The sequence below is a fragment of the Bos taurus genome, chromosome 15 (genome assembly GCF_002263795.3).
Source record: "Bos taurus isolate L1 Dominette 01449 registration number 42190680 breed Hereford chromosome 15, ARS-UCD2.0, whole genome shotgun sequence".
In the NCBI taxonomy this organism is placed as follows: Eukaryota; Metazoa; Chordata; class Mammalia; order Artiodactyla; family Bovidae; genus Bos; species Bos taurus.
The window spans coordinates 79,798,359-79,870,447 of NC_037342.1; the positions used below are offsets into that span (position 1 = coordinate 79,798,359).

Below are 72,089 nucleotides of genomic sequence, written 5' to 3' on the forward strand. Positions count from 1 at the left end.
TGGAAGGTCAGGATGGCCTGGAAGAGTCCATCTGAGAAGCCATAGACATAAGGAAATGTGGCCAAGCTTATGCAGATGCACCTGGACATCTTCACACTGTAGTGCAGAGGGTTGCATATGGCCACGTAGCGGTCATAGGCCATTGCTGCCAGCATGTAAAACTCAGTGAGGAGAAGTGCTATGAAAAGGTAACATTGTACAAAGCAGCCAGCGAAGCTGATGGTCTTCTTCTGTGATACCAGATTAGTCAGCATCTGTGGGGCTGCAGTAGAGGTATAGCACAAGTCTACAAAGGATAAATGAGTGAGGAAGAAGTACATGGGTGTGTGAAGGTGAGAGTCCAGTCTGATTAACATCATCATGCCCAGGTTGCCTAGGAGGGCGACCAGGTAAATGACCAGAAACAGCACAAAGAGGAGAGGCTGGAGCTCTGGACGATCTGTGAGCCCCAGGAGGATGAATTCTCTTAGTATGGTGTCATTGGTGAAGGGCATTTTCTGCACTTGAAACAGATGGAATCAGAGACATGAAGGTGCACTTTTTATTACTATTGAAATGATTTTTATCTATACCTCCAGATCATTCAAAATGAATACTATTGTAAGATGAGGTTTTGCTTCTACTGAGCCATTGTTTCAGCTTCTTTAATACAGAACTATTATTTTATTTCCTTCCTTTATTTCCTTCCTACCTTGTACCTACATCTGTACCTAAAGATAACTATGCTTATAGTACTATGTCCACATGTATAAGTGAACTGCATATTCCGTATCTCCCTGCACTTTTTAAGCTTCTGCATTTTACATACCTTATAGCCCCAGCTTCAAGGCTGTCCTTTATGAAGTATTTTCACTCCTCTCCCATCATACATAAAACTGAATTCTCCCTTTCTGCTTTTTACTTCCACCACACACCCTATATCCCCTCATTTATTGTTTAGCACATTACATCACTAAAATGGATCCACTTGCTCCTTATATGTTAGTTCTTCAAGGACAGAGTAAATTATTCTTCATTACTGTTCTGTGATTTCTAAGGGCATATTTATATGCTACTTTAATGGCACCCCACTCTACTACTCTTGCCTGGAAAATCCCATGGATAGAGGAGCCTGGTAGGCTGCAGTCCATGGGGTCACTGAGGGTCGGGCATGACTGAGTGATTTCACTTTCACTTTTCACTTTCATTCATTGGAGAAGGCAATGGCAACCCACCCCAGTGTTCTTGCCTGGAGAATCCCAGGGACAGGGGAGCCTGGTGGGCTGCCATCTATGGTGTCACACAGAGTTGGACACAACCGAAGTGACTTAGCAGTAGCAGGTAAAATAGAAAAGAAAAAAAAATAGCATGAGCATGAAATACCAAACTACTTGCAATCTTTTATTCTGAATTCCCACAGAATGATTCACAGTGTTATATCTTTCACAGGAAAAACAGGGGCTTACAAACTGTTTGACAAAACAATTGCTCCAAGAAGCTTGTTAATCAAGATAATCTACAGAACATCTGTGTCAGAAAGTCTCATGGGACAGTGGAGTCTCACACTTAACATTTATCCCGATGATCCTAACACAGATGTTCCCAGAATCACACTTTAAAAATATAATTACAAACCAAAACACAAAGGCACAGTCACCAGAGTCCTATAAACACATGACAAATCAATGAACAAAGAATTTTTAGATGAAATAAATTCTCACATAGTATTTTGAGGATGGTCTACAACAATGACAGAGTGTTTTCATAAAGAAAAGAAACAAGCTTGGCATAAAAGGTATTTAAGTTATTAAATATGACCTCCATCTGTCTAGACATATGACAATTTGTGGCTTACTAGTCCATCGTCACTTCTAAATAAGTACTGAGTCCCCTCTTTTGTACTCCACACATGCTTTTATGTTTTTATTTCTCTCACACTTCATTTTTTTTAAACTTGGCCAATTCTTGTCTCATTTCCAAATAAGTCACTAAAATTTACTGTAGTTATAATTTAGAAATACAGTTTAAAAAACGTGCTTTTATACCTATACCTCCCTTCCATTTTATATTAAGTACTTAATATACATCTATGGAATATGCTAATAGTAGTTACCGATAGTAGATAATGATTCTTACCCGGAAGGCACTTCATTTCCTTATTTTAAATGGAAATAGTAATATCTCTTTTGTTTTACTCTAAAATCTTTACAGAGATCACAGAGTAGTCCAAAAGTATTTATTGATAATTAATACATTATGTATTTATGCACTGTAGATGGGAAAATGAACCAAAGCTTCAAAATCCCTGCCTTTCTGGCATTCACATTCTAGTGGACACAGAAGGATAATGCCACAATAAATCATTAGTGTTTCAGATGACTCTGGCATGGAGGAAAAGAAAGAAAATGAAGGAAAGGTTGTTTAAATTTTAAACAGCAACATTAACAAGGAACTCATGTAAAAGGGACTTTTTAAATAACAAGCTGAAAGAGAAAGAAAAATCAATCAGGAATTCAAAGGAGAATATTCTAGGAAGGATAAGGACCAGAGGCAAAGATACCATGTGTGATACATTTGGAAACCTGTAGGTCTGTGTGAACTGGACATGGAACAACACCCTGGATCCAAATCGGGAAAGGAGTATATCAAGGCTGTATATTGTCACCCTGCTTATTTAACTTATATGCAGAGTACATCATGAGAAATGCCAGGCTGGATGAAGCACAAGGTGGAATCAAGATTACTGGGAGATATATTAATAATGTCAGATATTCAGATGACACCATCCTTATGGCAGAAAGTGAAGCAAAACAAAAGAGCCTCTTGATGAAAGTGAAAGAGGAGAGTGAAAAAGTTGCCTTTAAACTCAATATTCAGAAAACTAAGATCATGGCATCTGGTCTCATCACTTCATGGCTAATAGATGGGGAAAGAATGGAAACAGCAACAGACTTTATTTTGAGGGGCTCTAAAATCACTGCAGATGGTGACTGCAGCCATGAAATTAAAAGATCCTTGCTCCTTGGAAGAAAAGTTATGACCAACCTAGACAGCATATTAAAAAGCAGAGACATTACTTTGCCAACAAAGGTCCATCTAGTCAAGGCTGTGGTTTTTCCATTGGTCATGTATGGATGTGAGAGTTGGATTCTAAAGAAAGCTGAGTCATGAAGAATTGATGCTTTTGAATTGTGGTGTTGGAGAAGACTCTTGAGAGTCCTTTGGTAAACAAGGAGATCCAACCAGTCCATCCTAAAAGAAATCAGTCCTGAATATTCATTGGAAGGACTGATGCTGAAGCTGAAACTCCAATACTTTGGCCGCCTGATGTGAAGAACTGGTCTATTAGAAAAGACCCTGATTCTAGGAAACATTGGAAGTGGGAGAAGAGGACTACAAAGGCTGAGATGGTTGTATGGCATCACTGACTCAATGGACATGAGTTTGAGTAAACCCTGGGAGTTCGTGATGGACAGGGAAGCCTGTCTGCTGTGGTTCATGGCATCACAAAGAGTCAGACACGACTGAACAACTGAACTGAACTGCACTGAGGTCTATATGTGCATGTACAGAATTCATACAGAAGAATGCAGAAAGTCAGAGCTGATACCTCCACTACAGCACAAATGTTTCACTTCACTGAGAGACTGATTTATCTCTGCCTATGAGATTTTATCAAGATACCACAACATTCACTGGAGAAAAAGAAGTTAATTGGTGGTTTATTTCAGCTTTCCTATAAGAAGTGTCTAAAAATGAATAAGCTGAAATCAGGTTATCTGCTTGTATGCCAGCAACAAGGTGGCTTAGGAGATTTTTCATGTTCTTCGACACCCAAGAATCCCAGAGAGAGAAGAGGTAGTAGTTATTGGAAGAGAAAATGCTAGAAAGAAAAAGATCAGGATGTAGAAATTTCAGGTTTATTAAGACATGGCAGGAAATTAGACTGAAGGACCACTCCACTATTGCAGAAGGACTTGTTTATTACATGTCACATAATGATTGCTTCTGGGATCTGAAAAGGTCTTGATTCACTGTCTCAGTGACCTGTGTGAATCCAGCCATACCCCGACTGGAGGGCAGCAGGAGTACTGATAGGTGGCGAGATACCAAAACATCTATGGAGAGTAAGAAAGAAAATCACAGCTGACCTGGCTACCTTTGTTAGCCTAGAATGACAGGTGAGCATCTTCTTAATAGGGCATTTGTGGGTTTACTCCCTCACAGCCAAGGAGAGCCTCTCTCTGATGGAGGAAGAGACAGCAAAGGAGCAATTCAAGGACAGTTGCTGCTGCTAAGTAGCTTCAGTCATGTCCGACTCTGTGAGACCCCATAGATGGCAGCCTACCAGGCTCCCCCATCCCTGGGATTCTCCAGGCAAGAACACTGAAGTGGGTTTCCATTTCCTTCTCCAGTGCATGAAAGTGAACGTGAAGTCGTTCAGTCATGTCTGACTCTTAGCAACCCCATGGACTGCAGCCTACCAGGCTCCTCCGTCCGTGGGATTTTCCAGGCAAGAGTACTGGAGTGGGGTGTCATTGCCTTCTCTGTCAAGGACAGGAGAAAGCTACAAATTGTTAAACCTGGGTAACTAGGACAATCTACACAATAGACACAATCCAGTAACAGAGAAAATATACAACATCCTTGTTCAAAAATAATTAAGGATTTCAAGACAGTGAGGAAGAACATCATATTTAATCTGTAAAGTTTCTGAAAACAGAGCCCTGTCAACGGCATTAGTTACATGCACATGAAATCAGCCATTCCTACAGCACTCAGGCCAGCAGAACTGACAATAGGGTATATGGAGCAGGAGGGTATCCTGTTCTGCAAAAAAGAAATGGAAGGAAGAAAGAAAGCAAGGTACCAGAGTCCAGGAAGAAGAGTTCAGCTCTGATGAGATCACCCTAGAGAGGAACCCAGCTCAGTGGGCTAGAGCTCGAGATTGAGAACTGGAGGAGAAGGGGGCAACAGAAGAGATGGTTGGATAGCATCACAGACTCAATGAACATGAGTGTGAGCAAACTCCAGGAGATAGTGAATGACAGTGAAGCCTAGTACACTGCAATCCATGGAGTGGCAAAAAGTCGGACATGATTAGGTGCCTGAACAACAGCTGCTGCTAAGTCACTTCAGTCGTGTCCGACTCTGTGCGACCCCATAGACGGCAGCCCACCAGGCTCCACTGTCCCTGGGATTCTCCAGGCAAGAACACTGGAGTGGGTTGCCATTGCCTTCTCCAATGCATGAAAGTGAAGGTGAGTCACTCAGTCGTGTCTGACTCTTCGAGATCCCGTGGACTGCAGCCTACCAAGCTCCCCTGTCCATGGGATTTTCCAGACAAGTGAAACATAGAGATTTGCATTTGTATATTTTGGTCAAACAGTGTAAAAGTTGGTGGACCTGCTTGAGATTTTACAACAATCTCCTCTTGACTTAAAAATAAGACAAACAAAGACTTACTTCTGGTTTAGGTATGAACCCATTTTCTCAACGTCTGTTTAGGAAAGTTCATTGATGCCTCTCTAAGCTGAATACCATTGATGTATTTCTAGCAGGATTTGGGAGGTAGGAGCCTGTTCTTAAAGCAAATCTCAGAGGTACTTAGCAGCAGCAGAAACAAGTGTGTCATTAGGAATCAGCCCTTCAGGGATTCACTGTAACACTGTGGGATCAAAGAGCTAATCATGTGTTTCAGACATATTTTTTCATATTTTCTAAATTATTACTTGCCCTGAGAGTGACATGGAAGGCAAGCAATGATTTCATTTTCACATTTTGAAGATGGTCTTATTTTATGTTTTATTTTTCTTTTATACTGAAACTTCCTCTTCTCCTAAAACCCAGAGCTCTTAGCAATGTCCTTTCTAATGGACATCCATGTCTTGGGCAAGATTAGGCATGAGCAGGACTATGAAATAGACTATGAAATTGGCAGTCACCTTATTGAGCACTTCTTGTGTGGAGCACTTTCCCTTGGCAATTTAATTGATTCCTCAAAATGACACTTGGAGGTAGGGACTCCTTCCTGTCATTTCAGCTAAAGAATCAGACCTCCACTAAAGGAAGAGTAAAGCCTATGCCACATGTCTAGACAGTGGCAGGGTAGGTTTTTTTTTTAATTAATTTATTTATTTTACTTTACAACATTGTGTTGGTTTTGCCATACATTGACTTGAATCAGACACGAGTATAGATGTGTTCCCCATCCTGAACGCTCCTCCAACCTCCCTCCCCATCCCATCCCTCTGGGTCATCCCAGTGCACCAGCCCTGAGCACCCTGTATCATGCATCAAACCTGGACTGGTTTAGGTTTTGAATTTCTGCCTTCCTGTACCCAACTGACTAGTTTTTCTTTTTCTTTCTTTTTTATTTTTTAAGTTATGAAAGTGTGATAACACATATGCAGGAGACTTGGGAAATACAGAATGAAGTGACATATAGTTCCACTATATTTTACAATTATTTTTAAGTATGAAAATAAATTTTTAGTTGAATTTTTAATATCAAACTCTCAAAAATTGATTTAAAAAATACATAGGAACATAGAAGGGTATAGTAGTCCTGAAAACACCACGAATCAATTCAACATAATTAAGATTTATACAATTTTCACACAATAGTAAGATAAAAATTCTATTCAAGTTCCCACAGAGTATAAACTAAGAGACACTGGAACATATCCAGGGACATAAAAGAGGGTGCAAAATGTTCAGGGTCTGAACGTATTGAAACCATACAGAGTCTGTTCTCTTATTATCACTGGAGAATTATGTTAGAAATTGATATCAAAATATATTTGAAAATAACCCATATATTTTCAAGTGCAATGTGACATTTGCCAAGAGAGGTCTTTGACTTAGCCACTGAAAGCTTCAATAAAGTTAGAAAACTGAAAAAAAAAAAAAAAGAAAATGGGTGATTGCAGAGAGGAACGCATATAAATGAGAAATTAATAGCAAACATACTTTCAAAACCACTTTTTCAACTATGGGAAGGGAAGCTGCCTTTCCTTAACGTGAAGTCAGTTTGTCCTTTTTCTCTCACCTTTCTTTAAAATTCTTGTTTCAGTTTATTTTCAGTCAGTGCTTTCCTTGTTCTCCTCTGGTTCATGTTAATCTTGAAACTAGGAAATGCTTACATGGAAGGATTCTCAGAGGATGCTTTCTTGCCTCCACAGAACTGGGTTTCACCTCCATCCTCCACTCTGTCTTACCACTTTGCCCCATCCTGGGCTGACACACTCAGTTTTCATCTCCTACTAATATTTCTGTTGCCACCACTACACTGCAATCTCTTATCTGTAAGAACTGTAATCTCCACAGTTTAGCTTGTGCCCTGGAGATTAATACTTGATCAACAAGCACTGATGGGGAGAATCAAGATCCCACATGCCATGTGTCTCATGATGTGGCCAAAAAAAAAAAAAAGTTAACAAATATTGATGAATAATTTAAGGAGTGTGTGCAGTGTATAATTCAGCAAATATACTGCACTCCTTGTCTTCTTGTATATTGCTTCCCAGGTACATTTGCATTTATTGAATACACAACCTCATCCCTCATACTTGAAATTCTGTAGGGAGATCATATGGGGTGAGTGACTCTCTTGTTTAACAACTGCAGGGGAAAAAAATGAATGGAAATAATTGATTATGGGTAATAGACATCAAATCCTTAATATGTGTGAGGCATTGACCTCACCACTTTACATGGATTAGTTCAGTCAATCCTCACAAACTCTTTGGGCCATCAGTATTATTATATTCACTTTACAAAAGGGAAACTGAGGACAGTGGAGGATAATTAACTTTCTCTGTCATATTGCTATTAATAAATTTTGAGAAAGGGTTTAAACAGATTAATAGATGGTCTTTAATATCATGTTGTTTAGGAAAGAAGTGTGGCAAGCTCACACAGTGCTACATTCTGGGTAGAGGCAATCATTCATTCATTCATTTCTTCATTAATCTATATTGTTAATAAATTTTCAAGGAAAAACTTTTGCTTGCACTTTGCTATGAATATAGAGAGTATAATAGAAACGTAAATGATGATTTGTGTCCTTAAACCATTTCCTTTTCACAGTGGGAAAGGTGAAACACGCATATTTAAAGTCACACAATAGGATTTTAGATTGTTAAGAATTCTTCATGAAGACCATTCTGGAAAGTGGTAGTATGTAGAGATTGCACTTAGTTCTCCATAATGAGAAAGGGCTATAATAATAGTTCAAGAAATATTTATCGAGAATCATCTTATTCACAGGTTTTGTGAAAAATGTTCACTTCATTTCAAACAGTGGGCAAAACTACACATGCACCTTGCCTCCATGGAGCTGAGACCTCCAAAGTTATGCTGTTTCTCCTGGTTCATGGACAACATTGAAGGGCAACAGCCTAGACTAATAAGTGTAGTTCATTGTTCCAGACCTGAGTATTTTTTGGTGAAATATTCTTCCATAAAGACATATGTCGGGAGCCGCGTTAGGCATTACTGATAAAATGGAGGTACGGCCCCAACCCCCTCTCCTCATTCCGCAGGCACGGTCCCGGCATGAAGGAGTTAGCTCTTGTGATTCTGACTTGTTTCTTCCTTTCTTTGGTTGAGTTGGCTGGAAAGAATGTTAAGGTGCTTATTGTTCTTGACAGGAGCATGAGAAAGCACAAAGCCTTCTGCAGTTGTGCCCAGAAAATAATCCATAAAATTAACCACTGACATTTATTCAAGAATCTTTACAAAGAATGTTCCAGGATCAGCACATAGGCCGCAGCTTGAGGCCAGGGGAAGGATTGTTATCTGAGACCTGCTTGTGAGGGGAATGTTTATGGCAAAAGAAGTTTGCTGAGCTTAGGGTTAATTAAGAATAGATAGAAGCCTTTTTAGGAGACAGTGATCTTAAGAAGCCTTTTTAGGAGACAGTAATCTTTAGATACTAGGGGCAAACAGGATCTAGAAAGATAAAAATAAACTGAGGAATGTAGCATGAGTCACAATGTAATCACAAGTTAAGTATAGGACACATAAGAGGAAGTAGATAGTAAAGCTGATTCTGAGAGAATCGCTGAAGCAGGAACTCTGTTTGTAGGACAACAATGATTTCTGGAGACAATAAATTTGGGTGGGGGAAACTAAAAATGTCAAACCTATGACCTAATGCTTTTGTCAAAGTATAGAAGAAAACCTGAAACTTGAAATAAACATGTAGTCCTGTACTTTGAGTCAGAGGCTACATCATTGCCCGCCGACACCACTCACCCCTTCAGGCTGATTCCCTGGCTGCTGGAGCTGGACTTCGGCAGATATAGTCATAAAGAACCTGAAAACCCATCACGATAATGCAAAGGCCTTTGAGTCAAAGGTTAAGAGTTACCGTTTATTGGAAATTGGAGGCGTTGCCGTCTGAGTGACCATATTTCTTCGGGATCCTCTTCAATGCTTGTTTTACATTGTTGTTCCACAGGCTGTCAATCAATGGATTAAGTACTGGACGTACAAAGGTGTAGAAAACAGCTATTATCTTGGATCCTTCAGCATTCTTATCTGTTGGTGATCTTAAATATGTGCAGAAGATTGCCCCATAATATAGGGTTACAATCGTCACGTGGGAACCACAGGTGGAGAATGCCTTGTGCCTTCCTTCTGCTGATTTGATCCTGAGGATGACAGCAAGAATGAAAGCATAAGACACAGGATGGTGATGAGGCAGTTGCAGAGGTTGAAGCCTGTTGATATGAGCAAATAAAGCTCTTTGACATGAGTTTAAGACCAAGCAAACTTAATGAGTGGTGGGTCAGCAGAGTAGAAATGGTTGACGACATTTGACCTACAAAAGTTCAAACAAAAAGTCAGGATGGCCTGGAAGAGTCAAGTTTGTGCAGATGCACCTGGACATCTTCACACTGTAGTGCAGAGGGTTGTATATGACCACATAGTGGTCATAGGCCATTGCTGTCAGCATGTAAAACTCAGTGAGGAGAAGTGCTATGAAAAAATAACTGTGCAAAACAACCAGCAAAGCTGATGGTCTTCTTCTGAGATACCAGGTTAGTCAGCATCTGTGGGGCTGCAGTAGAGGTATAGCACAAGTCTACAAGGGATAAATGAGTGAGGAAGAAGTACATGGGCATGTGAAGGTGAGAGTCAGTCTGATTAAAACCATCATGCTCAGGTTGCCTAGGAGGGTGACCAGGTAAATGACCAGAAACACTCTCTTCTAAACTCTCTTCTAAAAAGAAGAGAGACTGGAGCTTTGGGTGATCCATGAGCCCCAGGAAAATGAATTCTCTTAGTGCAGTGTCATTGGTGAGGGGCATTTTCTACACTTGAAACAAATGCAACCAAAGGAGATAAGAAGGTACACATTTTATTACAATTGAAATGATTTTTCTAATACTCTAGATGTTACTCAAAATGAATATTGTCATACACGGCTGCTTTACTTCTATTAATCCATTGTTTCAGTTTCTTTCTTTTTTTTAATACTGAATTATTATTTTATTTCCATCTTTTACCTATTCTTGTATCTATGGCTGTATCTATAGATAACTATGCTTCTAACCATAGCTACATTCATGGTCACAAGTGAGGTGCATAATCGTTATCTCCCTGCACTATTTTTCCTTCTGCAACTCTACTTATCTTATAAGGCCAAGTTCAAGGCTAGTCCCTTGTGATGCATTTCTCACTCTTCTGTCATTATACCTGAGATTGAATTAATCCCCTTCTGTCTTATACTTCCCAAATACCCTATAAACTCTAATTTATTCTTCAGCACATTACATCACCAAAGGAGATCCACTTTCTACTCATGTGTTAGTTCTTCAGTTCAGTTCAGTTCAGTCACTCAATCGTGTCTGAATTGTTGCAACCCCGTGAACTGCAACAGGCCAGGCTTCCCTGTCCATCATCAACTCCCGGAGTTTACCCAAACTCGTGTCCATTGAGTTGGAGAAGACATCCAACCATCTCATCCTCTACCGTCCTCTTCTCCTCCTGCCCTCAATCCCTCCCAGCATCAGGGTCTTTTCCAATGAGTCAACTCTGCATGAGGTGGCCAAATTACTGGAGTTTCAGCTTCGGCATCAGTCCTTCCAATGAACACTCAGGACTGATCTCCTTTAGGATGGACTGGTTGGATCTCCTTGCAGTCCAAAGGACTCTCAAAAGGCTTATCCAACACCACAGTTCAAAAGTATAAATTCTTCGGCACTCAGCCTTCTTTATAGTCCAACACTCACATCCATATGTGACTACTGGAAAAACCATAGCCTTGACTAGATGGACCTTTATTGACAAAGTAATGTCTCTGCTTTTGAATATGCTATCTAGATTGGTCATAACTTTCCTTCCAAGGAGAAAGCATATTTTAATTTCATGGCTGCAGTCACCATCTGCAGTGATTTTGGACCCCAAAAATAGTCAGTCACTGTTTCCACAGATTCCCCATTGATTTGCCATGAAAAGATGGGACTGGATGCCATAATCTTACTTTTCGGAATGTTGAGCTTTAAGCCAACTTTTTCACTCTCCTCTATCACTTTCATCAAGAAGCTCTTTAGTTTCTCTTCACTTTCTGCCATAAGGGTGGTGTCATCTGCATATCTGAGGTTATTGATATTTCTCCCCACAATCCTGGTTCCAGCTTGTGCTTCATCCAGCCCAAGGTTTCTCATGATATAGTCTGCACATAAGTTAAATAAGCAGGGTGACAATATACAGGCTTGGCTTACTCCTTTTCCTATTTGGAACCACTCCATTGTTCCATGTCCAGTCCTAACTGTTGCTTCCAGACCTGCATTCAGGTTTGTCAAGAGGCAGGTCAGGTGGTCTGGTATTCCCATCTCTTGAAGAATTTTCCACAGTTTATTGTGATCCACACAGTCACAGGCTCTGGCATAGTCAATAAAGCAGAAATAGATGTTTGGTTTTGTTGTTGTTGTTGTTGTTTTTGAAACTCTCTTGCTTTTACAATGATCCAGCGGATGGTGGCAATTTGATCTCTGGTTCCTCTGCCTTTTCTAAAACCAGTTTGAAAATCTGAAAGTTCACGGTTCATGTATTGCTGAAGCCTGGCTTGGAGAATTTTGAGCATTACTTTGCTAGTGTGTGAAATATGTGCAATTGTGTGACAGTTTGAACACTCTTTGATATTGTGTCTTTGGGACCGGAATGAAAATTGACCTTTTTCAGGCCTATAGCCACTGCTGTGTTTTCCATACTTGCTGACATATTGAGTGCATCTTTTTCATAGCATCATCCTTTAGGATTTGAAATAGTTCAGCTGGGAATCTATCACCTCGACTAGCTTTGTTCATAGTGATGATAGTGATACCTCCTGAGGCCCGCTTGACTTCACACTACAGGTTGCTTGAATCCAGGTGAGTGATGATACCATAGTGGTTATCTGGGACATTAAGGTCTTTTTTGTATAGTTCTTCTGTGTATTCTTGCCACCTCTTCTTAATATCTTCTGCTTTGTTAGGTCCATGCCATTTCTATCCTTTACATAGCCCATCTTTGCATGAACGGCTTCCTTGGTATATCCAATTTGCTTGAGGAATTCTCTAGTCTTTCCTAGTCTATTGTTTTCCATTTCTTTTCACTGATCACTTGGGTTTGCTTTCTTATCTTTCCTTGCTATTCTTCCGAAATCTGTATTCAGATGGATATATCTTTCCTTTTCTCCTTTGCCTTTCACATCTCTTCTTTTCTCAGCTATTTGTAAGGTCTCCTCAGACAACCATTTTGCCTTTTTGTGTTTCTTCTTGGGGATGGTTTTGATCACTGTTCCAGTACAATGTTATGAATCCTCGTCCGTTGTTCCCCAGGCACTCTACCTACCGATTTATTCCCTTGAATCTATTAACCTCAATCAGATCAGATCAGATTAGTCACTCAGTCATGTCCGACTCTTTGTGACACCATGAATCACAGCACGCCAGGCCTCCCTGGTAATCACCAACTCCCGGAGTTCACTCAGACTCATGTCCATCGAGTCAGTGATGCCATCCAGCCATCTCATCCTCTGTTGTCCCATTCTCCTCTTGCCCTCCAGTCCCTCCCAGCATCAGAGTCTTTTCCAATGAGTCAAATCATCGCATGAGGTGGCCAAAGTCCTGGAGTTTCAGCTTTAGCATCATTCCTTCCAAAGAAATCCCAGGGCTGCTCTCCTTCAGAATGGACTAGTTGAAACTCCTTGCAGTCCAAGGGACTCTCAAGAGTCTTCTCCAACACCACAGTTCAAAAGCATCAATTCTTCAGCACTCAGCCTTCTTCACAGTCCAACTCTCACATCCATACATGACCACTGGAAAAACCATAGCCTTGAATAGATGGACCTTTGATGGCAAAGTAATGTCTCTGCTTTTCAATATGCTATCTAGGTTGGTCATAACTTTCCTTCCAAGGAGTAGGCGTGTTTTAATTTCATGGCTGCAGTCACCATCTGCGGTGATTTTGGAGCCAAAAAAATTAAAGTCTGACACTGTTTCCCATCTATTTCCCATGAAGTCATGGGACTGGATACCACGATCTTCGTTTTCTGAATGTTGAGCTTTAAGCCAACTTTTTCACTCTCCACTTTCACTTTCATCAAGAGGCTTTTGAGTTCCTCTTCACTTTCTGCCATAAGGGTGGTGTCATCTGCATATCTGAGGTTATTGATATTTCTCCCGGCAATCTTGATTCCAGCTTGTGTTTCTTCCAGTCCAGCGTTTCTCATGATGTACTCTGCATATAAGTTAAATAAACAGGGTGACAGTATATAGCCTTGACGAAGTCCTTTTCCTATTTGGAACCAGTCTGTTGTTCCATGTCCAGTTCTAACTGTTGCTTCCTGACCTGCATATAGGTTTCTCAAGAGGCAGATCAGGTAGTCTGGTATTCCCATCTCTTGAAGAATTTTCCACAGTTTATTATGATCCATACAGCCAAAGGCTTTGGCATAGTCAATAAAGCAGAAATAGATGTTTTTCTGGAACTCTCTTGCTTTTTCCATGATCCAGCGAATGTTGGCAATTTGATCTCTGGTTCTCTGCCTTTTCTAAAACCAGCTTGAACATCAGGAAGTTCATGGTTCACATATTGCTGAAGCCTGGCTTGGAGAATTTTGAGCATTACTTTACTAGTGTGAGATGAGTGCAATTGTGTGGTAGTTTGAGCATTCCTTGGCATTGCCTTTCTTTGGGACTGGAATGAAAACTGACCTTTTCCAGTCCTGTGGCCACTGCTGAGTTTCCCAAATTTGCTGGTATATTGAGTGCAGCACTTTCACAGCATCATCTTTCAGGATTTGAAAGAGCTCAACTGGAATTCCATCACCTCCACTAGCTTTGTTCGTAGTGATGCTTTCTAAGGCCCACTTGACTTCACATTCCAGGATATCTGGCTCTAGGTTAGTGATCACACCATCGTGATTATCTGGGTCGTGAAGATCTGTTTTGTACAGTTCTTCTGTGTATTCTTGCCATCTCTTCTTAATATCTTCTGCTTCTGTTAGGTCCATGCCATTTCTGTCCTTTATTGTGCCCATCTTTGCATGAAATGTTCCCTTGGTATCTCTAATTTTCTTGAAGAGATCTCTAGTCTTTCCCATTCTGTTGTTTTCCTCTATTTCTTTGCATTGATCACTGAGGAAGGCTTTCTGATCTCTTCTTGCTATTCTTTGGAACTCTGCATTCAGATGTTTATATCTTTCCTTTTTTCCCTTGCTTTTCGCTTCTCTTCTTTTCATAGCTATTTGTAAGGCCTCCTCATACAGCCATTTTGGGTTTTTGCATTTATTTTCCATGGGGATGGTCTTGATCCCTGTCTCCTGTACAATGTCACAAACCTTATTCCATAGTTCATCAGGCACTCTAATCTATCAGATCTAGGCCCTTAAATCTATTTCTCACTTCCACTGTATAGTCATAAGGGATTTGATTTAGGTCATACCTCGATGGTCTAGTGGTTTTCCCTACTTTCTTCAATTTAAGTCTGAATTTGGCAATAAGGAGTTCATGATCTGAGCCACAATTGGCTCCTTGTCTTGTTTTTGCTGACTGTATAGAGCTTCTCCATCTTTGGCTGCAAAGAATACAATCAATCTGATTTCGGTGTTGACCATCTGGTGATGTCCATGTATAGAGTCTTCTCTTGTGTTTTTGGAAGAGGGTGTTTGTTATGATCAGTGCATTTTCTTGGCAAAACTCTGTACATCTTTGCCCTGCTTCATTCCATATTCCAAGGCCAAATTTGCCTGTTACTCCAGGTGTTTCTCGACTTCCTACTTTTGCATTCCTGTCCTCTATAATGAAAAGGACATCTTTTTTGGGTGTTAGTTCTAAAAGATCTTGTAGGTCTTCATAGAACCATTCAACTTCAGCTTCTTCAGCATTACTGGTTGGAGCATAAACTTGGATTACTGTGATATTGAATGGTTTGCCTTGGAAATGAACAGAGATCATTCTATCGTTTTTGAGATTGCATCCAAGTACTGCATTTCTGACTCTTTTGTTGACCATGATGGCTACTCCATTTCTTCTAAGAGATTCCTGCCTGCAGTAGTAGATATAATGGTCATCTGAGTTAAATTCACCCATTCCAGTCCATTTCAGTTCGCTAATTCCTAGAATGTTGACATTCACTCTTGCCATCTCTTGTTTGTCCACTTCCAATTTGCCTTGATTCATGGACCTGACATTCCAGGTTCCAAAGCAATATTGCTCTTTACAGCATCGGACCTTGCTTCTATCACCAGTCACATCCAGAGCTGGGTATTCTTTTTGCTTTGGCTCCATCCCTTCATTCTTTCTGGAGTTATTTCTCCACTGATCTCCAGTAGCATATTGGGCACCTACTGACCTAGGGAGTTCCTCTTTCAGTATCCTATCATTTTGCTTTTTCATACTGTTCATGGGGTTCTCAAGGCAAGAATAATGGTTTGCCATTGCCTTCTCCAGTGGACCACATTCTGTCAGATCTCTCCACCATGACCCACCCATCTTGGGTTGCCCCACGGGCATGGCTTAGTTTCATTGAGTTAGACAAGGCTGTGGTCCTAGTGTGATTAGATCGACTAGTTTTCTGTGAGTATGGTTTCAGTGTGTCTGCCCTCTGATGCCCTTTTGCAACACCTACCGTCTTACTTGGGTTTCTCTTACCTTGGGCTAAGTATCTCTTCACGGCTACTCCAGCAAAGCGCAGTGGCTGCTCCTAACCTTGGACGAGGGGTATCTCCTCACCGCCACCCTTCCTGACCTTCAACGTGGGATAGCTCTTCTAGGCCCTCCTGCGCCTGTGCAGCCACGGCTCCTTGGACATGGGGTTGGTCCTCCCAGCTGCCACCTCTGGCCTTGGGCCTGTCGGTGTGGGGTAGCTCCTCCCAGCCGCTTCCCCTGACCTCAGACGTGGGGTAGCTCCTCCTGGCCACTGCCCCTGACCTCGGACGTGGGGTAACTCCTCTTGGCCACCACCCTTCGGGCGTTGTGTCCTCCTGGCTTCTGCCCCTGACCTCAAACGTGGGGTAGCTCCTCTCGGCCACTGTTAGTGCGCCGGTCGTCGCAGCCACCTGCATAGCTGAACAAAAATAAGCCAGAATATAAGACATTTTAAATACTGAAAGCAAGTATCTGTCTTTCTACATTCATACCCAAATAAATTCTCCTCTGAGAATGGACAAGTGATATTCTCAGATAAGTGGATAGAGAGGGACTCTCATTGAAAGAACTGATTAAGGATATATATCACACAGAAGAAAACTAAACCATAAATGAACAATGGGTGCCATATAATGTGAAAGTGAAGTCGCTCAGTCGTGTCCAACTCTTTGCAACCCCGTGGACTGTAGCCCACCAGGCTTCTCCGTCCATGGGATTCTCCGGGCAAGAATACTGGAGTGGGTTACTATAATAGTGAGAGAAAAATTGATAAATGTCATGAAAGTTAAAGGAACATGAACATTGAATCACCATTTAATATAACTGTAATCATATACAATAAAGATAATATTTAAAGTTCATTAATAAATGATTTACTATTGATGATTTATTCTATACCTGCAAATGACAGTTTATAAGTTAGAAGCAGGATGAATTCATAATTAAAATATTGTATATTCATTTTGGGAGAAGGCAATGGCACCCCACTCCAGTACTGTTGCCTGGAAAATCCCATGGACGGAGGAGCCTGGTAGGCTGCAGTCCACGGGGTCGCTAAGAGTCAGACACGACTGAGCGACTTCACTTTCACTTTCCACTTTCATGCATTGCAGAAGGAAATGGCAACCCACTCCAGTGTTCTTGCCTGGAGAATCCCAAGGACGGAGAAGCCTGGTAGGCTGCAGTCCATGGGGTCTCACAGAGTCGGACACGACTGAAGCAACTTAGCAGCAGCAGCATATTCCTTTCATTATTTAATAGCAATGTAGATATACTGATTAATGAAGACTAAGTTAAGACAAGTATGCATACACAATTTAAGGGAACTTACTAATAATAGAAAATAGACTGTGTCATAGTCAAACAAAGATTAAAAAGGAAAGAAAGTTGCAAAATATGATTTAATTCACAGTAGGTAAAGAGGAGAAAAAGCACAAAAAATTTGTGGAAAGCACAAACTAAGTTGTCAGAATTATTCAAAAGTGGCAATATCCACAATAAAATAAGAAATAGTGATCCAAAGGACTCTGGGCCTGAAAATAAAAAGGTAAAAATAAACATACTGGACATAACCAACCAAAAACAAAAAATAAAGTCAAATATATGTGAATATCAGACAAATCAGGCTTTTAGACTTTATACATCATAGAAGGGAAAGAAAGTATAAGTGATAAAAGGAATAATACCAGTTTAGCAGTTGATAAGACCTAATAATATAGTCTAAATAGTTTCAAAAACTACAAAAGAAAATAGGCAAGTCCACATCATCGTTCTCCATTTTCATATCTGAAAATTCAAACACTGAAGATCTGATTAAAAAAATTTACTGGATAGACTTAATAGGACGCTGCTCTGCTCAGTTCCCATCTCTTCTAAGCATGTTTCAGTGTCATAGTCTTTCCCCCAGATATGCTTCAGGAGGATATGCCAAAGATGAGCCCTAGTGTCCATGACATGGAGAGGTGATGGATCTGAGTTTCTGAAACAATGAAATAAAAGGACCTGCTGTTATAGCACAGGGAGGACTGCTCAATATTCTACAATAATCTAAATGGGTAAACAATTTGAAAAATATAGATTCATGTATAGTTATAACTGAGTCGCTTTGCTGTACACCTGAAACTCACACAACATTGTTAATCAACTATGCTCCAAGATGATAAGAAAGCTGTGGTACATATACACAATGGAGTATTATTCAGCCATTAAAAAGAATACATTTGAATCAGTTCTAATGAGGTGGATGAAACTGGAGCCTATTATACAGAGTGAAGTAAGCCAGAAAGAAAAACACCAGTACAGTATACTAATGCATATGTATGGAATTTAGAAAGATGGTAACAATAATCCTGTATCAGTTCAGTTCAGTCGCTCAGTCATGTCCGACTCTTTTCCACCCCATGAATCGCAGCACGCCAGGCCTCCCTGTCCATCACCAACTCCCGGAGTTCACCCAGACTCACGTCCATCGAGTCCGTGATGCCATCCAGCCATCTCATCCTCTGTTGTCCCCTTCTCCTCCTGCCCCAATCCCTCCCAGCATCAGAGTCTTTTCCAATGAGTCAATTCGTCGCATGAGGTGGCCAAAGTACTGGAGTTTCAGCTTCAGTATCATTCCTTCCAAAGAAATCCCAGGGCTGATCTCCTTCAGAATGGACTGGTTGGATCTCCTTGCAGTCCACGGGACTCTCAAGAGTCTTCTCCAACACCACAGTTCAAAAGCATCAGTTCTTCGGCACTCAGCCTTCTTCACAGTCCAACTCTCACATCCATACATGACCACAGGAAACACCATAGCCTTGACTAGACAGACCTTTGTTGGCAAAGTAATGTCTCTGCTTTTCAATATGCCATCTAGGTTGGTCATAACTTTCCTTCCAAGGAGTAAGTGTCTTTTAATTTCATGGCTGCAGTCACCATCTGCTGTGATTTTGGAGCCAAAAAAATAAAGTCTGACACTGTTTCCACTTTTCCCCATCTATTTCTCATGAAGTGATGGGACCGGATGCCATAATCTTCATTTTCTGAATGTTGAGCTTTAAGCCAACTTTTTCACTCTCCACTTTCACCTTCATCAAGAGGCTTTCTAGCTCCTCTTCACTTTCTGCCATAAAGATGGTGTCATCTGCATATCTGAGGTGATTACGAGACAGCAAAAGAGACACTGATGTATAGAACAGTCTTTTGAACTCTGTGGGAGAGGGAGAGGGTGGGATTATTTGGGAGAATAGCATTGAAACATGTATAATATCATATATGAAACGAGTCACCAGTCCAGGTTCAATGCACGATACTGGATGCTGGGGCTGGTGCATTGGGATGACCCAGAGGGATGGTATGGGGAGGGAGGAGGGTTCAGGATGGGGAACACGTGTATACCTGTGGTGGATTCATGTTGATATATGGCAAAACCAATACAATATTGTAAAGTTAAAAATTTTAAAAAAAATAGAAAAAAATGAAAATGTGGCATTGCGTGATATCCTAACACTGCTAGTTATCCTGACACTGGTAGTCTATACTGCTTTATATTTTGGATGTATGCTGGAAATTGTTCATAACAAAACAAAACAAAAAAATGGAACCTCAAAACTAGTTTTGTGATGGGGATATAGATAGATTAAAACACTTAAAATATATAATAAAAATATTCTGTAGGATATTTAGGATTTACTTCAACAATCTTATGAATGAAGATTCTATTGGACCAGTACAAATAGCTAAAGATATATCTTGGAGTAATAACCTGAGATTCCTAAAGGTTTTCACTTCATATAATTTTAATAAAAAATACAAAAAAAAAATCCAACAAGCAAGTTCACATATTTGGTGACTATGGGTAATGTAGATAGAATAATCTGTTTTTTTGCTAATTTTATAGAGCAATGACAATGCTGTTTGGTCTTGTGTCTTAACATATGTGTGGTATTATTTTAATATACTGAGTCAAAACTAACAATTTGATAACATTCTTCCAAGTCTCATAGGTGAATTATAAAAGGAAAAGAATAGTCAATAGGCAAAATGATTTGTTAAATTAAAGTGCTCACTGATTGATCAGAGAATACAGGTATGTTACATGCCAGTGACCAAAATGTCTACACTATTTGGCAAATAGCTTCTCTTGAATCGCTCTTCTTACTGCTTTTTAAACATTTTCTCCACCAGTGGATCTTCCCAACCCAGTTCTGAAACCTGCATTTTCTGAGTCCCCTGAACTGCAAGCAGATCCTTTACCACTGAGCCACTGGAAAAGCCTCTATAACCGTTCTAAAAATTGTAAATCACTATGCTGAACACCAGGCTTTCCTGGTGGCTCGGACTCTAAAGAATCTGCCCGCAATGTGGGAGACCTGGGTTCAATCTCTGAGTTGGGAAGATACCCTAGAGAGGGGCATGTCAACCTACTTGAGTATTCTTGCCTGGAGAATCCCCATGGACAGAGGAGCCTGGCAGGCTACAGTCCATGGGATCACAAAGAGTCGGACATGACTGGGGGACTTTCAAATGTTGTATACCTGAAACTTAAAATTACAAATCAGTTATAAATCAGTTTTTTTTTTTTTTTTGTCTTTTACTTTATTTTATTTTTTTTCAACTGCACTCACTCTTTTTTTTTAACCATAATTCATTTTTTTTATTTTTCTTTTTTTTTCTTTAATAGAAAATTATTTAATTAGTATACATGTGTTCCCCATCCTGAACCCTCCTCCCTCCTCCCTCTCCACACCATCCCTCTGGGTCGTCCCAGTGCACCAGCCCCAAGAATCCAGTATCATACATCGAACCTGGACTGGCTACTAGTTTCATATATGATATTACACGTTTCAATGCCATTCTCCCAAATCATCCCACCCTCTCCTTCTCCCACAGAGTCCAAAAGACTGTTCTATACATCAGTGTCTCTTTTGCTGTCTCATATACAGGGTTAGGGTTAGGGTATTACTCAGCCATTAAAATGAATACATTTGAATCAGTTCTAATGAGGTGGATGAAACTGGAGCCTATTATACGGACTGAAGTAAGCCAGAAAGAAAAACACCAATACAGTATACTAACGCATATACATGGAATTTAGAAAAATCAGTTTTTTAAAAAATCAACTCGATTTACTTAACAGAACCAAGTTCTGCTCAACTCTCATCTCTTCTGAGTTTTCCAGCATCGTGAGCTTCCCCAACTTGTATGTCCCGGGGGAGACGCCAAAGGTGAGCAGTCAGGTCCATGAAATGGAGATTTGAGCAAATTTGAAATAAGCGTCATTGTGTGAAAACTTAATGATGATTAGTTATGCTTCGAAAAGTGTTCTTTATATCATTCACTATTTTTGTCTGTGAGCTGTTAACAGAGCATAATTTAAAAAAAAAAAGTGAAAGCCTAATATAAGTTAGTGCTGGAGGCATATTGGTTAAAAAAAATTTTAAGAAATAATTTTTAAAAATCTAAAGGAAATTTGGCATTTCTGTCAAACATTTAATCAATGAGGATTCCGTTAGTATAGTTCTTAAGTAATAATTTAAGATACTCAAAGATCTTGGATATATAATGTGAACAAAGGAAAAAACCAACCAACCAAAGAAAAAACTTTCCTCCTTATACGATTGACAAGTTTCAGAAAATAATTTGGAAAATATTAAACCCCTCAAATCAAACAAATTGGCATTGTCTTAGGATCATTGGTAATTCTGCCTTTTATAACTTTCTACCTTTATGAGTACTGTGCACAGAATTATCTGTCCTTTACTAATATTACAAAAATAGCAATGCTGTCTGGTCTTGTCATTGAATTTCCACGTGGTATTCCTTTTAAATACACTGAAATGACACAAGCTAATGATCTGACAGATTCTTTCACATTTCATAAGTGAATTGCAAAAGGAAAAACTAAGTCAATGACAAAAAGTGACTTATCAATTTAAAATTCTCTCTAATCGGTCAGAAAATACAAATCTATTACATATGTCTGGCCAAATGTGTACCTAATTAAACAAAAATTTTCTCTTGCATTACTCTCCTTATTGCTCTTTTAACATCTTTGTTCCGAAGGCTGTAGATCAAAGGGTTAAGCATAGGACTCAGAAAGATATAAAAAACAGCTGCAATTTTGGTCTGTTCTACAGATGCCTCAGAAGGCGGCCTCAGATACATCCAGAACAGTGTGCCATAAAACATAGTGACAACTGTCAGATGAGACCCACAGGTGGAGAAGGCCTTGTGCCTCCCTTCTGGAGAACACATTTGCAGAATGGCTGTAAAGATGAAAATGTAGGAAATGAGGATGATGGTGAGAGAAAACACGAGATTGGAACCAGCCACCACGAACATGGCAGTTTCATTGACATGAGTGTCTGAGCAGGCCAGGACTAGGAGAGGAGGGTCCGCACAATAAAAGTGGTTGATTTCATTGGGTCCACAGAAGGAGAGGCGGAGCATCAGGATGGTCTGTGCAAGACCGTTTGCAAAGCCGTAAGTATAAGATGTAGCAACGAGAGAGAGGCAGACACCTCGGGACATTTTGCTGCCATATAACAAGGGTTTGCAGATGGCCGTGTAGCGGTCATAAGCCATTGCTGTGAGCATATAGCTATCTGTGAGCCCCAAAGAAATGAAAAAGTCAAACTGTATAAAGCAACCAAGGAAGGAAATAGTTTTTCTCTTGGATAAAAGATTGACCAGCATCTGAGGAGTGACATTGGTGGCATAACAGAGATCTACAAAGGAGAGGTGGCTGAGGAAGAAGTACATTGGAGTCTGAAGCTTTGAGTCAGCTCTGATTAACAAAATCATGCTCACATTGCCAAAGACTGTGATCAGGTAGATGACTAGGAAGACCACAAAAAGGACAGGCTGCAACTCAACTCGATCTGTCAGTCCCAGGAGGATAAACTCAGTCACTTCTGTGTAATTTTCTCTTAACATTGTGTTTGCTCAGCTTCCAATGATGTCTAAAGTAAATGAAATAAAAATGCATTTGTTTTTTTTATCATTTTCCATTACTCACATCATCAATGCCTACTTCTTTCAAACTTCTAAACACATATGGCATAAAGAAGTTCCATAGAGGACTTTCTAGGTGATCCAGCAGTTAAAACTTCATTTTGCAATGCAGGGAACAAGGATTTGAACCCCTTTTAGGAAACCATGATCCCACATGCCTCATGGCCAAAAAAAACAAAACATAAAACAGAAACAATATTATAAGAAATTCGGTAGTCTTTTAAAATGTTCCATATCAAATTTTTCTTTAAATATCCAGAAATAACCTAGTAATCATACACTAGATGCTTCAATATTTAACTTAATATAGAACACAATTACATAGTTTCAAATGCTTTTCTGCAAGTCTTTTCATAGTTGAGAAGCTTAGATCTTTCCTACAAATCATTATCATGAATAGGTCACTTCCAATCCCTTTAAATATTGCTTTTCTTTAAAACTATGATTCTTTGTTTTCAGAATGATTTTGATGTGGTGTCTAAAGAGTCAGTAATTGAAATTCATTTTGTTCCCCCCACAGGTGAATGATTTAGGGAAACAGAACAGATAGATCTTTATAGAACCAGTGTCTGCCTACCTGCCACTCTAACCTCAAGGTTATTTTCAAGCTAGTCCCTCACCCTGTAATGCATGTTCATTTTATCCACACTTGCCTATCTCAGGTTGCCCTTACATTACCAAATCTTACTTCAGTAAGATATCCCAAGCTATCCTTAGCTTTGTATATTTCAGACAATTATTTAGGGCAATAATTGACTTAGCAGCAGCAGCAATTGGCTCATGGGACACAAAATTAAATTGGTGTTTTTGTATAAATACAGGTAAAAATACAGTACATAAACAACATGTGATTATTTTTATATATCCAGATTTATCAGTGATGTTAAATATTAAAGGAGGGAATAATTGGGATAAAATAATGTATTAAAAATGTCCCCTTGAGGAGAAGACAATTTTTTAAAAAGTGATTGACACACCCATCCCCAAACTGTAATAATTTTGTTGTAACTTTACCTCATTTTAACTCTTTCATAATGTAAGAATAAGTTGTATGATAGGGATTCAATTTGAGTTCTGTAAAGGTCACACTGAGAGTAATGATAGTACTTTTTATAAAACTGAGACAGTATGTAATAAATCATAAAGTGCATTTTGCAACTTTTGTACATGATAAAGGAGACCATCTCCTTGGAAGAAAATCTATGATGATCCTAGACAGCATATTAAAAAGCAGAGACATTACTTTGTTGACAAAGGTCTGTCTAGCATAAGGTATGGATTTTTCAGTAGTCAGGTATGGATGTAAGAGTTGGACCATAAAGAAAGCTGAACACCTAAGAATTGATGTTTTTGAGCTATGGTGTTGGAGAAGACTCTTGAGAGTCCCTTGGACTGCAAGGAGATCCAACCAGTTCATCCTAAAAGAAATCAGTCCTGAACATTCATTGGAAGGACTGATACTGAAGCTGAAGCTCCAATACTTTGGCCACCTGATGCGAAGAACTGACTTGGCAAGGTAGTCTTAGAGAGTAGTGGACAGAAATGGCTTGCGACACTATAAACCTTCCTATTCTTGACAGACGCTCTCGACCTTAGGCTCTGTCTTGTGCCCTTTGATCTCTTTCTTTTTCCATTGTGATACCACTCCATGGTATATTTATAGATATTTGTACTATGAGAAAAATAGAATTTTGCTTAGCTGGTAAAGAATATGCCTGCAATGCAGGAGACTCCGTTTTGATTGCAGGGTCCAGAAGATCCCCTGGAGAAGGGATAGGCTTCCCACTCCAGTATTCTTGGGCTTCCCTGGTGGCTCAGATGGTAAAGCATCAGCCCTCAATGCAGAAGACCTGGGTTTGATCCCTGGGTTGGGAAAATCCCCTGGAGGAGGCCGTGGCAACCCACTCCAGTATTCCTGCCTGGAGAATCCTCATGGACAGAGAAGTCTGGTGGGCTACAGTCCATGGGGTCACAAAGAGTCAAACAAGATTGAGTGACTAAGCACACACCACAGCAAACTGTTCAATACCTAGTCCTACCTGAGAAAGAAGGGTGATTTCCCAGTGACAGCACAAATATGAAGTAGCTGAGAAATTTATACCAGAATTGTCACAGAGGGATCAACACCTTAGGGTTCAATTATTTTTCACAGAAAATCATTTAGACTATAAACCACCATGAGTAATTTACTCTTTTTAAAATCTTAAGCCCACTGAGGACATGATTCTTGCCTCTCCCCAGTATCTTCAGGGAATCAAATCTTCTGAAATGGTATACTAATGGGAATCATTTTTTTTTAACTTATGCCTAAATGTCTTGATATTTTGAGACTTGACTTGAGTAAGTTATTAAGTTATCATGCAGATAGAAGACTGAATGATATAGGAAAACCATCAGACAGTCAGATAACTTTGGCTGCATTTGAACTACTTATTTACTGATTCTGAACCTTGCTCTTTATATTTTAATTATTATAATAATAAACACATAGCAAAGGGAACACCATGGATATACAGATAATATAAATGTGCTAATGATGCTTCTTTTGTCAGTCTAGACCATCTGTACAGTTTACCTTTTTTCTTTTCTTTTCTTTTTTTTTTTTTTGGTCTACCTGGAGCTTAATCTTTAAATTCCATCAATAAGGCTCCTTGAGTGTCTAGTTTCCATCTGAGTTAGGCCAATGGAAGAAACCAGGAGCATAACAGAAATGAGAGGAAGAGAAAAGTATCCAAATTTCATTTTCTCCCAGTTTCACAATGAAGTGCCAAGGTGGCTGCATCTTTTCAAAGAAAATTCCTGCTAAGGTGTGTGTTGAAAAGGTGGCCTGGCATGCTCTTCCTGGATCTTGTGACACTAGAATCCTGACAGAGGCCCTTGTGTTGACTGCTTTGGGACTGGTATGAAAATTGCCTTATGAACTTAGCCTCCAGGTACTTCAAGCTCGTGGACTGATTTAATTAACACTGCCAGTATTCTCCTTATTAAATTAAATTCTTTCCATTAAATTCTCTTCAGTTAAAACATCTGAGTGGGATTTTGTTTTGTCTCACATCCCTGACTCAGACCAGAGGGTTTCACAATAATTACTCAATAAATGTGATTGAAGTGATATTTCTGGCTTCACCATTGCTGGATACTAAAAGGACCATTGAATCATCATCCTTCTGGGTCATGGATCACTTGCAGACTACACACAGGAGTCAGAGATTAAAATTACTAGAATTGTGCTGTACTTATTCACTCAACTAGTCTGACTCTTTGTGACTTCATGGACTGTCACCTACCAGGCACCTCTGTCCATGGGGATTCTCCAGGCAAGAATGTTAGAGTGGGTTGCCATGGCCTCCTCCAGTGGATCTTTCCAGTCCAGGGGTTGTACCCGGGTCTTTGCATTGCAGGCAGATTCTTTACTGTCTGAGTCATCAAGGAAGCCCAAGAACACTGGAGTGGGTAGTCTACTCCTTCTGCAGGGGAACTTCCTGACCCAGGAATTGAACCAGGATCTCCTGCATTGCAGGTGGATTCTTTACCAGCCAAAATATCAGCATTATTGGAGATAAAACTGGATATGAGAATGTGGCTTATACATGCTTCTCCACCCCTTTCTTGAGAATTAGAGTCACCTGGGCAAGCAGAATAGTGAGATAATTCTTGCTCCCTCCTCCTCCCATTTGACATGACCAAACAGCATCTCTGACTGAGATGGACTGGGTATCAACTACACAGAGCAGAAAAGGACATTTCTATTGATGATGAGACACCTGCAGTTATCTTACATATCTTCATATGTAAAGGACTTATTGTATATGAATACAGTTTTGCTGTTTGTGAGAACATGGATTCACTTGGAGGGCATTAAACTGCTGAAATAATGCAGAAAGAGAAAATACACAAATGTTGTATGATATGGCATGTATGTGGAATAGCAAAAACATAACAAACAGTAAGTAAACAAAAAAAGAAGCAAACTCACATACATAGAAACCAAACTATGGCTACCAGTGGGGAGAGGGAAGTGGGGAAAGGCAATATAGGGTTAGGGGAAAATCGAGGTAGTAGAATATGTAAAATCATGTGTATGAAACTCTTGAAAATTTTAAAACATTGAAGATTTTTAAAAATCTTTCACTAAACAATGATGGAGGTCCTAAGATGGCAGAGGAATAGGATGGGGAGACCACTTTCTCCCCCACAAATTCATAGAAGGATCATTTGAACGCTGAGCAAATTCCACAAAACAACTTCTGAATGCTGGCAGAGGACACCAGGCACCCAGAAAGGCAACCCATTCTCTTCGAAAGGAGATGTTTTATCATCAGTGTGATATGGATGAAGAAGTCTTGAGGCTACTGTAAGAATAAGACTGAAAACCAGAGGCAGGAGGCTTACATCCAAAATTTGAGAACACCAGAAAACACCTGACTCCAGGGAACATTAATTGACAAGAGCTAATCCAAAAGCCTCCATACCTACACTGAAACCAAGCCCCACCCAAGAGCCAACAAATTTCAGAGCAAGACATACCAAGCTAATTCTCTAGCAACACAGGAATATAACCCTGAGCATTAATATACAGGTGGCCAAAAGTCACAGCAAACCATAGACACCTCAAAACTCACTACTTTACACTTCATTGCACTCCAGAGAGAAGAGATCCAGCTTCACCCACCAGAACACCGACGCAAACTTCCCTAACCAGGAACCCTTGACAAGCCACTCATCTAACCCCACCCACAGGGAGGAACCTCCACAATAAAGAGGAACTACGAACTTCCAGCATACAGAAAGGCCACCCCAAACACAACAACCTGAACAAGATGAAAAGGCAGAGAAATATTCAGCAGGTAAAAGAACATGATCAATGCCCACCAAACCAAACAAAAGAGAGGGAGATAGGGAGTCTATCTGAAAAAGAATTCAGAATAATGATAGTAAAAATGACCCCAAATCTTGAAAACAAAATGGAGTTACAGATAAATAGTCTGGGGACAAGGATTGAGAATATGCAAGAAATGTTTCACAAGCACCTGGAAGAAGTAAAAGAGTCAATCAATGATGAATAATGCAATAACAGATCAAAAGCACTCTAGAGAGAACCAACAGTAGAATAACTGAGGCAGAAGATAGGATTAGTGAGGTGGAAGACAGGATGATGGAAATAAATGAAGCAGAGAGGAGAAAAGAAAAAATAAATAAATAAAAGAAATGAGGACAACTTCAAAGACCTCTGGGACAGTATCAAATGCCCCAACATTCAAATCATAGGAGTCCCAGAAGAACACAATAAGAAAGGTCATGAGAAATACTTGAGGAGACAATAGTTGAAAAGTTCCCTAAAATGGTGAAGGAAATAGCCATCCGAGTCCAAGAAACCAAGCAAGTCCAAACAGGATAAACCCAAGGAGAAACACACCAAGGCACATATTAATCAAATTAAGATCAAACACAAAGAATGAATATTATCTTTCAATAGAAACTCTTCAGGCCAGAAGGGAATGGCAGGACATACTTAAACTGATGAAAGAGAAAGGCTACAACCCAGAATACTGTACTCAGCAAGGATCTCATCCAAATATGAAGGAGAAATCAAAAGCTTTACAGACAAGCAAAAGTTGAGATAATTCAGCAGCACCAAACAAGCTCTCCAACAAACGCTAAAGGATCTTCTCTAGACAGGAAACACAGAAAAGGTGTATAAACTCGAAACCAAAACAACAAAGTAAATTGAAATGGAATCATACTTATTAATAATTACCTTAAATGTAAATGGTTTGAATGCCCTAACCAAAAGACAAAGACTGGCTGAATGGATACAAAAACAAGACCCCTATATATGCTGTCTACAAGAGACCCACCTCAAACCAAGGGACACATACAGACTGAAAGTCAAGGGCTGGAAAAAGGTTTCATGCAAGTAGAGACCAAAAGAAAGCAGGAGTAGCAATACTCATATCAGATAAAATAGACTTTGAAATAAAGGCTGTGAAAAAAGACAAAGAAGGACACTACATAATGATCAAAAGATCAATCCAAGAAGAAAATATAACAATTATAAATATATATGCACCCAACATGGAGAAGGCAATGGCACCCCACTCCAGTACTCTTGCTTGGAAAATCCCATGGACGGAGGAGCCTGGTAGGCTGCAGTCCATGGGGTCGCTAAGAGTCAGACGCAACTGAGCGACTTCACTTTCACCTTTCACTTTCATGCATTGGAGAAGGAAATGGCAACCCACTCCGGTGTTCTTGCCTGGAGAATCCCAGGGATGGCTGAGCCTGGCGGGCTGCTATCTATGGGGTCGCACAGGTTTGGACATGACTGAAGCGACTTAGCAGCAGCAGCAGCAGCATGCACCCAACATAGGCACACCACAATATGTAAGGCAAATGCTAACAAGTATGAAAGCAGAAATTAACAGTAACACAATAATAGTGGAAGAGTGTAATACCCCACTTACACCTATGGATAAATCAACTTAACATAAAACTAGCAAGGAAACACAAACTTTAAATGATACAAGGGACTAGTTAGACCTAATTGATATCTATAGAACGTTTCATCCCCCCAAAAATGAATTTCACCTTTTTCTCAAGTGCACATGGAACCTTCTCCAGGACAGATCACATCCTGGCCATAAATCTACCCTTGGTAAATTCCAAAAAATGGAAATCATTTCAAGCCTCTTTTCTGATCACAATGTGGTAAGATTAGATGTCAACTACAGGGGGGAAAAAACTATTAAAAATGCAAACACATGGAGGCTAAACAACACACTTCTGAATAACCAACAAATCACAGAAGAAATTTTAAAAAAAAAGAAATAAAAATATGCATAGAAACTAATTAAAATGAAAACACAACCCCAAACCTATGGGATTCAGTGAGAGCAGTGCTAACGGGAAGGTTCATAGCAATACAAGCTTACTGCAAGAAACAAGATAAAAATCAAATAAAAACCTAACTCTACACATAGATCAACTAGAAAAAGAAGAAATGAAGAACCCCAGGGTTAGTAGAAAGGAACAACTCATAAAAATTAGGGCAGAAATAAACGGGGGAAAAAAAAAGAAAGAAAGAAAACTATATCTAAAATCAACAAAGCTAAAAGCTGGTTCTTGAGAAGATAAATAAAATAGCCAAACCATTAGACAGACTCATCCAGAAAAAAATGGAGAAGAATCAAATCAACAAAATTAGAAATTAAAATGGAGATATCACAACAGACAACACAGAAATACGAAGGATCATAAGAAACTACTATCAGCAACTATATGCCAATAAAGTGGACAAACCGCAAGAAATGGGCAAATTCTTAGAAAAGTATAACTTTACAAAACTGACCAAGGAAGAAATAGAAAATCTTAACATACCTATCACAAGCACAGAAATTGAAACTATAATCAGAAATCTTCCAACAAACAAAAGCCCAGGACCAGACAGCTTCACATCTGCATTTTACTGAAAAATTCTACCATTCTACCATTTAGAGAAGAGCTAACACCTATCCTCCTCAAACTCTTCCAGAAAATTGCAGAGGACGGTAAACTTCCAAACTCATTCTATGAGGCCACCATCACCCTAATACCGAAACCAAATAAAGATGCCACAAAAAAAGAAAACTACAAGCCAATATCACTGATGAACATAGATGCAAAAATCCTTAACAAAAGTCTAGCAAACAGAATCCAACAACACATTAAAAAGATCATACACCATGACCAAGCGGGCTTTATCCCAGGAACGCAAGGATTCTTCAATATTTAAAGATCAATCAATGTGATATACCATTAACAAATTGAAAGATAAAAACCATATGATTATTTCAATAGATGCTGAGAAATCCTTTGACAAAATTCAACATCCATTTACGATAACAATTCTCCAGAAAGCATTCATAGAAGTAACATACCTCAACAACATAATAAAAGCAATATATGATAAACCCACAACTAACATTATCCTCAATGGTGAAAGATATAAAAATTTCCCCTAAAGTCAGGAACAAGACAAGGGTGCCCACTCTCACCACTACTATTCAACATAGTTTTGGAAGTTTTAGCCACAGCAGAAGAAAAGAAATGAAATCCAGATTGGAAAAGAGGTAAAACTCTCCCTGTTTGTAGATGACATGATCCTCTACATAGAAAATCCTAAAGACTCCACCAAAAAATTACTAGAGTTAATCAATGAATATAGTAAAATTGCAGGATATAAAATTAACACACAGAAATCCCTTGCATTCCTATACACTAACAATGAGTAAACAGAAAGAGAAATTAAGGAAACAATTCCATTCACCATTGCAACAAAAAGAATAAAATACTTAGAAGTAAATCTACCTATGGGGAAAAAAAAAGACCTATATATAGAAAACTATAAAACATTGATGAACAAAATCAAAGATGACACAAATAGATGGAGAAATATACCATGTTCATGGATTGGAAGAATCGATATAGTGAAAATCAGTATACTACCCAAAACAATCTATAGATTCAATGCAATCCGTATCAAGCTACCAACGGTATTTTTCAGAGAACTGGAATAAATAATTTTGCAATTTGTATGGAAATACAAAAACCTTGAATAGTGAAAGCAATCTTGAGAAAGAAGAATGGAACTGGAGGAATCAACCTGCCTAACTTCAGACTATACTACAAAGCTACAGTCATCAAGACAGTATAGTACTGGCACAAAGACAGAAATATAGATCAATGGAACAAAATAGAAAGCCCAGAGATAAATCTACAGATCTTATCTTTGACAAAGGTGGCAAGAATATACAATGAATAAAAAACAATCTGTTTAACAAGTGGTGCTGGGGAAACTGGTCAACTACTTGTTAAAAAAAAAAAAAAAAGAATGAAACTAGAACACTTTATAACACCATACACAAAAATAAACTCAAAATGGACTAAAGATCTAAATGTAAGACCAGAAACTATAAGACTCCTAGAGGAAAACATAGGCAGAACACTCTGTGACATAAATCACAGCAGGATCCTCTATGACCCACCTCCCAGATTTATGGAAATAAAAGCAAAAATAAACAAGTGGGACCTAATTAAAAGCTTGTGCACAACAAAGGAAGGTGAAAAGATAGCCTTCAGAATGGGAGAAAATAATAGCAAAGGAAGCAACTGACAAAGAATTCATCTCAAAAATATACAAGCAGCTTCTGCAGTTCAATTCTAGAAAAATAAACGACCCAGTTAAGAAATGGACCAAAGAACTAAACAGACATTTCTCCAAAGAAGACATACAGATGGCTAATACACACATGAAAAGATATTCAACATCACTCATTATCAGAGAAATGCAAATCAAAACCACAATGACGTACCATCTCACGTCAGTCAGAATGGCTGCTGTCAAAAAGTCTACAAACAACAAATGCTGAAGAGGGTGCTGAAGAGGGTGCACAGAAAGTGGCAAAGATGATGGATGCCACTTCCATAATTAGGCAATATAAAATTGTGACTTTTGTCTTGCCAGTAGTATCTCTTTCTCTCTGGATTTGAGATAAGCAGATATATTGTGAGTTTCCTTAGGAAGATACCATCGTGACAATGAACTGTGTGTGGACACATTCAGGAGCCATCAAGAAACTGAAGTCAATGAGGTACCATCTCACTCTGGTTAGAATGGCTGCTATCAAAAAGTCTACGAACAATAAATGCTGGAGAGGGTGTAGAGAAAAAGGAAAGCTCTTACACTGTTGGTGGGAATGCAGACTAGTACAGCCACTATAGAGAACACTGTGGAGATTCCTTTAAAAAATGGGAATAGAACTACCAAATGAACCAGTAATCCCATTACTGGGCATACACACCAAGAAAACCAGAATTGAAAGAGACACGTGTACCCTGATGTTCACTGCAGCACTGTTTGCAACAGCCAGGACATGGAAGCAACCTACATGTTCATCGGCAGATGAGTGGATAAGAAAGCTGTGGTACATATACACAATGGAACATTACTCAGCTATTATAAATAATGCATTTGAATCAGTTCTAATGAGGTGGATGAAACTGGAGCCTATTATACAGAGTGAAGTAAGTCCAAAGAAAAACACCAATACAGTATATTAACGCACATATATATGGAATTTAGAAAGATGGTAACCATGACCCTCTGTGCAAGACAGAGACACAGATGTAAAGAACAGACTTTTGAACTCTGTGGGAGAAGGCAAGGGTGGGATGATCTGAGATAATAGCTTTGAAACACGTATATTATTATTTTTTTTGAATCACGTATATTATTGAAAGGTTGTTATTGACCCACGAAAAGATGCCAGGATTCTTGGCCTCTGGAGGAGAATTCAACCCAGGGCCAGAGATGAGGCTTGATCACTCAGAGTTTTTGTGTAACAAAGTTTTATTAAAGTATAAAGGAGATAGAGAAAGCTTCTGACACAGGCATCAGAAGGGAGCCAAAAGAGTACCCCCCTGCTAAGTCAGACACAACTGAGCAACTGAACTGAACTGAACTGAGCAGTCTGTTAATGAAAGAAAAGAATGTCTTAAAAGTCAGAATGGCACCAGGCCCCTCATCCATAAGATGCATTTTGGGATAATCTTGGCACCAGAAGATTCATCCTGGGACATAAAACCATTGACTTGAATCTTGTAGAAGGGCAGATTACCATACAAATAGTTTCGTTTACATAGATTCAGTTCATTTCGGTTCAGTCACTCAGTCGTGTCTGACTCTTTGCAATCCCCATGAATAGCAGCACGCCAGGCCTCCCTGTCCATCACCAACTCCCGGAGTTCACTCAAACTCAGGTCCATTGAGTCGGTGATGCCATCCAGCCATCTCATCCTCTGTCGTCCCCTTCTCCTCCTGCCTCCAATCCCTACCAGCATCAGGGTCTTTTCCAATGAGTCAAGTCTTTGCATGAGGTGGCCAAAGTATTGGAGTTTCAGCTTCAGCATCATTCCTTCCAAAGAACACCCAGGACTGATCTCCTTCAGAACGGAATGGTTGGATCTCCTTGCAGTCCAAGGGACTCTCAAGAGTCTTCTCCAGCACCACAGCTCAAAAGCATCAATTCTTTGGCACTCAGCTTTCTTCACAGTCAGGGGAACAATATCTGAATATAACATACTGGTTTGTCAAGTAGATTCTGAGCTATTAGGCGGAACCAACTTGAAGACAAAGTCTGGGGTAAATGCATAGTACATTAGCATAGCTTAAGACAAACATTTCCATAAGAAAAATGCATTGGTTAACTCAAGGTTTGAGAATGGTTAACTTCAGGTGAAACCAAATGTCATTATGGCAACACAGTATTTTAAGAGAAACCTTTTACATTTGTATAGAGAAGGAAAAAAAATATTGCTTGTGTGTTTCCTCCTGCCGCTCAAGAGAGATAAAAATGTCTGACACTTGCAGCCTATTTCCTCCGTTTGGAAACCCCTAGCCTTCCTAATTGTTACCCTCTCTTTATCATATGTGAAAGAGATCACCAGTCCAGGTTCAATGCATGAGACAGGGTGCTCAGGGCTGGTGCACTGGGATGACCCAGAGGGATGGGATGGGGAGAGAGGTGGGAGGTGAGTTCAGGATGGGCAACACATGTACACTCATGGCTGATTCATGTCAATGTATGGCAAAACCCACTACAATATTATAAAGTAATTAGCCTCCAATTAAAATAAATTAATTTAAAAATACAGGGAAAATATTACATTTTATATATTTTGGTATTTCTTTGTTTTTCTACAATTAATATGTTCAATTATTTTTGTAACTAAGTTAGTGTGATTTAATTGTTAATATTAACTGCATTAAAAGTGGTGTTCACTGAAAATAGTATCTTTGAAATGTAAACCTTATACTATCAAATGAAACTCAAGATTTATATATAGCACATGATTCCAATTTTTCTTTATCAATTATAATAATATATGTACATAATATTATTGAGAAGCAATATTTAAAAACACAAAGAGAATTCATTCATTGGTTTAGAACACATAACTCATAAAAGTTATTTCTTCACATCTGTTTTTATTTTCTAGTCATTTATAATGAATATGTATGTTTTATAATCTGAAAAATATAGTCATAAAATATGGTCAAAATAAATCTTCCACATATCAAAATTGCCTGCTTTACATGGAACAACAAGACAGTTCTATTATATTACCCACAAATTATCCTGAGGACATGTAGAAGAAATTCACATTAGCTGTTATTAGTTATCTTGCTCTCATTACAATCACCATGATCATTTATAGCAATTAGACTGGTCAATTCATCACCCCCAACATCCCATCCAGTATTTGTTGTATAATAAGTGGTTTATTAATACACACACAGAGAAGACAAAGAAACATCAATGAAGACATAAACTATATATTTATAGTGAGTAGAAAATATTATTTCTTTTTGTGAGATTATTTTCTGTTTTTAAAACAAGTGTATCAATTACTAAATGAAATTGGCAATAGTTTAAAAAAAAAATAAGCGGTTTAGCTGAGTTCTTCAGGCGGTTCTAGTGCTAAAGGAACCCCCCTGCCAAAGCAGGAGAGGCAAGAGATGCGGCTTTGATCCCTGGGTTAGGAAGGTCCTCTGGAGGAGGCATGGCACCCCACTCCAGTATTCTTGCCTGGAGAATCCCATGGTCAGAGGAGCCTGGTGGGCTACAGTCCACAAGGTCACAAAGAGTCAGACACAACTGAAGTAACTTATCATGCACACAAAAGAGGTGTAGCCACTTCAATATGAATTTGAAAGAGAGAGAATATAAAATCAAATTGCCTTTGTGCTACTAAATGGCTGAATGACTTTGGGTAGACCCTAAGGGTCTCCCTGTGCCTAACAAAGTAAAGCTTATAAATGGAGATGATCATTTTCTCACTAGTTCATTTGTTAGGATTTAATGCATAATGACATAAAAGTGAGAACTCAAATATAATGGTGTTACTTATGATTATTTTCATACATGTTGATGTATACTCTCAAGAATTTCTGAGGTAAGTTTCACACAAAGACTTACAGAGTACGAAAACATAAATCACAAATATAGGTCAATAATTAGAATATTAAAAAATGAGAGACTCCAAATAGGTCAACCATTGGATTAAGAATTGCAAAGACTGAGTTTAAATTTGGGTCCTAAAAGCCACAGTGGTTTTCAAGACTACAAAATTTAGGCAAAATGTTAAGTACTTTACAATGATTTTAAAACACATTTTCAAACTGGATATAAATCTTGACATCAGAATATTCTGTTGGCTAAGGGTGAAACACAGCTCTTTGCTTAACCAAAAGAAGAGATTGCTATATGTCATGTCCCAATGTCTAAATGATTTGATCCTCAAAAAAAAAAAAAAAAAAAAGGAACCTGGAGTTCTATCACAGAGTTCTGTGTTACTCATTTCTAATCTCTATAACACAAAGTTGTTATGGACACTTAGTCACATCAAGTGAACAGATGTTTAAACTGCAATTTTATGAAAGATTTCTCTTAATCATTTGCTGCATGGCTTGGATCACATCCTTGTTCCTCATACTGTAGATCAATGGGTTCAACATTGGGCTCAAAAAACTATAAAAGACTGCAAATATTTTAGACTCCTTTACAGACTTCTCAGTTGGAGGCCTCAAGTACATGCAGAAGAGGGTTCCATAAAATAGAGTGACTATTGCCAGGTGGGAACCACAGGTAGAAAAGGCTTTGTGCCTGCCTTCCACAGAATGGATCTCCAAGATAGATGCAATGATGAAAACATAAGACAGGAGAATGATGAACAAAGAGCTCGAGAGAGTGAAACCAGCAACCACAAACATTGCCATCTTTTTGACATAGGTGTCAGAGCAGGCCAACATTATCAGAGGAGGATCAGCACAGTAGAAATGGTTGATCTCAAGGGAGTCACAGAAGGACAAGTGAAAGGTCAGCAGTGCCTGAGAGAGGCCATTGAAGAATCCACAAGTATAAGGGACTGTGACTAGAAAGATGCAAACGTCCTTGGACATCCTGGTGCTGTAATATAGAGGGCTGCAGATGGCTACATAGCGGTCCAAGGACATTGAAGCAAGGAGATAAAACTCAGTGATCACCAGGGCAATGAAGAGAAGGCACTGTGTGAAGCATCCAGTATAGGAGATGGTCTTCTGGTCTGAGAGGAAATTGTACAGCATATTTGGAGTAACATTGGAGGAATAGCAAAGGTCTACAAAGGAGAGGTGGCTGAGGAAGAAGTACATGGGGGTCTGGAGGTGGGGATTGGTCCTGATCAGCATGATCATGCCCAGATTCCCTGCCAGTGTGACTAGGTAGATCACCAGGAACACCCCAAACAGGGCCTTCTGTAGCACTGGGTCATCTGTGAGTCCCAGGAGAATGAATTCAGTCACTGCAGTGTGGTTAGGGGAAGACATATTCTCATCCCTTAAAAACTGAAAGTGGTAAAGTGAAGAATTCTATCTGATCCTGATTATGCATTTATTCCATTCTTTTGTCATTTACTTTTGACCTATCTCTCTATAAGGAAATTACTCTTCTCAACCAATGCATCAGAGCATCTATGTAAATATTTGCACCTTATCTCTTTGAGATATATTTTTCTATATATATACTGGAAGCACACACTCACAAACTCACACATTCTCTTTCTCCTTCTTATTTGTAAATCTTGTATACACATATACAATTAAACCTGTTTTCTTGGAAAACTCCATATTCAGTATTTTTTTTTCAAATTCTGTGAAAAAGAAAGCCAAAAGAATGAAAACCAGGTCTGGAAAGCAGCAGGTCAGTGGCATCATTCAAATGGACAAATGAAGGATGCAGAGTTTCTATGGTCCCTGCACCTCTGATACACTATTGTTTTCGACACACATTAGAAGACATGTTCAATCCAGCATTTTCTCCTGAAACCCATACTTGTCTAGCTTAAATTCATTCAGAAGACATTTAATTAGTAGATGCATCTCTTGACATATGGCTAAGAAGGTACAGAATGAAGAATTGTTCTTTCTGCTTTTTAAATTCACCCACTCATTATTTATGGAGGCATTTTTTTTTTCTATTCTAGCTTCTGGGGTTACATGAGTGAGCAAATTACCTATCCCGGTGAACCATATATTGTAAGAGAGGTAATAGATATTTAGCACATAGACAAACGTTTACCGCAGTGTGTCACTTAGAAGAAAACACTATGAGGAAAATTAAAGGTGGAGTGCTTTTAGATGGCCATTCAAAGAAAATCTGAGGGGGCAGAATTTGAACAGTAAATAAAGAATTCAAATACCTGAAGAGGAATTTGTTTCCATTATTTTTTAAAACTGACACACCTCTGAATATATTTGTTTAGGAAAACACATCAGGATAATATTTAAATGTAGACTTAGCTCCCAGCTGGAATTATCATTTCTGGTTTTTGTTTTTGTTTTTTTGGGAAAGTAAGATATGACTGGAAGCATTATGCCTCAAGAATCTCACCTTAAGGCTTTTTAAATTTAGTTTTCACATACACATCAGAAGAGCCTGTATATAATACTTGATTTTTCAGAGATGCCATGAAATATTAACATTTGAATAGAAAGTATATATGATGAAAATAATTTTTTCAGTATTGGTGAGAATATTAATTTTCACACAAAATAAAAAACATATTTTTAGTGAACAAATGTAGAAAATGACTTACGTGTAAAACTGAATTACTATATTTTCTAAAACAGGTGGGAAGATTTATAGTCTTTCTTAGGAATATTCCCTAGAGTATTTTTTTTTTAATTCTTATAATCCAATTAAGATAGATTTTGTTCCCTCAAGGGCATAACCTTAATTTCATGTTTTGAGATCTTTAATTTTCCTTCAAGACCAAAATCTGTATGCAACATCTTTGTATGCTGCTTTATACTATGTGGCTGAAATCTTAGGCAAAAATAAAGAAGTTCACCATCACTTTTAATAGTATGAATGGACAAAAATATGGTTGGATAAATTTTGCATTTTTTGTGTCTAAAAGTGACTGAGAACCAGGATCATTCATAAAATTGATGTATCACAAAATTGGTGATTTAGGAGGAAAGGTCAAATATGAGTAAAGAATATCTGAATATTGTTTGATACTGCATTTGTTAGAGAATAAAGGAATCCATAGATGGTCTCAGTAGCCTCTATCTTCCAGGGCATTGATAACTCCAGCCAATTCAATCAAAGGAATTAAAGTAGAGTCTCATTAAGACAAGAGAGGCATCTCTGATTGTTTTAGATTTCCAAATACTGGGTTATAGTCTGAGAAATCAGTCAGTGAAATAAAGCTGTATATCATTATAAAGATGTATATTGTCATCAACTTAGCACATTAGGAGAGATATGAGCATAATGGTGTATTTTTCAGATTGGGGTCAAAAATATTTATTTATCCCAACATTTTCTGTTTTACCTTGATTCCTTGAACAAATTAAATAAAATTTTAAAGTGTAAAATCCTAAATATTCCCATGAAATAAAAGTTTCTTATATGATTGTAAGGCTAATTGTAGGATAGTAGAGCTCTTATTTCCTGACCCCTTAATGTAAAGATTCCTTATCTTGCATAAAGATACCTGAAGGTTTGACCCTTCTTTAAGCTGAATGTCAGCGCTGGTTTCCTAAAGTACTTATATATGTATGTAAGTACATTCTGATATGGGCTTCCCTGGTGGCTCAGATAATAAAGAATCTGCCTGCCAAGCAGGAAACACTGGCTCAAGCCCTGAGTTAGGAAGATCCCCTGGAGAAGGAAAAGGCAACCCACTCCAGTGTTCTTGCCTGGAGAATCCCATGGACAGAGGAGCCTGGTGGGCTACAGTCCATGGGCACACAAGAGTTGGACAGGACTCAGTGATTAAACCACCACCACCACTACATCCTGATATACTTTAATATAGAATAATGTTGTAATAATCATAATATTTACAAACAGATTTTTCCAAGAAGAGGTAGGACTAACTCAGTAGCAATTGAACAAGTAAGAAAAAAGTAGTGAATTAACTCTGGAAAGGCAAAATAACAATACTTTTCAGTATGGGATCATTTGATCAAAAGTTCATGCATAAGAAGTAAATGCTTATTTATTTTACATGTATAACAACAAATAATGCTGGAGGGCACAGAATTTACCTATCTACCATTGATACTGGTTAAAAGAAGGATTTTCAGCATTCTTATTTTATTTTCCTAGAAAGCCTTCAGGAGATTCTATTTAATTTATATTTGAAGACACAAATGCCTTAGTTAATATCACTCTGCTTCAATTGCAATGACCAGTTGACACGTGTCTGCTAAAACAACACATAATTGTTTTAGCTACACAAATGTCAAACAGTCAGATAATTGAAACTATCCCACTGACTCTGCTATTTGTGTTCTTATGATTATTTAATTCACTATATTTTTGGTTATGGCAGATTCAATAATATACTGGAAGTTCTAATCTATGTAATAAAACTGTATTGATTGAAAGGGGAAAAAAATAAAAGCATCCTATTCATAGATCGCTTAATAGTTTATATGCTGCTGCTGCTGCTAAGTCGCTTCAGTTGTGTCTGACTCTGTGCGACCCCAGAGACAGCAGCCCACCAGGTTCCCCCGTCCCTGGGATTCTCCAGGCAAGAACACTGGAGTGGGTTGCCATTTCCTTCTCCAGTGCATGAAAGTGAAAAGTGAAAGTGAAGTTGCTCAGTCGTGTCCGACTCTTAGCGACCCCATGGACTGCAGCCCACCAGGCTCCTCTGTCCATGGGATTCTCCAGGCAAGAGTACTGGAGTGGGGTGCCATTGCCTTCTCCGAATAGTTTATATAGAATCTCCTTTTAAGATACACAAATAAAATGTTAACTAGATTTATTGTGGTGATCATTAAGTTTTACATCCCATTTTTTAATATGCAGAAGAAAAGCTAAGCCTACATAGTGGAAGGTCACAAGGTAAAGATCAATATGCATAGATTATTTATATTGTTATGTAAAAGCCAACCATAACTAGAAAACAAATGCTTCTATATATCACTTGGAGAAGGCAATGGCACCCCACTCCAGTACTCTTGCCTGGAAAATCCCATGAATGGAAGAGCCTGGTACGCTGCAGTCCATGGGGTCGCTAAGAGTCAGACACTACTGAGCGACTTCACTTTCACTTTTCACTTTCATGCATTGGAGAAAGAAATGGCAACCCACTCCAGTGTTCTTGCCTGGAGAATCCCAGGGACGGGGGAGCCTGGTGGGCTGCCGTCTATGGGGTCGCACAGAGTCGGACACGACTGAAGTGACTTAGCAGCAGCATATATCACTTATAATAACATCAAAAGAGTAAGCCACTTAAAAATGATTTTTTAATAAAACTTCAAGAGTTACATACTGATAACCACAAAACATTGCATGCAGAGAGAAATTAAAGGAGACTTAAATAATGGAGAGATATATCTTCCTTGTGGATTGTAATATTCAGTAGTTTTAAGTCCAATATTTTTAAGTTACCAATTTGTCTAAAATTGATCAATAGTTTTAATGCCAGTTCAGCTTGCTTATTTTTAATAGACAAACTGATTCTAAGGTATATAGTGATTATTAAAAAAAAACATTCTTAAATTATCCAAAACAATTTTGAGACAGAAGAAAAATCTTTAAATGATTTACACTATCTAATTTTAAGAGTTAGTAAGGAACTACAGCACTCAAAACAATAAATTTAGCTACTCTGAACAAGATATTTTCAATATGGGTGAAACAGCTTTATATTGGAAGGAGATGTTATCTAGGACTTCCAAAGCTAAAGAGAAGTCAAAGTTTCAAAGGACAAGGTTTGCCTCACTTCAAACCTTCAAAGGATTGACTGACTCTCTTGTTAGGGGCTAATGTAGCTCAAGGCTTCAATTGAAGCCAATGCTCATTTACCACTTTGAAAATTCTAGGGCCCTTATGAAGTATGCTAAATCTACTCTGCCTCTGCTCTATAAATAAAACAACAGTGTAAGATGATAGCACATCTGCTTACAACATGCTGCTGCTGCTACGTTGCTTCAGTCGTGTCCAACTCTGTGCTACACTATGGACTGTCGCCTGCCAGGCTTCCTCTGTCCATGGGATTCTCCAGGCAGGAATACTGGAGTTGGTTGCCATGCCTACTCCAGGGGAATCTTCCCGACTTAGAGTTTGAACCCACGTCTCTTGTATCTCCTGCATTGATAGGTGAGTTCTTTACCACTAGTGCCACCTGAGAAGCATGGTTCGCTAAATATTTTAAGCTCACTGTTGAGATCTACTGCTCAGAAAAAAATAAAATAAAAGGAAGAAAATAAGATTTCTTTTTAAAGTACTATTACTTATTGACAATGCACCTGTTCACCCAAGAGTTCTAATGGAGATGTACAACAAGATATGTGCTGTTTTTATGCCTGCTAACACAACAGAGCAATCACATTCCCCATCCATTCTGCAGCCTATAGATCAAGATATCATTTCAACTTTCAGATGTTATTATTTTAAAAATATGTTTTGTAAGGCTATGGCTGTTGTAGTTAGTGATTTCTTTGATATCTGGGCAAAGGAAATTGAAAGCTTCCAGAATGGATTCATTATTGTGAATGCCATTAAGAACATTCATGATCCATTTGGAAGACGTAAAAATACTAACATTAACAGGATTTGGGGTAAGTTGTATCCCACCTTCATGAATGACTTTGAGGAGTTCAAAATTTCAGTGGAGAGAGTAGCTGCAGATGTTGTGGAAATAGTAAGAGAACTTTATTAGAAGTAGAGACTGAAGATGTGACTGAATTGCTGCAATCTCAGGATAAAACTTTAGTGGATGAGGACTTGCTTCTTGTGGATGTGCAAAGCATATCGTTTCTTGAGATGGAATCACTGCTGGTGAAAAATGTTGTACAGATTGTTGACATGACAACAAAAAAATTAGAATATTACATAAACTTAGTTGATAAAGCAGTGACAGCCTTTGAGAGTATCAATTTGAGCTTTCAAAGTTCTGCTGTGGGTAAAATGCTGTGGAACAGCATTACATGCTACAGGCAAATCTTCTGTGACAATGTCAATTGATGTAGCAAACTTCATTGCTGCATTAGTCCACATTTTGAGCAACTGCCACCCTGATCAGTCAGCAGTCATCAGCAGTAAAGCAATATCCTTCACCAGTAAAATGATTGTAACTCACTGAAGACTAGATTTTAATAAAGTATTTTAACTAAAATATATACGCTTTACACATAATGCTGTTGCATACTTAATAGACTATAATATAATATAAATATAACTGTTACATGAGCTGGGAAACCAAAAAATTGTGTAATTTGCTTTATTATGCCATTTATGTATTGCAGTGGTCTAGAACAAAGCCTACACTATATTTTAGGTATGTCTATTTTGGGTTTTATGCTTCTAAATAGGGAGTTGAACTATGATAATTTGTTTTTTCAAGCATATACGTTCTCTGGAATAAATGAGATTTATATAGAGCAATCATATTCCTGAGGATGCTTGGAATATTTGGTCCAATTCCACTAGTAGAAAAAAAAAGCAAAAACAAAACAGGAAACCTCGTGACAGAATGACATGGAGCCAGAGTAAACACATGTGGATCTGACCATTTCTAAGTTCCCTCTGAGCCCTAAAAGCCCACGCTTTGGCAATTCTAAGTACAGAAGCAAAAAGAGAATGTTTTAAAAAGGGCTGGTACACTGGGATGACCCAGAGGGATGGTACGGGGAGGGGGGTTCAGGATTGGGAACACGTGTACACTCATGGCAGATTCATGTTGATGTATGGCAAAACTAATACAATATTGTAAAGTAATTAGCCTCCAATTAAAATATATAAATTTAAATTAAAAAATTTTTTGCCAAAGGAAGTTTTGACCTCCTTATTTCTCAGACTTATCCTCTCAGATGAGAGGATTTAACATGAGGGTGACCACCATATAAAACACAGACAGCACTTGGTCTTGAGTATCTGGAGGTCCAGATACTTGAGTATCTGGAGGTCCATTGAGTATCTGGAGCTGGGGTGCAGATACATGAACAGGATTGTGCCAGAGAAGATGGTGACCACCATCAGGTGGGACGCACAGGTGGAGAAGGTTTTGTGCCTCCATCAGCAGAGCGGATCCTCACGACAGCAGTGAGGATGCAGAGATAGGAAGTGAGAATGGTCAGGAGGCAGCTCAGCTCATTAAAACTGGCAAAAGCAAGAATGACAGCTTCATTGACACGAGTGTCTGAACAAGTGAGTTTCAGGAGGGGTGGAATGTCACAGAAAAAGTGGTTGATGACACTGGAGTGGCAGAAAGGCAGCTGGAAGGTGAGGCAATGTGAATGGCAGCATTTATGAAGCCAGTGAGGTATGTGGTCAACACCAGTAGGACATTAAGTTGGGGGGGACACAGTGGCCGTGTAAAGGCGAGGTTTGCAGATGGCCACATAATGGTCATAGGACATCACGGTCAACAGGAATCCCTCAATGCCAGCAAAAGAACCAAAACAGAAGAACTGAGTGGCACATTCATTGAATGAAATGACTGAGTTCTCTGCCCAGAAATTTATGAGCATTTTAGGGGCAATGACAGAAGAGTAACAGAAGTCAACAAGGGACAGGTTACTGAGGAAAAAATACATTAGCATGTGGAGATGTGAGTCAATCTTGATTAAGAGGATCATGCCAAGATTTCCAAACACAGTGATCATACAGATGACTAGAAATACCATAAAAAGAAGACTGTAGCTCTGGATGATCGCTGAACCCCAGGAGAATAAATTCAGTCACTGTCGAATGGTTGCTCATCCCTTTGTCTCAGAATGGATGATTTGCTTGCTGAGATAAGAAAGAAATTGGTGATATAAATTATGAAAAAAAAAAGAAAATCAAACAGTTTATTCTCTACTATAGAATTACTTCTAAAATGTCCAAAGAACATGTGTATTAACGCTTTTTATTTTTTTAACTGCAGAACAACAAAAAGATTTCTTAAGTGAACTCAGCAACTTTTATTTTAAAATGAGCATTTATCCATGCATGTGTGAAATTGTTGATAATCAGCCCCTGCTTGTCTATATCTTACCTTACCTCCCCAAGTTTTTCACCTCTTCCGTTGACCTTTTTGCCTTCACTGTCTATCATCCAGTTCCTTTACATTCTCTTTGGCAATGAAATGTAAGACATACTTGGATATATAATAAATACTTTCTGAATTCAGTTTGGTTTTTTCCTGTTTTCTCTTAAGCCCACTCTAATCAAATTTTCACTCCATCACTCCACAGAAATTGTTCTTGTTGAGGTTGTTAGGGTTCTTTATGCTGCTAAATTCAGTGGTCAATTCTCAATCTTCATCTTTTTGATCTATTGATAATATTTGGCAGAGTTAATTGCTAACTACTCCCTGAAAAACTATCATCTCTTGTCTCCCAGGACACACCATTCTGAGTTTTCCTCCTACCATATGGGCTGCTCCTTCTCAGCCTTCTTTGTTTATTCCTCTTTTCTCTGACTGTTAAGATTGGAGTAGCTCAGAACTCATTTTGTGATCTTCTTCTATTTTTTTTTCCTATTTACACTCTACCTTCATGATCTTATTCAGTCTCATGACTATAAATACTATCTATATATTTACAACTCCTGAATTTATTTCAGCCCCGACCTCTTTCCCAAATCCTAGACTTATAATGCAATCACTTACTCACATTTTCATACTAATATCAAATAATGACTCAACCTAACTCAAAGCTGATTTGCTCATGTCTTCCTTTAATTTTCCCAAACATAACATTCTCTGTCTCAAGTCAGTGACAACTCTCTACTTCCATGTGTTCAAATAAAGAATAAATACAGGCAAATAAATATTAAAGAAATTGTTCTTTTCTTTCTCACATACTATGTAACTAGTCTATCAGATAATCATGTTGTCTCTATTTTTGAAATGTCTACGTCAACAAGCCAACTTTATTTATTTCTACCATTAAGGCTCAAGTCAACATCATCTTTCACCTAGATTACTACAATAGTCCTTTAACTGACCATTCTTTCTCTAAAATCAGTTAAATTCCACCCTATAAAATACCACTTAAAAAAATTCACAGCCACTTTGTAGATCTCTACTTTATACATATAAATATATATACATCTATCTATATGATATAAATTATATCCTATATGACATATATGATCATATATGTGTGTGTGTGTTTACATATGTTTATGTATATAGATATATAGATAAAGGCTGACAATTGCAGTAGTTTCTCAAAGTGTGCATATAAGAGCATAAAATAATTTTATTTAATGTACTACACAGTGTATTAAATATGCCAAGTGCCTTGGCACTCTTCTGCACAAAATTAATTAAATTTCCCTGCTTCATATATGAGAAGGCAATGGCAACCCATTCCAGTGCTCTTGCCTGGAAAATCCCATGGATAGAGGAGCCTAGTGGGCTGCAGTCCATGGGGTCACACAGAGTCGGACAAGACTGAAGCGACTTAGCAGCAGCAGCTTCATACACACACAAAAACACACATATATACACAGAGAGATGCATGTGTACATGTGTGTTTGTATGTGTATGCATAGGTTGAATATTCTATAAAGTCCTCATCTCTTATTAGTTGTCCTAAACTTCTTTCTTCTAAAAAAAAAAAATTGTGTTAGTTTAGTTGCTAACCTTCAATTCAGTGTTTCAGACATTGCAATTTAGAGACATAGTGTTTTTAACATTTTTATTTATTGATCTTAATTGGAGGATAAGTACTTTACAATATTGTGATGGTTTTTGCCTACATCAATATGAATTTGCCATAGGCACATGTGTGTCCCCTCCATGCTGAGGCTCCCTCCCTGTCAACCCTATCCCTCCAGGTTGTCACAGAGCACTGAGAGGCTTTTGTCTTAATTCCTTGAATGCTTTTTGAATCCTCTTTGAAGCTTTCTATATCTAACCAGTTAGAGATAAATCAAATCATCTTACCTGCTGTCCTTAAGACATACTCACTGAAAGTAGTGGTGTTTATAAGTTTAGTTTTATTTATTGCTTTTTGGAGGAATACAATTTTTTTCCCCTACAGTGTGAAATTTATAGCTTTGATGAAAATGGAAGTGGCCTAAGGAACTCAGCTGTGACAGACTTAAGATATGGTTAATTAATTCAACAAGGAATATAAGATGCTACTTCTGAATTTGAGGCTGAGGGTCAGATTATTAAGGTTGTGATGATGCTCTTGAGATTTAATCATCTTTGCAAAACACTAAAAAAATGAAAGCCTGAAATATACTAACCCAAAATTAAGACATCCACTTTTTTTTCACTGAGATAATTGAACTATTTTCTCCCCAGGGAGTCACTTATACCTTTGTGAGTGAGTTAGGCATTTGAAGTACAAAATGTATTTTATGGTCTTAAGACTCCATTGTGAATAACACTGAATTAAATTAAATGATATAAAATTTATTAGGTCTTGCCTCAAAAATTCACAATTCCACTGAAAATATAATCCATACTCATATCTATTTTAATAGGCAAGAATACTGGAATGAGTTACCATAATCTACTCCAATTGATCCATCACTCCCCAAACACCTTCCTGAAATTGCAGTTTTTTCTCTCTTTTTATTTGCTTACTCTGTTCCATGTATAATTTGTTCCCTTACTATTCTTTTAACAAACCAAGGAGGATCTCACCTCAGGGCCTTTGATTCACCACAGATATTCATGCAATGTTATTCCTATGCAGGACTTGCTCAAATGTTATTTCCACAGGTTGCTCTACTCCCATGCAACCCTTTTCTCTCACTTTAATTTATTTAAAGCACAACTCTTATCCGTGTCACACATGCATCCCACACAAACAGGAGCAAATGCCTGTGCACACATGCATACACACTTTGCTGTTGACAATAAAGTCTTCCTCACTCAAAAACAAGTTTAATGAAATCAATAATTTTGTTTTCTCACGTGGTGTATCTTCAGCATGTGTTATCTGCTGAATACATTTTTCCACTAATGTCCTTGAGAGAAACGTTGGTTAATAATTAAACGTGGAATTAACAGGAGATTGGAGGGTTGTTCCTGGGGGATAAGATGAGTTACCTCCTCCTTTGTGGTCTCTAACAAACCTTTTGGGGATGAAGTGGTCTCATTTGGAACATTGGTATTCCACCTTCAGGTCTGTAGTGGAGAGTGGGATGGAAAGACATAGGAAACAGACATTTAGCCGATTTGAAATTATTTCTTCAACATATCATCTCATGAAAGACAGTTTTTTCCCTGTTGTTCCAACATTGACAGCCCTGACCCCACTACAATGAGCAATAAATAAATAATTGTGTTTGATAACTGTTTATTGAAAATTATGTGAAACTTTGGCTGGGCTACAGATAAAAAGTTAGAACACTTTGACTTTGAGATTACTACACTTAAATATTTCAATTAATTCACAAAGTCAGTAAACTATACCCCCATTATTGCTATGGCACCCTTATTATTAAACAGCTAAGACTTTCTTCTATAGTATTTGGTACTATTGACATCCATGTGAATGGAAGAGTGTTACTATTTACAATAGATGATGTGATATACTACCCAGATTGGACTTTCAGTATTGAAGTATTTACTTCCCCAGCTTCCTAGGGCATCGACAGCTCACACCTCATAGCTGAGCTCTACTCTTGGAATATCCCTGCTGAAAGGCATTGTCATTCTGAAAGTTAGACTGCTTCCAGTGGGTGACCCATATCTAAAGCAGGTTATTATGGAGGTATAAATACCTGTTCAAATTTGAAACATCTCTGAGAAGGATAACCTCAGCTCCAGATCTCCACATGGAACTGGCTGAATACTCTGTTGCAATTTCATCACAAATTAGTTTCTTCTACCCAATCCGTTTTCCCTTACTTCTTTATCAGTATTGTTCCTGGGAACACTCTCCAGTAAATTTCCTAAATACAAATATCTGTCTCAGAGTCTATTTTCCAAGATCCAATCAAAGTCATATATATATATATATATATATATATAAGAGTGAAAAAGCTCAAATTTGACATTGAGATTTAAATCTAGGCCAGCCAATTCCAAGTATTTTGATATTTTGCCAGACACTGCCTTCCTTCACTGTATTGATTCATACTATAGGCTAATAAATACATATTTAGGACACCAGGAATTTAAGAATGCATCTCATTTTACACAATATACTTTAACACAGAAAAAAAGTTCAAGCAATTAGACAATACAATTAACATGAAAACATTCTTATTCCACATAATAGGGTGATATGTAACATGGCTTCACAGTATCTGTTGCTGTAAGATCTTCTTTAAGGCCCCTTTCACATCCTTATTTTTCAAACTGTAGATGAGGGGATTTAGCATAGTGATCACTACCGTATAAAAGACAGAGACAATCTTGTCCTGCTCCATTGAGTAGCTAGTCTTAGGACGCGAGTACGTGAAGAGAATAGTCCCAGAGAATATGGTGAGAGGCACAGGTGGAGAAGGCTCTGTGCCTGCCCTCCAAGGAGGGCATCCTCAAGATGGCAACGAGGATGCATAGGTAGGAAGTGAGGACGATCATAACACAGCCAGTGACAGTAACACTGGAGAAAGCCATGATCACGATGCCGTTGATGCGGGTATCAGAGCAAGAGAGTTTGAGCAGGGCTGGTGTATCACAGTAGAAATGATTGGTCTTATCTGAGCCACAAAAGGACAACTTGAAAGTCATTCCTGTGTGTATGGCTACATTTCCAAAATCTGCTAGGAATGAGGTAGCTGCTAGCAAGAAGCAAATTCTCCCAGACATGAGAACTGGATACAGCAAAGGGTTCCAAATGGCTATGTAGAGGTCATATGCCATCGTAGCTAACAAGAGGCACTCAGTCCCCAGGAAGGAGCCAAAGAAATAGAACTGGGCAGCACGCCCATTAAAAGAAATGGCCTTGCTCTCAGCCACAAGGTTCACCAGCATCTTAGGAGTGACAGAAGAAGAGTAAGAGGCATCAACAAAGGAGAGACTGCTGAGAAAAAAGTACATGGGGGTGTGGAGACAAGGATCCATCTTAATTAACACAATCACCCCCAAATTACCCACCACGGTTGCCATATAGATCAACAGAAATAATCCAAAGAGGATGACCTGTAGCTCTGAATTGTCCGAGAGTCCTAAGAGGATAAATGCTGTCACTTCTGTTTGATTCCTGGTTTGCATCTCTTTCATATATCTGACACGGGCTGCAATAAGAGAAAAGATGGAACATGCTATTTGGTCAGATGAATACATGACTTTTGGGGTTCCCTGCTGGCTCTATGGTAAATGAGCTCGCCAATACAGGAGCTTCAAGTTCGATCCTTGGGTGGGGAAGATCCCCTGGAGAAGGAAATGGCAACCCACCCCAGTATTTTTGCCTAGAACATTCCATGAACAGAGGAGACTCATGGTGAAGCTGAAATGCCAATACTTTGGCCACCTGATGTGAAGAACTGACTCATTGGAAAAGACCCTGAGTCTGGAAAAGATTGAAGGCAGGAGGAGAAGTGGATGAAAGAGGAGGAGATGGTTGGAAGGCATCACCGACTCAATGGGCATGTGTTTGAGCAAGCTCCAGGAGTTGGTGATGGACAGGGAAGCCCGGTGTGCTGCAGTCCATGTCGCAAACAATCAGACATGACTAAGCGACTGTATGGATGTGAGAGTTGGACTGTGAAGAAAGCTGAGCGCCGAAGAATTGATGCTTTTGAACTATGGTGCTGGAGAAGACTCTTGAGTCCCTTGGACTGCAAGGAGATCCAACCAGTCCGTTCTAAAGGAGATCAGCCCTGGATGTTCTTTGGAAGGACTGATGCTGAAGCTGAAACTCCAATACTTTGGCCACCTCATGCAAAGAGTTGATTCATTGGAAAAGACCCTGATGCTGGGAGGGACTGGGAGCAGGAGGAAAAGGGGACGACAGAGGATGAGATGGCTGAATGGCATCACTGACTCGATGCACATGAGTTTGGGTGAACTCTGGAAGTTGGTGATGGACAGGGAGGCCTGGTGTGCTGCGATTCATGGGGTTGCAAAGAGTCAGACATGACTGAGCGACTGAACTGAACTGAACGGAAGCGACTGAACTGAATTAATATCAATCTTTTTTAAAAAAAACTTAAAACAGAAGATCAAAGTAACTCAGCACCTGTGCTAATATTGATGTTAAAGGATCTACTGAGCACAGCTTGAGGGAAGGGTGGCAGGATCTGGTTCCATTCTTACAGACACCACTGTACAAGAAGTGCCTAGTCATGCTCAGATCTGCTCAGTTTCCACTGGGACAGGGACTCAATACTCCAATAAGTAAAAAGCCTGGCATTTTTATACAGTACTGTAATACTTTCAATGTATCACTGCACCCATTATCTTATCTAAACCTCACCACAATTCAGTGAAGGAGATAATCAAGAATAAGCCCAGGAGTATTAAGAAGATAATCTTTTTTTTTAATTTTATTTTTAAACTTTACATAATTGTATTAGTTTTGCCAAATATCAAAATGAATCCACCACAGGTATACATGTGTTCCCCATCCTGAACCCTCCTCCCTCCTCCCTCCCCATACCATCCCTCTGAATGGCATTGAAACATGTAAAATATCATGTAAGAAACGAGTTGCCAGTCCAAGTTCAGTGCACGATACTGGATGCTTGGGGCTAGTGCACTGGGACGACCCAGAAGATAATCTTTTGTTAGGTGAGGTCAGTGAAGTATAGGAATGTCTCAGCTAATCAGTGGTGAATGCTGGATAGAGCATAGGTCTCTTGATGCCACATTATTTTTTTCCTCAAAACTACACTGCCCCTCTTCTGATTTCACTGGGCAGATATTCAGCCCAGGTCCTTGTCCTTGGACTAAAGCTAGTTTGAATTTCACAGAAGAGCATCTTCAGCAGGTATTAAAAAGAAGGAAAGGGTCTTTTCCTCTCATCTTCAACATGAAAGCTTCCATGAGAGTACTTTTCCATCAGAAATAGCAGAGAGAATAAAATGCTCTAGAAACTTGTGTGTGTGTGTTAGGCACATAAAGAAAGGCAACAATGTGTAAAAACAGCAAGTACTAAATTAGGTTACTCATTCCCTATGAGCTGCAAGCTCTGTGTTAAGTATGTTTCCTGCATTATTTTATTTAAATTCTATGAGGTAAGCAGTATTACAGTCCTCTTTTTGCACATGAGAAATGAGAGGTACGAAAGATTGATGACTGCTGCTCAGAGTCCCATAGATCGCCTATGGATGTCTAATTTACATCCAGTCAGTGCAGTTCTCCTTCTCTTAACATTCAAGGTCATTTATAAGGACCTTGTCAATAATAGGTGTGAGCACTAATATACATAGATGTTGATATTGTAATTCTCAGAACTGTATTAATACATTAGAATCCATTTACCTACATTAGGGAAAAAAAGTGTATATCTCCTAAAAAGAAAATAGAGTGGCTGAAAATTGCCTTTTTCAGAACTCACTCTCATTAATTTGTCTTTTAGCAAAATACCATTTATTTTATATCTAGCATTGTAAATTACATGCCTCATTCTCTCATCTTCCTTAGCAAATACATTTCTTGTTCTTATGAAATATACTCTTTCCCCCAACTGAGAGTTTGCAGTCAACCATTTAGTCCAGAGATTCTTCATCTGGGTTTTCAATTTCTAAGAGTTTGTGAAAATAATAGTAAGATTTCCTTAAAATCTCTGGTGTTTAAAAAAGCATTCAAGTCATATATTATTTATTCTTCTTAGCTTTCTCCTAAAGACTAAGAAATTTTGTGTTGATAAAAATGGACAGAGCAGTTATTTAACATACTTTCTTAGTCATTTAGTATTCTTGGAACCTTGGGTCTGTGGGTAATTGGAGAAATTAACAAGATTGTGAATTTTTCTTGAGATCAGTAAGCTACATGGTACACAACTTTAATATTTTTTTTTCTTACCTTTCTTAATTGGTTGACTTCTACTTGATCCCTTTGCTTGTTCTTATCCAATGCCCAAATTCACCAGAAAAAGAAAATCAGGAGGCAAGAAAACATAAAAACTTTTTAGAAAAGTTTCCTCTAATTGTCCCAGGCTAAACAGTAGACACAGTTGTAAAGGACTTTAGACACCAACCATTACAGAGATGAGAAAACTGAAACACTTATACCTTTCCTGTCATGAGAGAATCTCTCACATTCAGCAGAGACTGAGTCCTCCTTATTTTTACTTTTCCTTTAAGGTAAGAATCCCAATGTGTTAAAATGTAAAATACATTTCAAAATATAGAATACATTGCTGCAGTATATTTGTAATACTGTTTGCAGCTATTTCCAGTTGGAGAGTCCCTAGACCAGAGTCTGGAGTAAGCATCCTGACATTTTAAATAGGATATATTTCTTGTTCTTATGGCTCTGGGGACTGTGTTCCCCATGTTATCTCATTTTAATATACTTGTTTTTGTTTTTGTTTTTGTTTTTCCCCTCTGCAACTACGGGACTCACATGTCTGTTTCATGTTCCTCTCCTTTACCCTTAGGATACCTGGGGCTAAATAGAATGAATTTTCAGATGAGTAGTCCTAACCACTGTTTTGATTTTTTTTTTTTTTTTTGATTCATTGCTTCATTGCTATGTCAGACTTTCACTAATTGCCATGAGCAGGGACTGCTCTCTCACTGCAGTACTTCTCATTATGCAGGCTTCTCGTTATTGTGGTCTTTTGTTGCAGCACATGGGCTCTGGTGTGTGGGCTTCAGTAGTTGTAGCTCACAGTCTCCAGGGTGCTGAGTGCTGAGGCATAGGCTTAGTAGCTCCAGCACCAGGTCTTTCTGGCATGTGGGATCTTCCCAGACCAGGGATCTGAACCCATGTCCCCTACACTGGCAGGCAGATTCCTAATCACTGAAACACCAGGGAAGCCCCGCTAATCACCATTAAACACCCTTTTATTGTCATCCCAACAGTTAGTGGTCTAGTCCCCTTGGGAGCATTACAAGTATCCACAAAAGAGCAGGTTAGTTCAATCTCTGATCTTGCCTTTTATAAGGACTTTGGGTACATAGGGGAAATTATGCTACCTGAATCACTGTAATGGACTAATTGAGGGAGGTAAAGGGATCCATATGCAGAGTATATGCAGAGTACATCATGAGAAACGCTGGACTGGAAGAAACACAAGCTGGAATCAAGATTGCCGGGAGAAATATCAATAACCTCAGATTTGCAGATGACACCACCCTTATGGCAGAAAGTGAAGAGGAACTAAAAAGCCTCTTGATGAAATTGAAAGTGGAGAGAGAAAAAGTTGGCTTAAAGCTCAACATTCAGAAAACAAAGATCATGGCATCCAGTCCCATCACTTCATGGGAAATAGATGGGGAAACAGTGGAAACAGTGTCAGACTTTATTTTGGGGGGCTCCAAAATCACTGCAGATGGTGACTGCAGCCATGAAATTAAAAGACACTTACTCCTTGGAAGAAAAGTTATGACCAACCTAGATAGCATATTCAAAAGCAGAGACATTACATTGCCAACAAAGGTCCATCTAATCAAGGCTATGGTTTTTCCAGTGGTCATGTATAGATGTGAGAGTTGGACTGTGAAGAAGGCTGAGTGCCGAAGAATTGATGCTTTTGAACTGTGGTGCTGGAGAAGACTCTTGAGAGTCCTTTGGACTGCAAGGAGATCCAACCAGTCCATTCTAAAGGAGATCAGCCCTGGGATTTCTTTGGAAGGAATGATGCTGAAGCTGAAACTCCAGTACTTTGGCCATCTGATGGGAAGAGTTGACTCATTGGAAAAGACTCTGATGCTGGGAGGAATTGGGAGCAGGAGGACCTGCCCCCATTGACCTGACTCGATGGATGTGAGTCTGAGTGAACTCCGGGTGATGGTGATGAACAAGGGAGGCCTGGTGTGCTGCGATTCATGGGGTCTCAAAGAGTCGGACATGACTGAGCGACTGAACTGAAAGGGAGCCAGCAAGAAAAAGGATTGACCTGACTTTCAGTCGTGGGTATCTATCACTGATTGTGTGATTTTGGATAATGCATCAAACCTCTTTATATATCAGCTTTTTCATTTCTATGTAGGAATACTGATACCCACCTCATAGATTGAATCTGTAGATAAATGGATGAATGCATGTGAATTGTTGCATCAAATACATATAGATAGCTGACTGATAAGCAAGAGTTTCCCCCACCCTGACTCTCCTTCCTACTGTCTAGAATAAGAAATAGTTATCAGTGTATGTAGTCTAGATTGATGCTTACAAGTTTCCCATCACCTAAATGTATCTTGCATATAAGAGATACAGAGTCTCAAATTAATTGATCAACATATTACAATTATTTATATAATCTATGTCACTTTGAGAAGATATCCCAATTAATTTCTCTCATTACAATGTAATCAATGTAATTTGCACTAAATTCTGGGGGACACAAAGACTTAAAAGGTACATTGCTTTATCTCTAGCAATTCAGACAATATTTGCATTATTTTGGTTAAACCTTAGCCTTTTTTTAGAGGGAAAATACAGTAGGCTCCTATCAACACAGAGTCTGAAACATAATTGGCAAACAATGAAGTTTACTTAATAAGTAAATAAATAACCTTTCTTCAATTAATAGTGAGTTCATTATTATACAGGACTGTGAGTGGAAGCTGGAAGAAAGATCACACGGCACTAAGAGATCAATGGTAAGGGATATAGGACTAAAAGAACCCTAGGTGACATCACAGTGGTGGAATGAGACCACTGAACAGCACAGGAGTAATTAATCATGGACAGGATAGGGGACATGTCCTAGTCAGCCCAAGCTGTGAAGCAGAAAGTCTCAAGGAGCTTCAGAATAAGAAAATAATTAATTTCTAAACCCAGTTTAAGTGTCATTCAAAGAGACACCAGACAGGGACTTCCCTGGCAGTCCAGTGGATAAGAATCCACCTTTCCAGGGGACATGGGTTCAATTCCTGGTCAGGGAACTAGGATCATACATGCCCAGAGCAACTAAGCCTACCCTCCACAGCTACTGGAATCAGCTGGCCTCAACTACTGAGCCCATGTGCCACAACGAGAGTCCATCGCTGCAACGAAAGATCCCACATGAAGCAACAAAGACTCCACATGCTGCAACTAAGACCTGGCACAGCCAAATAAATAACTATCTTAGAAAACAGACAGCATTTTATCTCCCTAACCAAGATGAGAACCATCAGAAGTTAGGATGCAATGAGAGCTCCATGGAGTTTTCTGAGAATTCACCTTGGAAATAAGAATGTGAGATTGGCACCATAAAAGAGAAACCACTGACAAGTTGCAACACAGTTTTCATGGAGAGCCATGGGACTTTCAAGTCCAAAAAACAAGCAACTACCATTTACTCATCAAAAAATAGAAGTAATGCTGACTAACGAAGATATGACTTTTCCTCATATGACTTTTCTGATCTCAATCATGGTACCATCAGAAGATTCAATTGACCAAATAAGGAAATTGCCCTGCAGAATCTCTGATGAATAAATGCTCAAAAAGTGTTAATTTTCTGCAGCCCATTTTTTTTTCCTTTTCCTATCCACTAGGCTCTCAAAAAAGATCAATCTCAAAAATTTGGGTTTTGTTGTTGTTGTTAAATTTCAGTCTTTTATTCCAGATTCTTTCACATTAAATAGAGAAGTATAGTTTAAATATGAGATGGTTGGATGGCTTCACTGAATCAAAGGATATGAGTCTGAGCAAACTCAGGGAGATGTTGAAGGACAGGGAAGCCTGGCATGCTATAGTCAATGAGGTTGCAGAATCGGACATGGCTGAGTGACTAAACAGCAACAAAATATGGCCACTCTGTATAGTGTGGAAAGTCTCATCCTCTTTGAAGTGACTTCAGCCATCAGTAAGCAGAACTTTCTAAATTACAGCCAAAATAATATCATGAAGGCAGTTTGGGGATTGTAAAAACAGTGCAGGTAACATTCATCATTGACTCAGTTACCACAACTAGAGAGGCTGAAAAAAATTCCCTTGTGTTTCCTTCTTTTGTCACTAAAGTTGAAGGGAGAGAGAGTGAAATTCCATAGGGAATGGTAGTTCATCAAATCATTGAGTCTCCTTTGAGTGCAAAAACCATTTCATCATATTTCCTCTGGGAGAAGTGATGACTGAAACTTAAATATTTTCTGCAAATAGAGCAAAAGTGGGATGAGTGGATGGCTCAGGGACAGCAGGAGGGAGATTGCTCATCTTGGGATTCTTCTCAGAATATTTGTTCAGCATAACTCAGTAAGAGAAGAGGAGACATTGGACCTCTCCCCAAAGGTAAAAAACAAACAAACAAACACAAAACCACACAAGTTAGTCCCGTGTCAGCATGTTTGGGGCTAAAAAGAAATATGACCTGTTCAGAATGGAGTATTATGCTACTAAGTGCTCCTTTGGGCATGGATTTCCTTGGCATCAGGTCCATGCCATCTTAAAGTTTACAAAAGAGATATAGACCATGGGTTTGACTTTTAAATGTCTCACTCTAAGTCAGAATTTAAACTGCTAGAATTGGAAATTTCGCAGATAAGGAAGCTGCATCTCACAGCAATTCATCAAGTTCAAACAATTAATTTAGTTGATGGTGGTATTACTATCAATCACACCAAGATTTAGCTTATTATGAATGTGTGCATACTGTGTGCTAAGTCACTTCAGTCATGTTTGACTCTCAGGATGCAGGACTGCATCCTGCCAGGCTCCTCTGTCCAAGGGATTCTCTAAGAAAGAATACTGGAGTGGATTGCCATGCCCTCCTCTAGGGGATCTTCCAGACCCAGGAATTGAACCTGGGTCTCTTACATCTACCTGCACTGACAGGCAGGTTCTTTACCACTAGCACCACCTGGGAAGCCCATTATGAATGACCACACCCCAGTGAAAGATGCACTATACTTCTCTACTTTCTTGAGCAATAAACCAAATAGAGTAGATTCAGTCTGACTTCTTTCAGGTTTACATCTATATGCACCCTATTTATTTCTAAGTTCATATTTTGGTTTAGTTTGGTTTACTCTTGCCCATTCCCTTCTTAGAATTTTTCAGTGGACCAGTTATCCATAAAAAACAGAGAAAAAGTTTACCAACACATGCTCCTTTGTGTCCATAGAGATGGATAACACTTTCCCTATTCTCCCAAGAGAGGAATCCTTGAATCTTAACTCTGAGTTGAATCTGTTGGCTAGGCAATAAAATCGTCCAAAGACACAGCAGTGTCTTCATCCTTGTTATGCTCCATGCCAAAATCCTGGGTGCTTCTAAAGATCAGAGAAACCAAAGAACTGATTCCATGCCCATGAATAATAGGCAAGACAGGAAAGAAAGAAAGGTGGGCACAAAAGTAAAGATCTATAACCTCCATCAAATCACATATACACAGAAGATGACAAAGTGAAGTAGATTCTAGAGTCAGATCCAGCTCTGCTACTTACTGGCTCTTGATTGTACAGAAGCTACTTAGTATCTAGCCTTGTTCTTTTCAGATGTAAGATGGAGATAATGTTGGCACCTACTTCATAGAGCTGTGATGAGGATGAAATTACATAATGTGTAGAAGAAATGAAAATTCTGGCATACAGTTAGCATTCTGGCCTTTTAAAAATTATCATTATTCACTGCTTTAATCTTGTATTGCTCACCCTCTGCTCCAAGTATTTCACTTTCTGTGTGTCTGTGTGTCTGTGTGTCTGTGTGTGTGTGTGTGTGTGGAGAGTGGGGTGGTATGATGTGTTATGTCCTGAGACTCTGGGATCTTTTTGTGTGTGTTTATGTGCCTATATGCAATGAGAGTTAATGTTTGCTCTCTGCTTTGTTTTAGAAAGAAGGGGCACTCAAAATTATTCTTTACTAATTAATTAGGTATATATTCACACCAATCAGGTCAAACATTTGGTACTATGTGGTAAATGACCTCAGAACACCAAGGTTTTTGGAGAAGAAGATTTGCCATCCCTAAGATGCTAACATCTTCTCCTATGTTGACTGAGTTCCTGCAGGAAACCCATGGCCATCACCTTCACCAAAGTCATTTGATTTTCCCTGTGGATCACTGAGTCTAATTACTGGGAGGATTTTTAAGAATCACCTCAAACAATAAGCCAAATCCAGACACACATAAAATTGAAAAGATGGATAAAGAAAACCACTCAATGGTGACTGAGTTTATCTTTATGGGCATCACTCAAGACCCTCAGCTGCAGATCATCTTTTTTGTCATCTTCCTCTTGGTCTACCTGGTCAATGTAGTGGGGAATGCTGGGATGATTATCCTGATCATAACAGACACTCAGCTTCACACACCCATGTATTTTTTCCTCTGCAACCTCTCTTTTGTCGACCTGGGCTACTCCTCAGCCATTGCCCCCAGGATGCTGGCTGACTTCCTAACAAAGCACAAAGTCATCTCTTTCTCCAGCTGTGCCACCCAGTTTGCGTTCTTCGTAGGCTTTGTGGATGCTGAGTGCTATGTCCTCGCTGCCATGGCCTACGACCGCTTTGTGGCCATCTGTCGACCCCTCCACTACAGCGCTCTCATGTCCAAGCGAGTCTGCTTGGCTCTCATGCTGGGCTCCTACCTGGCTGGCTTGGTGAGTTTAGTCGCCCACACTGCCCTCACTTTCAGTCTGAGTTACTGTGGTTCCAACATCCTCAACCACTTCTTCTGTGAAATCCCACCACTCTTAGCCCTCTCTTGCTCAGACACCTACATCAGCGAGATCTTGCTCTTCAGTCTCTGTGGCTTCATTGAATTCAGCACCATCCTCATCATCTTTATCTCCTATGCCTTCATCCTCATCGCAATCATCAGAATGCGCTCAGCTGAAGGCCGCCTTAAGGCTTTCTCCACCTGCGGGTCTCACCTCACTGGTGTCACACTTTTTTATGGTACAGTCATGTTTATGTACCTGAGGCCAACATCCAGCTACTCCCTGGATCAAGACAAATGGGCCTCCGTGTTCTACACTGTTATCATCCCCATGTTGAATCCCTTGATCTACAGTTTACGGAACAAGGATGTGAAGGCTGCTCTCAAGAAAATAATTGGAAAGAAACCTCAATAATATTAATCACAAAAATGAAAAAAATATTAACACAGGTAAATAATAGTGGTAGAAGGATGTGGCAGGAAATAAAAAAAATTCTAGTAACTTTCTCATAAGCCCTACAACTTACCAACTATTTGCTGAGTCAATCTTCTATTTTTTTTTTTTAGTTGAGGTATAGTTGATATGCCATTTTGTATAAGTTTCCATGTACAGCATACTGATTCAAAATTGTTAAAGGTTATACTTCACTTATAGTTATTATAAAATACTGCCTATGTTCCTTGTACTGTACAAGATATTCTTGTAGCTTATTTATTTTTTATGTTTGCTATATTGACTAGTTTGTTTTGTTTTGTTAGATTCCACATATAAGAGATATCATGCAGTATTTGTCTTTCTCTGTCTGACTTAATTCACTAAGCATTATATCCACCAAGTCAATCCTAAATTCCTAAGGATTTTCAGTAACCTTTAACTCTATGAGCTGAAGAAAAGATAAACTAATATTTTTGAAAGTCAAGCTGAGAAAGATGCATTAGGTTTTTATTTTTTTAAAAATTCTTATTGGAAGATAGATCATTTTCAATGTTGTATTAGTTTCAGGTGTACATTAAAATGAATCTGATATACATATATCCACTCTTTTTTAGATTATTTTCCCATATATGTCATTAGAGAGTATTGAATAGACCTCCCTATGCTATCCAGTAGGTCCTTGCTAATTATCTATTTTATATACTGTAGTGTGTATGTCCGGAGAAGGCAATGGCAACCCACTCCAGTACTCTTGCCTGGAAAATCCCATGGACGTAGGAGCCTGGTAGGCTGCAGTCCATGGGGTCTCGAAGAGTCGGACACGACTGAGAGACTTCACTTTCACTTTTCACTTTCATGTGTTGGAGAAGGAAATGGCAACCCACTCCAGTGTTCTTGCCTGGAGAATCCCAGGGATGGGGGAGCCTGGTGGGCTGCCACCTATGGGGTCATGCAAAGTCGGACACGAATGAAGCGACTTAGCAGCAGCAGTGTGTATGGCAATCCCAATCTTCCAATTTATCCCTCCTCACATTACCTACTGACATACATGTTTTTTTTTTGTTTGTTCCTGTTTTTGAAATTGGCTCACAGGTTGATTCGAAATGGAGACAGGACATGAAAGATGAAATAAACAACCAATCACTCTAAAGAATATTTTTTTCAGAGTCAAGAAGAATGATAGATTCAAATGTTGAAAATTTCTCTACTGTGAAAGGAAGTCAGAGAAAACTTAGCTAAATACATGAGGAATGGGACTGATGTGAACGATAACTTAACTCATCCCAGGATCCTTTCACTCATATATTCAGCAAAACCTTATAAATGCCAGATATGTGCCTCTGGAGGATACAAACATGAGACACACATGTGCCAAGGACAGGGGTTTTCTGTGCTTCCAGAGAGAGTATACCGTGTTTTCTCTCTGAGACTCCTGCCACCAACAAAATCAGGAGCTATGCAAAGGGAAAGATTGAGGGCAGGAGGAGAAGGGGGTGACAGGGTAAGATGGTTGCATGACATCATCAACCCAATGGACATAAGTTTGAGTAAACTCTGGGAGACAGTGGACAGGGAGGCCTGACACACTGCAGTCCACGGGGTTGCAAAGGGTTGGACACGACTGAGCAATTGAACAACAATGCAAAGCCCAAGAATAAGAGCTGGAGACTCAAGTTCTGCTAACTAGGTTTGTGAATATTGACAAGACTATTTTCTTTTCTTTTCTTTTTTGTTCCTGTCCTCAGTTTTCCCTGATGCCTAGTGGTTGGTTTCACCTAATAATCACTGGTACCCTATGGTCTCTTCTTCTTAAAATTGAAAGGGGTAGACATCTGAGTTTGGTCAACTTCACATATTTACATCCTTTCAGTCCTCAAAGGATACTGTTTGGATCAATCCCTAAGGCTAATTTTAGCAAGACTGTAACGTCTACAGGACTGGCTGTCCAGCTCTCATCCTTAATTTCCCCTCTGCCTTCCTTTCCCTCTCTTCTAATTGCAAGTAAACTCTAGCCTCTTGGGGCACCAAGAGTCTTCATGTTTTCCACCATCATCCCAAGGCCCTTATCAAAGAATAGTTCCATTAACTCTGACATGTCAATGACTGATGATAGAGAAGGATATAATTTCTCTTTGTGTGTTCTCAATGTTATGGTGTGGGTGCACACGTCTGTCCAATTCTGTGTGATTCCATGGCTGTAGCCCTCCAGGTTCCTCTGTCCATGGAGTTATCTCAGCAACAATACTGAGGTGGGTTACCATTTCCTACTCCATGGGATCTTCCCGACACAGGGATCAAACCCCCATCTCTTGCATCTCCTACATTGGCAGGCAGATTCTTTTTTACCACTGTGCCACTTGGGAAGTGGAGAAGGAAATGGCAACCCACTCCAGTATTCTTGCTTGGAGAATTCCGTGGACAGAGTAGCCTGGTGGCTATAGTCCATGGGGGTCACAACTGAGTGACTGAGCACCTGGGAAGCCTACAAATCTTGAATTAGAAAGCAAGAATGCTAGTATCAGGATAGGGTAAAGACAGAGACTGGGATCTAAGGACACCTAAGTTTTTCTCAGATATGTTGAAATTCCATCACATCATCCATTTCAAATACTTGCACTGTTTCTATCTCAGCCCTTCCTCCAATCCAATACAGTGAAAGGTCAGGGAAACACAATGGTTGCCTTAAAGTATAGAGCATCCACATTCATCATGAAAAGCATCAGAGAGCTTTAGGGATAGAAGCCTCAGAATTTACCAGTCATTCTAATGAGTGTCATTGTATATGAGTTGAAATTGATCTGGTTCAAAATCACTCAATCACATGAGTTCTTAAAATATCACTGGTGTCACATTATGGAGGAAATCATAGGGGTTAATAGACAGATGTAGAGTTGGGAGGAGAAGGAAATGGAAACCAACTCCGGTATTCTCGCCTGGAGAATCATAGGGACAGAGGAGCCTGGCAGGCTGCTATCTATGGGGTCACACAGAATTGGACACGACTGATGTGACTTAGCAGCAGCAGTGTTGGCAGTCCTGAAACAGTCCAGAGATTTAGCCTTCTGTTTTGAGTGTTTTGATTTTTATTTTAAATAATCCAATGAATAATCCTATATGCTATGTGAAAAATAAGAAAATTAGATTTCCCTTCACACTAACTACAAACCAAGTAGTATATGTCATAATTTTTAAAAAAGAAAAGAATAGTAAACAAGAAAGAAAACAAGACCAGGAGCTGACTGTGGCTCAGATCATGAACTCCTTATTGCCAAATTCAGACTGAAAATGAAGAAAGTAGGGAAAACCACTAGACCACTCAGGTGTGACCTAAATCAAATTCTTTATGACTATAGAGTTGAAGTGAAAAATAGATTTAAGGGACTACATTTGATAGAGTGCCTGATGAACTATGGACGGAGATTTGTCACATTGTACAGGAGACAGGGATCAAGACCATCCCCATGGGAAAGAAATTCAAAAAAGCAAAATGGCTGTCTGGGGAGGCCTTACAAATACCTGTGAAAAGAAGAGAAGTGAAAAGCACAGGAGAAAAAGAAATATATAAGCATCTGAATTCAGAGTTCCAAAGAATAGCAAGAAGAGATAAGAAAGCCTTCCTCAGTGATCAATGCAAAGAAATAGAGGAAAACAACAGAATGGGAAAGACTAGAGATCTCTTGAAAAAAATTAGAGATACCAAGGGAAAATTTCATGCAAAGATGGGCTCGATAAAGGACAGAAACGGTATGGACCTAACAGAAGCTGAAGATATTAAGAACAGGTGGCAAGAATACACAGAACTGTACAAAAAAGATCTTCACGACCCCGATAATCACAATGGTGTGATCACTGACCTAGAACCAGACATCCTGGAATGTGAAGTCAAGTGGGCCTTAGAAAGCATCACTACGAACAAAGTTAGTGGAGGTGATGGAATTCTAGTTGAGCTATTTCAAATCCTGAAAGATGATGCTGTGAAAGTGCTGCACTCAATATGCCAGGAAATTTGGAAAACTCAACAGTGGCCACAGGACTGGAAAAGGTCAGTTTTCATTCCAGTCCCAAAGATGGGGAATGCCAAAGAATGCTCAAACTACCACACAATTGCACTCATCTCACACGCTAGTAAAGTAATGCTCAAAATTCTCCAAGCCAGGCTTCAGCAATACGTGAACTGTGAACTTCCAGATGTTCAAGCTGGTTTTAGAAAAGGCAGAGGAACCAGAGATCAAATTGCCAACATATGCTGGATCATGGAAAAAGCAAGAGAGTTCCAGAAAAACATCTATTTCTGCTTTATTGACTATGCCAAAGCCTTTGACTGTGTGGATCACAATAAACTGTGGAAAATTCTGAAAGAAATGGAAATACCAGACCACTTGACCTGCCTCTTGAGAGACCTATATGCAGGTCAGGAAGCAACAGTTAGAACTTGACATGGAACAACAGACTGGTTTCAAATAGGAAAAGGAGTACATCAAGGCTGTATATTGTCACCCTGCTTATTTAACTTATACGCAGTATACATCATAAGAAATGCTGGGCTGTAAGAAGCACAAGCTGGAATCAAGATTGCTGGGAGAAATGTCAAAAACCTCAGATATGCAGATGACACCACCCTTATGGCAGAAAATGAAGAGGAACTAAGAAGCCTCTTGATGAAAGTGAAAGAGAGTGAAAACGTTGGCTTAAAGCTCAACATTCAGAAAATGAAGATCATGGCATCTGGTCCCATCTGTTCATGGGAAATAGATAGGGAAACAGTGGAAACAGTGTCAGACTTTATTTTTTGGGGCTCCAAAATCACTGCGGATGGTGATTGCAGCCATGAAATTAAAAGACGCTTACTCCTTGGAAGGAAAGTTGTGACCAACCTAGATAGCATATTGAAAAGCAGAGACATTACTTTGCCAACAAAGGTCTGTCTAGTCAAGGCTATGGTTTTTTCAGTGGTCATGTATGGATGTGAGAGTTGGACTGTGAAGAAGGCTGAGTGCCGAAAAATTGATGCTTTTGAACTGTGGTGTTGGAGAAGACTCTTGAGAGTCCCTTGGACTGCAAGGAGATCCAACCAGTCCATTCTGAAGGAGATCAGCCCTGGGATTTCTTTGGAAGGACTGATGCTAAAGCTGAAACTCCAGTTCTTTGGCCACCTCATGCGAAGAGTTGACTCATTGGAAAAGACTCTTTTGCTGGGAGGGATTGGGGGCAGGAGGAGAAGGGAACAACAGAAGATGAGATCTCTGGATGGTATCACCGACTCGATGGACATGAGTTCGGGTGAACTTCGGGTGTTGGTGATGGACAGGGAGGCCTGGTGTGCTGCAATTCATGGGGTCACAAAGAGTTGGACACAACTGAGTGACTGAACTGAACTTAACTGAGTAGCTTCACCACCAGAAAGATCTCTGAATATCATTTCTATGTCTCAAATCAATATTCAGTGACTTTAATATTAAAGGACTATCTTTTTTTTCTCTCTCTCTTTCTTCATTGATAGTTGTATCCAGTGAGTAAATGAATCACTTTAAATTTCTTTAGGTTCCTACAACAATGTATAGTGGTAAGCATTATTCCAATTTTAAAGAGGATAAAACCAAAATTCAGAAAGGTCAATAAACTTGTCAAATGTAAGTAATAGAGTCAAAAGTTGATCCAAGGGCTCTACTTTCCACTCTGACCAATGGCAAATATTCAGGCTTTTTGAAAATAGAATTTGAGTATAGTCCTCATATAGATTCTGCTATTTCTTTCTGTTTTAAGACTTTGGACAACTTAATAAGTCTCTATAAGCCTTCATTTCTTTACCTACTAAATGGTAATAATAATGCTTACATTTTAGCATTTGTTCAATAATATGCAGTGATCTCTATTAAAAATCAGTTCCATAAATTATTGAATAAACATAAACTCCTCCTATTTTTGCTTCATTTATATCTTAACTGCAAAAATTTCACTGTAACTGTGATGTGATTAAATGAGGAAACTAAGTTTTTTCCATGTAAGTGGTGGTTGAAGCATTATATCAACTTATAATGAAAAAAGAAAAGTGGATAGATGTTGGATCACCTTAGTCTTAGTCAGTCCCACCAATAATCATGTCAAATAAATCCTGCAATGTCTCTGTAGTTCAGTCTTTTCAACAGTAAAATGAAGGCATTATTTACACTTCATCTATCCTGTTAGTTTGCTCAAATAAGTATACATAAATGTCTGGTGTTTAAAAAGTCTTGAATTATCTTTCATACAGTAAAAACTTCATCCAGCAATACAATCATAATAGAGGTAAGTGTTTTGATTTTGATCATATTCTCTACAATAGACTACATAGACCTTTGAATGGCTATTCCCTTTAATCAACAAAGAACTGGTAAACTCCATACTAAGAGCAACTAAAGGCAAAAACTGATGCAGAAGCAGTTAATACAGAAGATGTCAGAGTGAGATAAAGCTGAGGCTAAATTCAGCTTCTCCACTCTCAAGCAATAAAAGCTCAGGTGAGATTGTTTTTTTAACAGTTGGTGCTTAAATCTATCTATCTGTCTATCTATCATTTCTGACTTCACCTATTTGACATTCAGTTCAGTTCAGTGGCTCAGTCGTGTCTGACTCTTGGAGATGCCATGGACTGTAGCACGCCAGGCTCCTCTGTCCATGGGATTCTCCAGGCAAGAATACTGAAGTGGGTTTCCATGCCCTCCTCCAAGGGATCTTTCCAAGCCAGGGATCGAACCTGTGCCTCTTACACTCCTGCATCTTTACCACTAGTGCCACTTGGGAAGCCCCTTAGAGAGGATACTAGCCATAATTAGGGTCTAAGATTCCTCATCCTATCCCATGGTTGCCCCTATTCCCTAACATGGAAACTGTAAAATTGCCAAAGTTCTTTGCTTAGTAGTCTAAGCCCTCTTCCTTAAACCACTTCTTTGATATTGTTTCTCCCTACTTGTTTTGTGCAAAAATTCTCCTATAAAGTTATTTCTTGAATGGCATTCACATTTTTCTGCCTCTGTATTCTTCCCAGCTTCATACTCTTTCCGTCTCTACTTCCTGCTTCTCTAATAGTCTGAACTCCACGTCTTGGAATATTCAAACTTGTCTCTTCCTTCAAGGATCAGCTTACATACCACTCTCTCAAAAACCCTCATTCTCTGATCTACTGAACCGCTAAAAAAAAACCTACTCTTCTGAATAGCAAATCCTTTCATTGATAAGTTGCACTTGTGGATGCGGTATTTATGCACATATGTGTATAAATGCCTTGAAACACAGACACTAAGTAAGATGTGCCTGGGTGTTGCCATGGCAATAGAAACCTCATAATAGACACTTAGAAACGTTTATGAAAAGAAAAGAATGAGTTGACATATTTGATGCCTGCTGCTGCTGCTGCTGAGTCCCTTCAGTTGTGTTCCACTCTGTGCAACCCTATAGACGGCTGCCCACCAGGCTTCCCGGTCCCTGGGATTCTCCAGCCAAGAACACTGGAGTGGGTTTGCATTTCCTTCTCCAATGCACGAAAGTGAAAAGTGAAAGTGAAGTCGCTCAGTCGTGTCCAATTCTTCATGACCCCATGGACTGCAGCCTACCAGGCTCCTCCGTCCATGGGATTTTCCATGCAAGAGTACTGGACTGGGGTGCCAGTGCCTTCTCTGATTTGATGCCTAGACCACTTCAAACAACCAAGTACCAAAACTAAGCAGCCATTTGAGGTGCTCTGAAAACAACTGTTTTGGTATCTTTGTTTTTTTTGTTGTTTTTTTTTTTAATTTTATTATTATTATTATTTTTAACTTTACAATATTGTATTGGTTTTGCCATACATCAACATGCATCTACCATGGGTGTACACGTGTTCCCCATCCTGAACCCCCCTCCCACCTCCCTCCCCGTACCATCTCTCTGGGTCATCCCAGTGCACCAGCCCCAAGCTTCCTGTATCCTGCATCGAACCTGGACTGGTGATTCGTTTCTTATATGATATTTTACATGTTTTAATGCCATTCTCCCAAATCATCCCCCTCCTCCCTCTCCCACAGAGTCCAAAAGACTGTTCTATACATCTGTGTCTCTTTTGCTGTCTCGCATACAGGGTTGTCGTTACCATCTTTCTAAATTCCATATATATGCATTAGTATACTGTATTGGTGTTTTTCTTTCTGGCTTACTTCACTCTGTATAATAGGCTCCAGTTTCATCCACCTCATTAGAACTGATTCAAATGTGTTCTTTTTAATGGCTGAGTAATAATACTCCATTGTGTATATGTACCACAGCTTTCTTATCCATTCATCTGCTGATGGGTTGTTTTTAACTCTACTAGATCAAATGTTAGTGAAATAAGCCTCTTCACCAGACCTGGCTTCTGGAGACAGGAATAGGAGCCCATAATAAAATCAGTGCTATGAATGCCATCTACAGACGACACCTGAAATTCAGCATTTTCAGCTTCATCTTAGGCATTTGCTTTGACAACCCGCCTCTTAGAAATACAAGAAAGTGTTAGTCACTCAGTCGTGCCTGACTCTATGTGACTCTAAGGACTGTAGCCCACCAGGCCCCTCTGTCTATGGGATTCTCCAGGCAAGAATACAGAAGGGGGTTGTCATGCCCTCCTCCAGGGAATCTTCCCAACCCAGGGATGGAATCCAGGTCTCCTGCATTGCAGGTGGTTTCTTTATTATCTGAACCAGCAGGGAAGCCCAAGAAAAAGTGAGTGAGTAGCCTAGTCCTTCTCCCAGGGATCTACCTGGCCCAGGAATCAAACTGTAGTCTTCTGCATTGCAGGTGGATTTTTACCAGCTGAGCTACCGGGGAAACCCCTTAGAAGTACAAGTTACATTGAACTTGAATATACCTTAAAATTTCTTGCTTCTAGTCCTATGCATTGAATAAAACTAACCCACCTAGAAAACACATGCTTCTGTTTTATGTCACAAATCAGTCATTACTTTTTCTAGGACTCACTCCTGAAATCACTTTCCAGATTTTTCTCATCTGTACAGTGGTACCAATAATACCTACAACATGGAGTTTCTGTAAGAAGAAAGCAAGATAATATTACCATGGCCAGTTGTCCCTTTCCTTGAGAGTTTTATTTCTTTGCCTACTATCTTGGAGTAAGTATCAATTGTGCAAACTTTTACTCTCAAAAATGCCCTAATTCAGATATTAAAATATAAGAAAATCCCAAGTAGTGTATTTAAGCATTTTGGGTCTTAATTAATGGCAGCAGTCCTTTGTGCTAGAAAAACACTGCACATGTAATTTTTCTGTAACATTAAACCACATACTGTTTTTATATAAAGCCAGTGGTGCCAGTGGTAAAGAACCTGCTGCCAATGCAGGAAACACAAGATGTTGGGGTCCAGAGTGAGGCACTCCGCCCGTGGCAAAGGTCATGAGGAAGGAGGCTCAACATACGCAAAGGCGAGATCGAGCCTCAGGAGTCCCTCTTGAAATCCTCGAGCATCTACCCCCATAACCAGAGCCTGCCTACTTTACTACTTTGTGCTCCCACCTACACCTCTGACTTTATGGGGGGCTGTCCCCCACCACCTCTTTCGGAGAAAGAGTTAACCTAGAGCTCCAGTTAATAAAAACTCCCGGGCGTGACAAGAGTGTTTTAACCTACAAACTCCTCTGAAGGTTCTCTAGCCTGCCTGACAGGCTTGTCCAGCCACATGTGATTGCTCACAGCCTCCCAACCGTGAGAGGCACGAGATGCTTTAAACCTTCTAAAAACAGGTTCCTTAGAAAAGTTAGAAAACCATTAGTATAAGTATAGTGGGCTGGTTAGAAATTGTATTGGTGAAGGGTTTTTCATTTGTTGAGCCAATGTTTGTTGCTAAGTCTCCACATCCCCTGCCCTTACACACATTAACGAATATATAGAAGAAATAAATATTAACCTTTGATATTAATCATGTTAGACCTTAGGCTAAGTAAATTCTTTCCTTAACTAAAACTCACTACACCCTCACCCTATAGGAATGTAACTTTATTTGGGTGGCATCTGTTTTAAGAATAATCACCCCTGGAGAAATAAGTGTCCTGGTTGACTGACTGCTGTCACAAGGAAGGGGTCATAAATTGTCAGCAGGCCCCCTGGCCAGAAGATGATGTAACACCCCTAAGACCTCTGTATACATTTGTATGAAGCACCTGACTTTGATAAAAGTCAGGACTGCTGACCCTGCGTGACTTTTGCATAACATCTCAGTGTATAAAAGTAGACCATGGAAAATAAAGAATTGGGATCAGTTTCTTGAAATACTGGTCTCCCCATGTCGCGCTCTCTCTCACTCTGGCTGAGTCTCCGTCTGGAGCGCGGAACCCGCCATGCTTACTAATTATGCCTGGGCTTCTAAGATCCGACCAGGGAGGCCTCAGTGTCTCCTCTCCTTCGGGAGAATGGAAGGACGCCTGTGGCCTACGTAAGTGGTGCAAGCTTCTTGTCTTGAAGTTTTATTGGTCTCCCGTGTAAACCAAGCTACTCAGCCTCTTTTCTCCACTGAATTTTCCTACTGAGCTATCCTAATTCTATTACTCTTTACATCTTTAATTAATATCTAATTGAAGCTATTGTATCCTGATCCTCGCCGACGCCGTCCCCACTTTGTACTCCCTGGATCAGCCGGGGCTGGACCCTGCCAACAAGAGATTCAAGTTCAACCCCTGGGTGGGGAAAGATCCCCTAGAGTAGAAAATGGCAACCCACTCCAGTACTCTTGCCTGGTAAATTTCATGGGCTGAGTAGTCTGGTGGGCTTCAGTCCATGGGACCACAAAGAGTCAAACAAGACTGAGCACAGGGCATTTACTTGGTGGACTGTGAAACTTTAAGGTAGTCTCTTTTCACCCGCAAACCATATGATATAACAAGATTGAGCTGGTGTCTTCTATGTCTTTTTTGCACTGGCAAGCAGGTTCTTTACCACTAGAGCCACCTGGGAAGCCCAAATGGCATGTTAATGTGCTCTTAAACAGTAGAGCTGGAAAGAGAGCTGACTTCTACTGGTTCCTAGTTCAGTATTCTGAAAACAGAGAAATGTACAGCATTATAGAAAATGATAAGTATGATTAGAATTGAGAAGAGCTTTGGGGAAATTCTATGAAGGTCTGGTACATGGCTGTATTCAATCTGATGTTTTTGATTAAATTGATGAGTCAAGATTTAGACAGTATTGTGTTGTGAAGCATTTGTTGAAAGCACCCCCCATTGCCTATGGTTTATGGTGAGCTGAACCATTGAAAATTCAAATGGGCCAAAAAGGCACTATTGATGTTTCAGTGAAGGAAAACAGCAAAGTAGATGATATCAAAGAAGCAGTTTAGCTTTCAGATGATTTTGGAATAGAGATACTGATAACAAATAATTTGTTTCCCTGTGACTTTTCTCCTTTTCAATCTTTTACAACCCTCATATTCTCTAACAGTAGTGTTAAATTAATTTGGTCTCTTAAAGGACAAAGATACCTATTGAGAAAGCTGGTGCCTGATGTATGATGTATGATAGTAGTGTTTCTGTACTTATAGTGATTCCAATATTGTTCTTAAAATAAATATTGCATGTCCAAAAAGTGAAAACCATTTCAGTAGAAATTTTGACAGGTTTATAATATATACATTTTAAAATTATTTTATAATAAATCTGTTCTAGAGAGATTAGAGATATCCAGATAGAGATAAAGAGAAGGTTGATGGCTTTTTACTTTTTTAATGAATTTATTTATTTTTGGTTGCACAGCATGTGGGATCTTAGTTTCTCAACCAGGGATTGAATCCATGGCACCTGCATTGGAATTGCAATCTTAAATAAAAAGCCCCTGCTTTTA

General features: G+C 39.2%; 5 protein-coding genes and 2 pseudogenes across 5 annotated transcripts in view; 1 reads left to right on the top strand and 6 right to left on the bottom strand.

Moving 5' to 3' along the window:
• The window catches only part of OR5M11 (olfactory receptor family 5 subfamily M member 11), a 975-nt gene extending 481 nt beyond the window's left edge, over window positions 1-494 (bottom strand). Inside the window, exon 1 of the mRNA NM_001390821.1 lies at window positions 1-494. This exon is cut by the window's left edge and continues 481 nt beyond it. Coding sequence (NP_001377750.1) covers window positions 1-494 — 494 coding nt within the window.
• Window positions 9,371-10,298, bottom strand: OR5M60P (olfactory receptor family 5 subfamily M member 60, pseudogene; annotated as a pseudogene).
• Window positions 22,107-23,042, bottom strand: OR5M13D (olfactory receptor family 5 subfamily M member 13D). Its single transcript, NM_001390258.1, has one exon. It carries the CDS (start codon window positions 23,040-23,042, stop codon window positions 22,107-22,109), a length of 936 nt encoding a protein of 311 aa, NP_001377187.1.
• A 13,549-nt stretch (window positions 23,043-36,591) lies between these two features.
• Window positions 36,592-37,524, bottom strand: OR5M10 (olfactory receptor family 5 subfamily M member 10). Its single transcript, NM_001390329.1, has one exon. The coding sequence runs from the start codon at window positions 37,522-37,524 to the stop codon at window positions 36,592-36,594; it is 933 nt and encodes a 310-aa protein (NP_001377258.1).
• On the bottom strand, window positions 43,994-44,923 carry OR5AP9P (olfactory receptor family 5 subfamily AP member 9, pseudogene; annotated as a pseudogene).
• OR5AP2 (olfactory receptor family 5 subfamily AP member 2) lies at window positions 49,415-50,405 on the bottom strand. The gene is given in 2 exon segments (XM_010812930.2): window positions 49,415-49,604; window positions 49,606-50,405. Coding segments are annotated over 2 exon segments (990 nt in total).
• An 8,894-nt stretch (window positions 50,406-59,299) lies between these two features.
• On the top strand, window positions 59,300-60,232 carry OR5AR1 (olfactory receptor family 5 subfamily AR member 1). The gene has a single exon (NM_001390145.1). The coding sequence runs from the start codon at window positions 59,300-59,302 to the stop codon at window positions 60,230-60,232; it is 933 nt and encodes a 310-aa protein (NP_001377074.1).
• Window positions 60,233-72,089: the final 11,857 nt, after the last annotated feature.

What these genes read in the sequence shown, in the direction of transcription:
- OR5M13D (NM_001390258.1), bottom strand. Translation starts at nt 23,042, where the DNA reads ATGTTAAGAGAAAATTACACAGAAGTGACTGAGTTTATCCTCCTGGGA.
- OR5AR1 (NM_001390145.1), top strand. Translation starts at nt 59,300, where the DNA reads ATGGATAAAGAAAACCACTCAATGGTGACTGAGTTTATCTTTATGGGC.
- OR5M10 (NM_001390329.1), bottom strand. Translation starts at nt 37,524, where the DNA reads ATGTCTTCCCCTAACCACACTGCAGTGACTGAATTCATTCTCCTGGGA.